General features: G+C 48.0%; 2 protein-coding genes, 1 long non-coding RNA gene and 1 pseudogene across 3 annotated transcripts; 2 read left to right on the forward strand and 2 right to left on the reverse strand.

Moving 5' to 3' along the window:
- The first annotated feature begins 13,755 nt into the window (after positions 1-13,755).
- On the forward strand, positions 13,756-14,236 carry LOC118596758 (annotated as a pseudogene).
- An 11,664-nt stretch (positions 14,237-25,900) lies between these two features.
- Krt1 (keratin 1) lies at positions 25,901-31,058 on the reverse strand. Its single transcript, XM_036208293.1, has 9 exons — positions 30,443-31,058; positions 29,289-29,503; positions 28,918-28,978; positions 28,555-28,650; positions 28,243-28,407; positions 27,986-28,111; positions 27,270-27,490; positions 26,804-26,838; positions 25,901-26,721 (listed from the first exon to the last, which is right to left on the reverse strand). Exons 1-9 carry the CDS (start codon positions 31,052-31,054, stop codon positions 26,354-26,356), a joined length of 1,899 nt encoding a protein of 632 aa, XP_036064186.1. The 5' UTR covers positions 31,055-31,058; the 3' UTR covers positions 25,901-26,353.
- Positions 31,059-39,340: 8,282 nt separating this feature from the next.
- On the reverse strand, positions 39,341-50,457 carry LOC118597282 (keratin, type II cytoskeletal 1b-like). Its single transcript, XM_036208726.1, has 9 exons — positions 49,841-50,457; positions 45,933-46,147; positions 44,793-44,853; positions 44,308-44,403; positions 43,268-43,432; positions 41,905-42,030; positions 41,560-41,780; positions 41,174-41,208; positions 39,341-40,820 (listed from the first exon to the last, which is right to left on the reverse strand). Exons 1-9 carry the CDS (start codon positions 50,381-50,383, stop codon positions 40,522-40,524), a joined length of 1,761 nt encoding a protein of 586 aa, XP_036064619.1. The 5' UTR covers positions 50,384-50,457; the 3' UTR covers positions 39,341-40,521.
- LOC118597283 lies at positions 40,415-48,830 on the forward strand. The gene is made up of 2 exons (XR_004946801.1): positions 40,415-41,862; positions 47,796-48,830. It is a non-coding gene; the product is annotated as an uncharacterized LOC118597283 (long non-coding RNA).
- Positions 50,458-62,129: the final 11,672 nt, after the last annotated feature.

Genomic DNA, 62,129 nt, shown 5'->3' on the forward strand with positions numbered 1-62,129 from the left:
AAAAGAAGGAGGAGGTGGAGGAGGAGGAAGAACACATTGCAGGGTACAGTGCTGGTCAATGACTGTAACTCAGCGATTGGATTTAACCCTCTTGTTCTCCCCTTCCCGGGCCTGTGTGGTAACCACGCATCGGGGTGGGAACAGAGATAAGGACAGGGAACGTGTTGAGCTATTTGATTTACAGTGAAAGATGCTGAACAAAGCAGTCCAAGAGTCTCCTCGATTTTTTTCCAATCCAGCTTATATAATTACAATCATGCAAATCAACTATAGAGCTAAAAGCTTCAGAGTCTCACTCCAAAGCCAAACGTGTCGTTATCTATGGATATCTCAGCAACGCCCTAATTGTCCATTACTCCATGTATGACTCTGCCGAGGCCATGCCAGCTTCAGAGGGTCTTAATCCCTAAGTGAAGAAAAGGAATAAACACGTAGGGAGCATTTGCTGTGTCCTAGTTTTGTGCCCAGCACTCGGTCGACACAAACATTTTGATTTTGCTCTCACCAATCTCCACGGAGCACTTGCCCCTTCTAGACCCAGCCTGTGGGTGTGAAAATCAAGTTGGAGGAGAATCCTCTTCATCTATTGAAAAGTGGAGGTTAGAAATATGGAACTCGGCAATTACATAAGATTTTGTTTCTAAGTGTTTTTTTTTTTTAATTTAACCTTTTTAAAAATAATTTTTGATGTACTTTTAAATACAGCATGTTTTGCATTATTAAAGGGGGTGAGATGGGAATTAAGACCCTTGATCTGGCTGTGGTTTGATGTTTATGTCCTTGGGAACCTTACTCCCACCCAGATCTCACTGTGCTACAAGGACATTAGCCTCAGGTGAAAAGGACAGCTTTTGTCTCTCAAAACAGAGCAGGAATCCTGGGGCAGGAGCCCCTTCCTGCTGCCAGCAAGCTCAAGCCCCTGGTGCTTCTCAGGGGTTTGCAAAAGCCTGTTTGCTGGCCAGTGGTGCAGAGCACTGAGCCCTCGGTGCAAGCAGAGGGGGAGTCAGTTCTCTAGCCCACAGAAATGAAGTTTAAGCAGGGATGGGTGCTAAGAGCAGGACGAAGTCTTCCACTCCACACCGCCTTAGCAGCAGGTTCCTTACAGTCCCCTTGGCACCATTTTCCCCATGTTGTAATGAACCTGCCCCTAGACTTATGCAGAGAAGAGCCAAGGTCCTATTCCTCTTTACCAGAAACCTCCATCTCCCAGCGTAGTCACCCCAGGAATAAGCCTGTTACCAAAAACTCATTTCTGAGGTTTGGTTTGGGACTACAGGCTGGCCCTGGTGCAGGACTACAGTGGTGAGCTTGCCTGAGTCTTTGCGGCCTCCCCTGTATAGTCCCTGAAGATCTGGGAATGGTCACACGTCTCTGTGTCTCTCTAGCAGGGTTCCCTCTTCCTAACCTCAAACAAGCTCATCTCCCTGTCCCAACGTCTGTGCATTAGCTGAACAGAATAAATACCCAGATGCTCTCAGGATACTAAATAAAGTGTTAGAGTTTTTAAAAGCAAAAAAATAAAACAAACCACAGCCCTTCTCCTCCAGCCCCTGATTGCTGAAAGTGGCAAAAACCCAGAGTAGAGCCAGTCATGGCCCACGGTGGCCAGCATGTCTGCACTGCCTGTGGGTCCTTCTGTTTCCGTCACAGCACCAAGACGCTGCTCCAAAGAGCACCCCCACAGAGCCAGTGGCTGCGAGCAAAGGTGGGACAGAGCCTGGCAGACTCCCAGCCGGAGCCACTTGCTCAACTTCTTCCTCCAGGGCCTTTCTTTGTAAACGATTATTCTAAACTGCTTACTCAGTCCAAGTCCCAGGCCCTGACCCAGTTCCCCATCCCAACTCTAGCCTCCCCTTCATGTCTTACCTAACCTGTTCATTTTTTAGTAGTTTCGGCTCTGTTTGCCCCCCTTTTCTGAAAGAAAGGCATGGGACTGCTGGTTTTAAGGGGCGCTAGTCAAACTGGCTGGCAGTTCCCTTCCTCTGCAGGACAATCCCAGAATGAGGACATTCCAGGACACACATGTCGGCTTCTGGGAAAAGCAGGCTGTGCAAGCTTCAGAGGCGGAGGGACAATGAGGACAGGGGTGGGCTGGGCCCAGTGGCCAGCAGGCACCCGTCATACGTTTGTGGAAGGCAGTAATTGGTGGAAAACAAGTCAATAAATCAATGAAGGAAAACACCAGCATAGAACTTGGTAATGAATGAATGTCACTTCCTTTCCCTTTTGCTGTGGACATATATGACATTTGTGATTTAATTTTAATTGTGAGTGTGTGTGTGTGTGTGTGTGTGTGTGTGTGTTTGTGTGTGTGTGTTTGGGTGTTTTGAAATGGGGTCCCATAACCCAGGCTAGCACTGAGCTCAAGGTCCTCCTGCTCTAGGCTCCCAAGTGTGAGGATTATAAACATGTACTGCCATGCCCAGCCTCCTGGCCCAGAAAACTGTATTCTGTATTGTTGATTTGATCTCTTCATGGTGGATCTGCAGCTGCATCAACTCAGCTTTTTGTGCAGGCATCATAAAGGTTCGTGGAGACCTGTGCCCTGTTGGCTAACATGGTATGTATGTGTGGTCCCATGCCTTCATTCATACAGAGAAAACTGTCATCCATGGACAGCACTGCTGTCCCCTGCCAGATCTGGGCACTTACTTTTGTCCATTTCCTACAGAGCCACTCAAACCTAGAAGAACCAGGTCATCAGATACCCCACCCTAGTCAGAATCCAAACAGGAGCATCATCACAGCTGTGGGGGCCCGGGGTTCTTCACATTCAATATTGCCCCCTTCTCACCCAGCCTCTCAAAAGTGGTGAACCCTCCTACCAATTCCATACCATACTGCCACCACTGACTGTCCTAATTCACACCTGGCCTCCCCTCCCCTCCAACACCTCCCTCCAACGCCAGTAGGAAGAGTTCCTTCTTCTTGTCAGAGTTCCCACATTGCCTCTGTGGGGATAATCATAGGCGGAGGCTGGTGGAGCGACACCCTCTCCTCCCAAAAATAAATCAAAATGTGCATTAAAACAAATTTTATTTTGAAAGTCTAAATTCAAGCAGTCCCTGCTGCTCTGTCTAGCAATAAACTTTTTATAAACTGTCTAGAGCAGCCACAGGCTTCATCCTGGGTGAGACTTTTGCTGTAAGAATTTGCAGTAAGGCAACTGTTCAGAACTCTGAATAGCTTTGTGTTTCTTGACATCGAAAACAATGGATCTTGAGAATTCCTTTTTAAAACACCTTTTAAATCCAAAACAAAACAAAAAATTAAATGAAACCATTGCTAATTAAGTGGTTAAAAATAGAGCTAGCACAGTCATTCACCCAGGCTGTATTAAATTTATGACCTGAATTATATTTTTATGAGCTTTGGGCACACTTCACAGCCCATTGGGTATTCAGAGAAGTGTGTTCACCTCTGGTTAGCAGACTTAGAAGCTGTGTGGGTAACCCAGGAAGAGTGCTTAGAAGCAAAGGTCAAGTCCTTGGACCAGAAGGCAGATGTGTCTGTCACCTCACAGAGCCCCGTTCATTGCCTGTGGACTAAAGGGCTTAGTGACCATCAGGGAGACGCTTGGAGAAGGTGTCAGAGGACCTGAGTCCACTGACTCGTGACCACTCTGGGCCCAATCCCTAGCCATTCTGGGCCTTGGGTTTCTCCTCTGTGCAATGTGGGTGCTGGACTCCAGAGCCAAAGGGTTCAGATAACAACCATGCTTCAAGAACTTTCAGAGATAAGCCCTTTTGAGGGCTGAGGCAGCTCTTGGGAAGCCTGGGGACAAAATATGCAGTGCCATCCCTGTGTCCAGCCATTCCCAGGCAGGATCAAAGAAAAGGTGGACTGCAGGAGCCCTGCAGAGGGGAGAGGAAGGAAGAGTGGTCAGATGTCACCAGCTGGTGACTGGGTTTTGCCTGTGGGGTAGACAGACATTATAGACAGATGTTAGGATCTAGACAGACAAGCTTCCTTGTATTTGATGCCCCCAATCTGAGCTCCTGATCCTTCAGAGATGTCTAGAGCAGACCCACACATAGATATCTCTTTGAAACTCCTTTTTGCCTCCAAAATGGAGCTGAACCACTAGGAACCAGCTCTGCAGCTCTTCTCTCTCTCTCTCTCTCTCTCTCTCTCTCTCTCTCTCTCTCTCTCTCTCTCTCTGTCTCTCTCTGTCTCTCTCTCCCCCCACCACAGCATCCTCCTCCTCCAAGGCACCAGGGCAGGTAACAATTTCACCTCCTCTTCTGGGGTACCACACCCACCATGCAGGAATACTTTAAAGAAATCTCTAAAAGATTGGAGTCTCTGGCCATGTGTAATTATCTCCAAGCCCTCTCCTCTCAGACACCAGCACCTAAACTGTGTCCACCACCCACCTCGACCCTGCCTTGTTTGGGTCTGCATGCCTCCATACTGTGTCTCCCACATCGAGGAAGACCCAAAGATGCAAGTGTCATCAAGTGTCTGAACAGAATCCTCACTGCAGGTTTAACTCCATGCCAGCCGTTCCCTGTCAAGCAGAAATAATGTTTCTCTAGTAAGAAGAATTATAATGTCAGAATTTTACAATGAAGATGTTATAGTAGGCTTGTCCAGGCAAATCCACGAAGCCAGATCATTGCCAACATACATTACCATTGCCCTGCTGGATACAGGTGCTGGGAAGCAGGAAGAAGGGCCTGGCTTCACCAAGCAGGTCTCCCCAGGCCCCTCGCATGCCACAGAAGAGACAGTATCTGGAGTTACTGTCCCCCAGGAGCAGAGCAGGAGACAGCGGGTGGAAGCAGCCACCCCACTTCGCTTTGGCATCCTTGGCGGGACCAGAAAGTCCTCTCATTGGATCGGTACTTCCTTCTCTGTGTGTGTGTGTGTGTGTGTGTGTGTGTGTGTGTGTGTGTGTGTATGTGTCTGTTTGTATGTGTATGTTAGTGTGTGTATATGTGAATGTGTATATGTATATGTGTATGTCTGTGTATGTTAGTGTGTGTAAGTCTGTGTGTGTATATTTGAGTGTGTGTGTGAGTGTATGTGTGTGTGTGTGTTTCTGTGTGCGTGGGTGCTGTGTGTTGAGTGTGTGTGTGTACTTTCCTACTCTCGTTCTCAATCTGCTAACAACCCCATGAGAGGAGAATCATGACAGATTGGGAAATGGGGACAGAAGCGTTTCTCCAAGATACACAGTCTACGCCCAGGACATCTGTTCATGGTGTTCATCGCAGGGGTTCCCAGCATCTCTGCTAACTCCAGACGGTTGGTGGTGCGGTGTGCTCACCCTCCTGACTTCCTTTCCACCTGCCCCTCCTCCTCTCCACTCCCCCACCAACCATTCCACCCCAGCTCTCCTGAGGTGGTAACCCCGACAGGTGCCTTTCTTTGTCCCTTTAAAAACTCATGCTCCCTGTTCTTCTGTCACAGCTCTGCCTCCACTTCCCCTTCTTCTCTTATACCAGGTCAAGTGTCAAGTAACACTTGGGGTTCTCAGATCGCCAACTCCTCAGCTTGGTTCTGGGCCACCTGTGTGAATTTGAATGCCAACCCAGGAGCAATTTCTTTCTTGAGAAGGAATCTCACATGTTCACAAGCTTTGTGATCTAAATATATTAGCCTCTGTCCTGAACTGCCCTGACTTCCCTGTGTCTCTCACTAGCCGCTCCAGGCCATGGCTCCCAGAACCAACATTAGCACATGACCGTGCCCAGTCAGATCCCAACTGGCTGTCTTTTCCTAGGCCACTGCTCCACAAGCACATACCAAGACACGTGTGGAAAGAACTTTGCTGTGTCTGGATTCTCTTGGTTTCTGCTCACACCCCAGAGGGTGGAGATGGTGAGTGGACCAGCACAGAGTGGGAGGGGCTGAGGAAGTGTGGAGCCACGGGACTAGGAGAGAGAGGAAGGACTACAAATTGTCAGGTGGATAGGAAGAAGAGTAGACCCTGGCTCTCTGAAGTGTCAGGAGTCCAGATGCCACAAACTGGGAGGGACAGGAAATCTTGTCATCCTTCCTCTCTGTGAGGAGAGAGCATAGCTTACCGCCTATTAGGTATGTGACATCAGCAGGAAACTATCATGGGACTTTCAAAGGACATATTTCAGAGGCCCTGGTCCTGTTGACTTTGGGAACACAGAAACAGTGTTGGCCTGAGCCCGGTGAGAGTGTGAAGACAAACAGTTAAGAAAAGAGGTAACGGCCTACTTTACCCCAGCGCCCTGCTTCGGGTGCAGTGGGAGTCCAGGCATAAAGCTGGGCTGCCACTGCACCATAGGGGGTACTCAGCCTCCCTGGGAGAAGGCCATGACAGCTGAGGGGGACCGCAAGACAGAGCACGAAGCCCTGAGTTCGAGGGTTCTCCAGAAGAAGACACGGAGGATGGTCCACTAGGTAAATGACTGAACCTGAGAGGGAAGAACAAAGCACCTGGGGAGCAGGGAGCCAGTGCTGAAGGATGAACACATTCGCCCAGCTCCTCCCTCAAATTTGGTCTCTTACTCACTACACCCCCTCCTGGGCTCTCCCTTCACGCCTTTCCTCCCTAAATGAGCACTGAGGCAGGGAGCCCCGCTCCTGTCTGGGAGTGCTCCAGCTACAAGAGATACCTACCCCAGCCCCTGGCACCATGCAGCCTGGCACTATGGCCCTCTGGGTAGTTTGGACCCATCCTGAATCACGCTAGATCAGGCAAGAACCTACTTTACCTTGGAAAGCAGATTTCGCCTTTCTCCCAAACAATGGCACCTGTCTGCTACCCAAGGGCGAGCAGGCCTGCTCCCCAGTTCCCTACAACTGAAAGGATAGTTGCCCAGCTACGGAAAGGGGCGTCCCCCTGTCATTTGGGGCTTCTCTTTGCCCTGGGCTCAGTATTTATTTTCAATGCCTGTGGCATCCCCATGGAAATGACTTTGAGGGATTATCTATTTAGGGGAGACAATGATGATTCTAATCCTGGCATGGGGCCCTTCAACGAACATAGCATCAGTGCTGTCCTGAGCCCAGGCTGTCTGAAGGAGGGTTAGCGGGAGGGATGGTGGATCTCCAACCCCAAGCCCTGCTCTGCTTGTGCCCTCATAAAGGACACAAAGGACACGTACCCACCCCGCACAGCTGGACTGAGGCCCGGCTTCATCACTAATGACCCTCTTGACCTCATAAGGGTGACCTACCCCTGGCTGGCCTCTGTCTCCTGACCTGTGAAGAAAAGATAACAGCACCAGGATTAGCTAAAGGACCAACTGTGCCCACCACATTCAGCACAGCCCCCAGCGCAAAGCACATGCTTCACCTTGTCCACGGTTTGCACACGTCACAGAAGATGATGCTCACATGTTCCCACTTCTGTGATAACAAACACCCAAATCTCCTGGGCTTCATCTTGCTGCCTGGTGGTGCACCCCTTACCCACGATGTGCAGGCCCATCTCTCAGGCCCTCCCCATTCCCTGCAGCATCTGCCCCTTCTTTCTGCCAATCCCAGCCAGCTCTGGGCTCCTCCCCAGGCGGGTGCCAGGCATCCAGCCATTATATAGCAACTTTGGGGAATGGACTTCCTCATAATAAATGGATTTTGCCTTTTTTTAAAGTGTGTGTGTGTGTGTGTGTGTGTGTGTGTGTGTGTGTGTGTGTGTATACATGTGTACACACTCATGTAGCATGTTGGGGAGGTTCCTGTGGAGGACAAAGAGGCCATCAGGTTCCCCGGAAGCTAAGGTTACAGACAGCTGTGAGCTGACCGCCTTGGATGTTGAGGACTGAACCCGGGTCCTCTGAAGAGCAGCAAGCGTTCCTAACTGCCAAGCCGCCTCTCCAGCGCCACTTTTGCTTTGCGAGGAGCTTTTCAGTGAAATTTTAGCTGCACGTATTTGTGGAGTACAGTGCAAGAACTCAACAGGGGTGGCCAGCACGTACCAATCAGGCAAAGGCATCCGCATTTCTACTCAAAGGAAGGTACTTGCAGGCTTGAAGACACAGGAGAATGATGGGCAGGACACATCTCTTGGCCATCAAGGAAGGGGTCCTGCCCAGGAACCTCAGATGCATCTCACCCCACACTCCACCTTGTCAAGGAGGAGCAGCAGGCGCAGGGCCCTGCAGGTCACCCTTGTCCGTGTCATTTGCTTTGACAACCTCCCCCTGAAGTGACCACAGTCAGCACTGAAGCATTAGGGCTTCACAGTAGAGCCTCTAAGGAGTGAAGAGAACTGCTGAGGACCACAGATCCCCACATCTGTCAGGGAACCCCACATTTGCCAGCTCCACCCTCTCTGGCCCAATTCCCCACACTGGGGGGCAAAAATGGAGCTGAGGCTTTCTGCCCTGTGAAGGGTTTCCTCCCTCGTGGCCTCTGCACAGACAGCTCGGAAACCTGGCAGAGATCCCCTTAGCTACTTGCTCTCTTCACATTTAAGAGGACAAGACCCAGCTGAGTGACTTGTGGAGGTCGGTGACAGAGCAGGATCCCGGCCCAGCTGCTCCCTCACCTACCTGTACCAGCCCAGACAGCACTAATTTCGCAGCCAGAACAAAGGGCTCAGGAGCAAAGGCAGGAGCCTAATAAACACTGCAGTCAACACTCAATTACCCGCAATGATGGAAAGTAGGGAGCACACAGTTGTGTCCTTTACAGCCGTCTAAATCTTTCATTGCAATGCTTCCTTCCCTTGGGGCTGTCAGGGCACCAGATCCACTGAACCTCCCTACTGGCTTCCCTGTGGATGGGCCAGGAAAGGGGCTGATTAAGTTTGTTCAGGACCAAGTTGCCCAACCCCTGCCTCAGCAGTCACAGTTGGTGACAGCTTTGCCGTGAAATTGGTGCATTTCCCCTGATCCTGCTAAGCATGCACCTCTCTGTGGTGGCACGTGGCAGGCTACGTGTGCCAATGAGGTGGCACAAGGCTTCTGACACACCACCTCGCCTCCAAGCCTGATGTCTTTACCGTGGAAATCCTTTCTGTCCATTGTAAAACCAAGAGAGGATGGATGAGGAGATGCAGCCAAAACCAGAGCATGCCCCCAGGAGCCCAGAAAGGTGTTCTCTAATCCCAAACACACCTTAGCACTTAGCACAGTGAGAATGGAGACACCCAACTGTTTCGCAGTACATGCTGATCATGGGTGATCTCGCCTGAGAATTGTTTCATTCTTTCTTCAGGAACACAGAGATAGACATCATGTTCATCACTTGCCTGGAATGTTCTTCCAGCCTCACCAGGTACAGGACAAGAGGAAATCATCTATGCTGGCGTCAGGGGAAACTTACACCACTGGCCATGGTGCATAAAGAGTAGAGGTGTTGAGTGTGCCGCAGTCTGGGCTTTGGGAGCAGAAAGCTGAGCCTAGGCACTGTCTCCCACACCACTTCTACAATTCCATAGAATCGAGGTTAAACGGGACAGACAGGTGATGGCCATCCAAACTGGAGACTGACTTACAGGCTCTTCTTTTGAGAAGAAAAATGCCTGGGGATCCTGTCTACCCACCCATCCCTCCTCCACCCATGACCTTGATCCACTCTCCAAGACCCAACCCAGGCATGCTTTCTTCTGGACTAGTGGACCAGAGACCTGTGCCATGGGGTCCCTCCCTCTGGTTTCTGTCTGTTTAAGTCACTAAACAACAAGAATTCCCTGCTCATCTATAGTATACTACATACATTCTGCTGTATCCTTGGGATGAAAAGGTGAAGACACAGTCCCCTCCCTCAAAAAAGTCATTATCCCATGGATGAGAGACTCATGAGCCAGGGTACCATAGAGCTGTACACTGTGGAGGTGGTGTGCTGGTCAGTGTTCATGGAGGAAAGCCCTGATTTGGAGTATTTTCTAATTTATGTGGTGTAAAAAAAACACCCACCATAGCTAACTTCAAGCTATGAAATGATGGAATATAGCTAAAAACAGAGGCACTCAGCTGGTTTCTATGAGTTACCACACCACCAGACATGCCTACCAGGAAAAAGAAAATAGAATTAGAAAACAATGATGCAAGAGTTGGGGAAGAAGGAATACCTGTGAGCTAGTTTTCAAAGGACGGATGTGTGTTATGCACTGAAAAGGAAGAGGGGAACTCCAAGATGAAGAAACATTTGCATGAAGATGGGTCGGTTTGGAGTGTTAGCAGAGAGCAATACCACACCTCTCCCTAGGCCTGGCCTAGGCAGGAACATTCCCAGTAACACTCCCAACAGATGGACGTGAGAAGCCAGGACCCCGTGACCTTGCCACCTTCTTCCACCAGACTAACCCCAGCAGTGCCTGCCTCTGTGGCATCTCAGGAGAACCTGCTTGGTGTATCTGCAGAGGGTGGGGGTGGGGGCAGCTGTCCTGGCGATAACATCGAAGCGGGGTATCTTACTAAAGTTAAATGTTTGGTGTGGTTCATGGTTCATCTCCTGAGGTGGGTGAACTTGAAGGACAGGTCTTTTTAAAAAAAATGAGTGACAGGGATATGGCGGTATCTCAGCTAGTAAAGTGTGGTGTCAGCATGAAGACCTGAATTCAATACCCAGCGCCCACGTAAGAAGCCAAGAGTGGCGGCTGTGTGCGCTTGTAATCCTGGGCTGTGCTGGCCGGCTGGCCTGGCACACTCAGGGAGACAGAGGTTCCAGTGCGAGACCCTGTCTTGAGAAAACAGGCAGACAGCACCTGAGAAACAACACCAAGTTGACTCCTGTGTACACACACACACACACACACACACACACACACACACACACACACGGGAAAAGAGAAGGAAGGGTGATAACAATACAGCACCCCAAAGGCTGCTCATCCCAGGGCAGAGCTGACGGCACCTACCCACGACTGAGGCCAAACCACAGTGGCCTTTGGCTTGTCTTTCTAGTAAAAAGAAGATGGGGGCTTCACATCACCCGGAAATGGTCTCAGAGGCTAGGCTACCCTGACATCACTGTTGCATGGCATGTTCCTCAGAACGGCAAATTAGAGCATCTGCTCCAGGAGAGAGGGAAGGCTCCAGAGCAGCGGTTCTCGACCTTCCTAACACTGCCACCCTCTAACACTGTTCCTCGTGCTGTGGTGACCACCCCACCATAACGTTATCTTTGTTGCTACTTCCTAACTGCACTTTTGCTGGTGTTAGGAATCGTAATGTAAATATCTGTGTTTCCCGATGGCCCTAGGCAACCCCTGTGAAAAAGTCATTTGACCCCCAGTGGGGTCTTGACCCACAGGTTGAAAGAACTGCTTCTCTAGAGCCTGGAGTGGCAAAAAAAAACTCATGTCTCTAGGAGGAATAGAAGCTAAAATTCCTGAAGGCTTCTACCAACAGAATAAAAGGGATTGAACAATGGGTAGGGAGAGAGACTTGGGGTCAGCCAAACTGAGATGTTTAGACTGTGGAGTTGCCTGACTGGAGCTTGGGGTTGCAGGTTTTAGGGGGTCATCCCCTATGTCAGGCGGGCTTTCTGATTCTGAACTACCCCTGCACCATGTAACTAACCCCTCATCTGTACTCCTGTTAGTGAGCCCCCAAAAATCTCCTTGGCTCACAAAATTAGACATGGATGCAATTGTTGCTTTGGTCTTTGTGGGCTCCCTTTTCTGGGGTGAGTAAACGTGTTTGTGTGTGTGTGTGTGTGTGTGTGTGTGTGTGTGTGTGTGTGTGTGTGTGTATGTGTGTTTGGGTATGTGAGTGGATGTGAGTGTGGGTGTTTGAGCATGTGTGGATGAGTATGTGTGTTTGAGTGTGAATGTGTGTGAGTATGTGAATATGTATGTGAGTGTATGAATGTGTGTGAGAGAGAGAGCAAGTGAAAATGTATATGATTGTGTTTTAGTGTGTAAGTGTGTGTGTGTGAGTGTGCATTTGAGTATGCTATGTTTGAGTATTTGTAAGGATGTCTGTGTGTTTGAGGGTGTGTATGAATGAGTGTAAGAGTGTATTGTGAGTGTGCATGTGTTTGAGTGTGTGCAAGTGTGTGTGAATGTGTGGGTGTATGTAAATGCATGAGTTTGTATCAGTGTGTGCATGAGTGTGATTGTATGTGTTTTGTGAGTGTGTTGTGAGTGTGTGTGTGTGTGTGTGTGTGTGTGTGTGTGTGTATGTGGTGTCTCTTCAGGGAAAGTCTGTCACACAACCCTGACACAGCTTTCCCTGTCTGGATCTTCTAACATTGCAGCACTTTGTGCATGGCCAATTCCCCACTAGTAAATGATTATGCAGCTTACTGCACACCCCCAGCTCCCCACCCTGAACCCTGATTGCAGGAAGTATTAGCTCTCTGTGGTCTTTCTAAAGAGATGACTAGTCCCCACTCTTTGCTGGCCCTGCCACCCACAGGAATGATGCTAGGGACCTCTCCAGCCCAGCAAAGTACAATTGGAAGTGTTCTACCTTCTACCCAAGGCTTGAGTTCTCTCTATAGCGCCCCCTAGCTGGAGTCACCTCCGTTCAGGGAGCTTAACTCATTCTCACAGGACAGCCCCTGCCATGCAGACTGCTGGGCCTGGGTGAATGTTCTTTAGAGTGACCCCTATAATTCCTAAGAAGCCTGACCCTCTTCCATGCAAGAGTGGTGTGGTTCACCTTCACCAAAAGTGGCCATCACACCCCAGCCTCTTCTGGCCTCTGAACACTTGAGATCTCGGTGGATCTCTCTCTCTCTCTCTCTCTCTCTCTCTCTCTCTCTCTCTCTCCCTCCCTCCCTCTCTCTCTCTCCTCTCTCTCTAAATGCATTGAGGTTTTGCCTGCATTCATGTCTGTGTGAGGATGTCAAAATCTGAAACAGGAGTTACAAACAGTTGTGAGCTGCCATGTGGTTGCTGGGAATTGAACCTGGGTCCTCTGGAAGAGCAGCCAGTACTCTTAACCACTGGGCTGTCTCTCCAGTCCACTTAGTAGATTTCTTAAACCTCTCAAGTGCTCAGGACTGAGCCAAGTCTCCAGGGAATCCCCATACCAAGAGGGATCGAACTGCTTCCTCACATCTTCGCAGTCAATGAACAGAACCAAGGAAATCGCTTTTCCTGCTATCACTGCCAAGAATGGTCTTGAGCTGTTCCAACTACAGAGTCTTCCCTCCCTGTGCCCAGAAACCTTGCCCTGCTAGTCCCAGCAGCAGCGTCTGTGTGTAACGACACTTCTGTACCAGCAGAGGACACTCCACACTGCCTAGACAGAACAAGAAGGGCCTATTGACAGATTGGAAACTGGGTGTGGGCCCCTGGGAGGGGTGAGAACACCTCTGCATGAACCTGGGAAGGTCACAAGTTGACGAAGACTGCGCCATTTTTCTGATAATGGATTGGCAGGGAGTGTCAGGTGTCCTTCAGCAGATATAGGAGGAGCGAGAACAGTGACAGAGTGGTGCAGGGCATTATGGGTATCCATCCTTTCATCAAAGACCTGAAAATTACCGGCACCACCCAAATGTCTTGTGGACATCTTCCCCCTCCCTTCTGTCTGGCACAAGGATCCAGCCAACCTTTGCTTTACAGAGCCGTTTTATAGACCACATCTGTGCCTTCCCTCTGTAGCGGCCTGTAGGCCACATCTTCAGGGAAGGGGCCTCTGCTGCTGACCTGACGGCTCCCGCCTGCCTGCATCTTGACCTTGCCCTGGCTCTTCTCAACTTAAATCCTCGGTCCCCGTGGACTTCTCTTCCAGGCTACTTCTTGCAGTTCTCTCCCCTCTAAGTTTCCATGACAGCTCCCTAAACACAGCTAACTGTTTGGTGGTTTGTTTGTTTTTTTCTCAGTCTGTAGGCAGAGTGGCCCTTGGGTTTTGTTTTTAATCATCATCTCTCTATGACCACCAAGGTATTTTCAAGAGAAATAATTCCAGATTGATGGATGAAATTTTAAAACAACGGCAGGAACCTTTGGGCCTAGATTGTTCCAAATATTCACCAGAGTTTGCAAATAATAAGAACAAAGACAACCAAGTTTTAAATTGCCCTTCAGCAGTGAAGGTGCTGTCCCCAGAAGATGGAAAAATGGATGTTGTGAGCTGCCCAGGACTTTTGCCAGTTAATAGCTCAGCAGCAGAGGAGACCCACAGATTTGGATGTAGATCTGCTAGACAGCTTACTTAGTTCACATGGTTTCCCTGATCCTGACCTAGTGTTGAAGTTTGGTCCTGTGGACAGCACATTAGGCTTTCTTCCCTGGCAAATCAGAATGACTGAGATCGTCTCTTTGCCTTCTCACCTAAACATCAGTTATGAGGACTTTTTCTCCGCCCTTTGTCAGTATGCAGCTTGTGAACAGCATCTGGGAAAGTAGTAGTTCCTGGTTGTATCATATGATTTCAGACTTCTGGAGAAAAGGACGCAATTGACTCTGATGTTTACAAAGTACCTATAAAACCTTGTACACAGCTAGTTCATACTCCTCATAATTTATCAACAAACACAAAAAAGTGTCTTACTTGAGAGTGAATGTGTGTGTGTGTGTGTGTGTGTGTGTGTGTGCGTGCACATGTGTATGGAGATAATTTTATAAATGGGGCACACCAGAGATTGGAGTACATAGAATGGAGCACACAGTTCAAGCATGTAGCCGCCATGTCTTAGGAACTGAGATTTCAGATGAAGAGGCTTCAGCTCCTGCTACTTCTTTGTTTGTGTGGGGAGTACAGGCAGTGAGTAGAGCCGACTTAGTTGTTTGTGGTGGGAGGGGATGGTTTTTGTTCAGTCTTTATAGTGACCAAACTTTAATTTTTAAGAACAACAGATTGACCTACTGGTGGAAGTATTCTCATTTTGAGGGACATTTGGAGAGTCTGGATTGTTCGCATGTTGAAAGTTTGCTCACCTGCAAAGCAAAGGGAGCCACTTCAGTTTTCCGTCCATTTCATTTCATTTCATTATAGTGTGACCTGAGTTTTGCTCTCATGTCTGGGTTGTAAAGATCATTTGAAAAAAAAATCTTATTGCAATATTGAAGTACAGAATACAAAAAATTTTAATATTGAATTAGGCAGTCAAAAAACAAAAGTGAATAAAAGATAATCTTAAAAATGGAAATTTTTCTAAGAGGGCAGAGGAGATGCTGCCGCCATTGAGAAGCAAGATGTAAAGGTACCAGTAAGCCACAAGCCACGTGGGAAAGTATAGATTTATAGAAATGTGTTAATTTAAGATGTAAGAGCTAGCTAGTGAGAAGCCTGAGCCAACAGGCCATACAGTACATAATTAATATAAGCCTCTGTGTGTTTATTTGGGTCTGAGCAGCGGCAGGACCACAAGGACGCAGGAGCTGGGTGGGCACAGGAAAACTTTCAGCTACAAATGGTGCCCAATGGCTCAAGTTTCCACCTGAAATCTGAAAATATTTAATAAACAATTCTAAACAGCCAAAACCAGGTTCCTACTTCATATCTCATGTGGGCAGCAAGATACAACATGTGGGCTTGAGCTGCTCTATGGCGGGTTTGTGCTGTGTGAGCTTGACCTGGGGTGTCTCCAAGCTGCATGTTACACTGAGTGGTAGATTTAGCCTTTGCTAGTACAGACAGCAAAAAAAGAGGTTTCTGGACTTCACACTGCTGGATGGAAGCATAGCCCCACTGCTTCCCAGAGTCAGCAATGAGCATGGTTCCCAGAGCTGGCTGTAAACATAGTTCCACCATGTTGGGAAGCTGAGGTGGGCAGAGCTGGCAGCCAAAGCTGCCCAATCCTAGTCATTCTACAGTTTAAAGCAATAGATTCACAGTAAGTCAGATTCAGATGGAACAAAACTTTAAATGGTTCACAGTGTGTGTAAAAACATACATAGGCTTGGAGGAGAGAGAAAAGGGAATACATGCAGTTATATAAAGAAATAGAAAGTTTTAAAAAAATAAAGCCTTTAAGAGAGAATAAAAGTAATATAAAAAAAATAAGCCATGTAAAGATGGATATTACACAGAGAAGCTGGATTGTGTTGTCTTTAGGATTTTTAACTGCAGAGAGACATTTGATTGTAAAGGCTACTCAGTTAAACCAATAAGTATATTTTAAAGGTACCTTGACTTCAAAATTTGGATCTAAGGATGTGTTGCTTTGGAAAGGAGACTCTGCTTTTGTTTCCACAGGAAGCAAGAGGCTATGGATTTGTTTCAGATTAAGATACATCAGGTTTGACCAGCCAAGACCCCCTAAAAGGTCTCTGATGACACCATGGCCTAGATGATCCAACATCCAAAACATTTTCAAGGCAACTGGCTCAGACAATGCAGCCTCATAGACTATTTCAGTCAGGACTTGACCATAATTCTTAATTTTCTCAGGATCCTCATAAGAATACAGTGCCCTTTATCAGCAGGAAGTAGCCTAGAAAACTATGCCCACATTCCCAAAACATGGATTATAGATGTTTGTATTTGTTTTGGTTGTTAGTTACAAATTGTTATTGGTCATAGTCAATCTCTTTCTAAAAACAAAAGGAGGATATTATATAGACATATGGGATATAGATATGATAGGATAAAAGGGTAGATTATTGAATCTACTTTTGAAGAGCAACACCTTGTTTAAAATGTTTTACATTGCTATGGATTTTAGTTTCTTGATAAAAATTTAAAGTTAATTTTGTTATACTGTATGTATATTTCTACTCTTGTTTAAGGTATTATGTTTGTGCAGCTCATTTAAATTGTAATATATCATTAAGAAATACAGATGAATAGTTAATCATCTATGACAGTCAAACTTATAGTCATGTTAGTTTAGTTTTCTAGGTATACATAGATATAATTCAGTTAGGTAGGTAATCTTCAAATACTTCAAAAACCTACAGAATATTGCATTTAAAATGTTTTTAAAACTTAGACTGTACTGGACAAATGAGACACATCTGCTCCTGGCAGCACCAATTACTTCAAGAAAGATGATGGGCACCAAAGATACTCCATATGGAGTTTATCTTCTTCATGGCAAAAGTTAGCCATGTGGCCAAGAAACTGTTCTTTCCTGGACTGCTTGACAAAATGTTTTATCAACTGGACATGCAGGACCCATAGGAAGGTGACCAGTGAACTTTGCAAGGCAAGATGGTCCTTCAGGTTCCTGCTTCACAGAGGAGACTGCCAGACATTCTACAGGACACAGGAAAAAAATGACTGAGAGACTCTAGACCTTTGGGCTGAATATGGATTCCCCAACGTTGCAGAGGAACTTTGGATGACTGTCCAGGCAGGCAGCTGTCTCTGTCATTTCCAGAGTTTTGGAAGTTGCTTGCAATGCTCTTCCTGTTTACTTAATGTTGTATCTTTTTGAGGTCTTTGATGTAGTTGAAGACTAAATAATTATAATTTTCCTTGGTTATGATAAAAAGATAAATTAGAGATAAAACTTTAGACTCACAAATATAAGATACATAGAATATTTTCTTTAATTTTGCCAAATACAAATAGACTAGATATTGTAACTATAATTCTTGCTTGATTACTGTTTTGTTATATGTAATTTTACTATGTTAAAGTTAAACCCTTCTTTTCTGATTAGACAGAAAAGGGGAAGTGCAGTGGGATGTTCTGTATGCTGTGAATTTATTGCTCTGATTGGTTGATAAATAAAGTGCTGATTGGCCAGTAGCCAGGTGGGAAGTATAGGCAGGATAAACAAACAAGGAGAATTCTGGGGAGAGGAAGGCTGAGTCAAGGGATGCCAGTCCACCATCCAGGGAGCAGCATGTAATGACACACAGGTAAAATCAAGGAACATGTGGCAACATATAGATTAACAGAAATGGGCTGCGTTTAAGTGTAAGAGCTAGTCAGTGGTAGGCCTGAGCTAATGGCCGAGTGTGTGCTTACTTGGGTATGAACAGCTGTGGACTGGGTGGGACACAGAAAATTTTTAGTTACAAGAATATATTGTTTTAATGTTGAATAGAATAAACTAATGAAGAAAGTTATACATTCAAGAATTCATCTTCTATTCTCTCAGGTGGAGATTCTCAGGTGGAGATAACGCTTTTCTACCACCGACCGGAAAAGATAGGAATGGGGATATAGCTGAAATGATGTGCCCTAGGTTAATCTCAGAATGCTCTAGTAATGTCCCCACTCTAACCCTCATGCGAACACACACACACCCGCATACATGCATACATGCTCGCATACCCTAACGATGGTTGCTGTCCTAGGGACCTTTTGGAAAGCTCTGGACACAATTTTCACTTATCACTCTGACACAGTGGTGTTGCTGACATCTAGTGATTGAGGTCAGATTGTGCTTGACTTCCAGAATGTGTGTCACATGCAAATGAAAAGTGCTTTTGCCACTTTCGATACCCTGCGTTGTTGCAGAAGTAGCTGCTATCTAGAGAAAAGAACACATTTTCCTTTTATCAGGAAACATACTGTAGTTTTTTGCCTCGTTATAAACTTGTGTCATCAATGATGAAGCTATTCAGAATGGCGACAATACCAACAGAGAGCCCACATTTACTGCTGGTCGAACAATGATTCTGGGTTTGGGCACAACACTGATTCCTTCTCTATTCCAAAGCAACCTGACCTAAGATCCTACATAAGAAAATATGTGGAGTGGGGAAGGGTTCCCAAGTCCCCACCCCTGGCTAGAAGCCCTTCCCAGCTGGTGGCCGCTAGGGAAGAAGAATCAGTTTCCTTCAAAGGGGTGTGGCCCTGGTAGGTGACCACGCCCCTCATCAGATAACCCCCATAGCTATGAGTATATATGTGCAGCACAAATTAGACTTGGTAAGTTTTTTAAAGGTGGGAGACATTGGTGGGGAGAGGCTGGGGGGGGGGATGGAAGGAGGGATGAGAGGGGATCTGTGGTTCATATGTAAAATGAATAAAAATTTAAATAAATTTAAAAAGGTGGGGGACACAAGTCGGGTGGGGGAAGAGTGGGGCTGGATCTGTGGAAAGTGAATAGAATTAAAATACTTGAACATATGAAATTCTCAGTGAATTAATAAAAACTTATTTAAAATATGTGTGTGAGAGTATTACCAACTTTTCCTTTTGTGTCTCCTGTGTACAGCTGGGTCAGTGTAATCATAAAATATCTATGTTTTTCTCATCCTGACGGTGCAAGGTCTTACTTAAATTTTTGTCACTAGTCAAGAATCCATGAGACTGATACCTTTAGAATCCTGACCCAAGGAATAACATTTTAACCAGACTTGCTGGCTCTTGTCTGTAATGCCAGTGCTTGGGAGCCCAAAGTAGGAGGATTGCCACCAGCTCAAGGCAAGCCTGGGATATACAGTAAGTTCCGGGCCAGCCTGGGCTAAAGAGTGAGGCACTGTCTCAAATAACAATAATCACAATACTAATATTCTTTTTCCAAAGAAACTTTTATCGGTATTCATAAAACTAAGATTTTATGCCTTTTTGTTGTTGGTGGTGGTTGGTTGGTCGGGTTTTTTGTTTATTTGTTTATTTATTTATTTATTTTTGCTTTGCTTTATATTTATTTGCAGTGTGGAGAATTGAAAATAGGACCTTACACATGATAAGCAAAACTCTGCTACTGAGTTGTATATTCTCAATCCTCATGCTGAAATAGATAGAAAGATAGATAGATAGATAGATAGATAGATAGATAGATAGATAGATAGATAGATAGATGATAGATGATAGATAGATAGATAGATAGATAGATAGATAGATAGATAGATAGATAGATAGATGATAGGAAGGAAGGAAGGAAGGAAGGAAGGAAGGAAGGAAGGAAGGAAGGAAGATGGATGTAGATATATGAGACCACTCCATCTTTATTCTAATGAAGGCTTCTTGAGGATTTTAGTTCCTCAAATTCAAGAATACCAAAGGCTCCACTTCCATATCATCTTTTGGCTTTCTCCCTAAGTGCTAGCAAACAGCCCCTGGCTCAGTTAAAACCCACAGGAAGGAGTTGGATGGTGGACTAAGCTAAGCCATATCAGGATGCTAGAGGTGACAGGTCTGGGGAGAGCTGCTGGAGGAACTGTTGGTGTTTCCAGGGTCTCCAGGAGGTTGTCTTGGGGCTGGTGTAGTGGGAGAGGAGGCAGCTGGTGTAGAGGTAGGGAAATGGGAAACCCAGTCATCTCTGGAGTTAAAGGCTCAGCTCTGTTAAAGAGGTGACTATAGAATGGCCCAGAGATATTCCCATGGCTTCTTCAGTCAACAGACTAAGGAAGGGATTCTGTCTTTCCAGTTCTATGACTCTGAGGGAGACACTTGGGTCTAAGCCAAGGAAGGAGGTATCTGCAGGTATCTGAAAATTCACACAAATGGTGGAAACCAGGCTGTGCTGTATAACCTATGGGTAGAAGCCACAGCCAGGTTCCAAAAGGCTTATCAGCTGTGTGGCATGCATTCAAATCCCAGTGGGGTGGAGACAGTCAAGTAGGTTTAGGAAAGAAGTCCAGAGCAGCAGAAAGCCTGAGAAAGAACAGCAAGTAGGTGTACATGTTCTCTCTTGATATACCTAAATACCTTTGGAAGGTTATTCAAGACACTCAGGACAGTGGGTGCCAGAGAAAAGGGGGAGAAGGGACAGGAAAATGTTGGCCACACAGCTGCATTCATAGAGTCCCCTCCTGCTGGCTGTGACTGCTTTGGAAAGTAGCAGGTATCCCATCCGCATTAGGCTACCAAGAGATGACATGTTGCAGCTAACTTTTGATGATGACTTTTGAGGAGTCTCACTAGAGACCTCAAGGTTTTTGATGAACAGCCCTTCAAGAAGCATGACTCTCATTCCTTGAAGCTTTCTCCATTTGAGGAGGTGTTTCCTTTGGAAGTTCTCTGTGGTCCTCAAACTAGCTCTTTTTTCCAAGTTATCTGAGGACTCGTTCTGTTTTCCAGACACGGTTGACTCTAGTTTACATCTGTAGCCCCGGTAGGAAACGAACCAGAGCAGAGGCAGCTGCTGACCTCCTGCATCGCCACCCCATCCTCTGCCTGTAGCCACTGATATCACCCAGGCTGGGTACATGCAGGCCAGCTTCCCCAGCTGCCTCGGTGTCACCCTCTCACCCTGCCCTGCCTACATCTAGTCTTCCACCAACCCCCTGAGATCTGACTGCTTATTGTCTATGAAATACATATCCCCATTTTGGGTGGCTCTACTATCCTTTAAACTCAGTGTCTGTCCTGAAGTCTCCTGATTGTACTCTGGCAATTTTCCCTGTCCAGGAAGGGCCTATCCAGTCTACCCTGAGTGATCTTTTTCTTTTCTTTCCTTTTCTTTTTTTTTAAGGGACAATGGATATTTTGCAGGCTACTAGCCACCTCTAGTGCACATCTATCTAGATTCTAAAATTAAATTTAGATACATGTCTATGATTTCTGTGTCATTTTGTTCCTTTCCATCAATTGCCAGTTTAAATAAGCCTTTAATAATCTTTTCTTACTCAAAATGTACACATCATGAGAGTCCATTGTGCTTAGTGAATTTTCACAAAGTACAAAAACCCATGTAGCTAACACATGTTTTAAGATCTTTTTAAGTTTTCCATGAAATAGAGAATGTAGGAAAAGTCTATCCCATTCCAATGAGAAGTGCTCTTGAGCTACAGCGTCACAAATGAGGGATCTTAAAGCTACAGAAGTATGGAACAGATATGACATGTTCTGCCCTGCCTCACACCTACCTGAGACTGGCAGGTGAGTCTGCCTACAGAGGGTCCACATAGCACAGGAAATGGAAAATCATCTTCCTGACATTCTTGTAAGCAGAAAATTTTAGGTATGTTAGTCTGATCTCCTCTTCCTCCCTGAGAAAGTGTCACTGCGTAAAACTTAGGTCTTTTGCCTGCCAGAATGAGCTCCCTGAGTGCTGAGGATAGTGCCTGTTTGTATTTGTGACCTCAGTGCTGCATACAGACCTAACTCATACTCAAAAAAAAAAAAAAAAAAAAAAACAACCCACTGTGGGATGGCTGGGCTTGCAGCGCTGAGCACTTAGGTTCACTGGAGAGCCAGCCAGTGTTCCTCAGACAGGAACACAGAGCCACCACCATTCATGCTATGCACTACGCAAACCAAAATGCCTGTTGAGGCAGTCCTTGGTGATCCTTCTAAAACCCCAATCTGACCATGTTACTCTCTGAGTCCTCACCCACAGCAGCTGTGTCTATCTATTCACAGCTTTCCCTCGGGCAGATGTCTTTGAGAACCCAGGCACAAGGCTGTTACTCCTCCGTTTCCCTGTCCAGCAGCAGCCATGTGATCCCTTTTTCTTCCACTGGCCCAGGAAGTAATAAGCCAACGGGTCCCCAAACTCCATCTGAGACCTTCTGCCCACAGCCACAGTCCAAGCTCCTTAGGGACAATAGAGCCCTTTTTGGTTGGGTCTGGGAATCTCTTCAACTTCATTTTTGTCACTAATTTTATATTCTATGCAATTCCACTCTTCCTTCCCTTTCCAAGGATTATTCCCTCTTCCTGGAGTGTCTTTCTCTGCTTCAAATAATTGTCTCATATTTACCACAAACTCGCAGGCATCCCTTAAAATGCTGCCAACATCACTTTTAATCACTCTCATATCTGTGTGCCATTTCCTGTACCTTGTGTGTTTCTGTCATCACTTGGGTCATGGGCATTGTAATGATATGTCTCTATACTCCCTCCCCCCCAAGTTTCAAAGATTTTTGGAAACAAAAACCACATTTCACCCAGCAGAGTGTCCCCAACACTTGGTTTTACCCTCTAAATCAGACTATTTGCACAGGACATCTTTATGCTCACTGCACAAGGTGAAGCCATGTGTTTGGATCTCCAGCACTCACTTAAAAGCCAGGCAAAGCAGCGTGTGCCCCATAATCTCAGCACTGGGGAGACAGAAACCAGCAGATCTTGGAGCTCATTGGCCGGCCAGCCTAGCCAAAGTGATGAGTTTCAGTTTCTGTAAGAGAGCCTGTCTCAAAAAAATAGAGAATGATTAATCAAGGAAGATACCAATGTCAACCTCTGGCCTCCACACATGCACACTCACCATGAGCACACACATACACCACCACCACCACCACCACCACCACCATATGACAGTGTAACAGAGCCCAAAACATGCAAGTTACACTGCATGAATGTGTGGTGGCCTTGAAAGGGTAGTGTTGTAACCATTGTCCCCAGAGGTCAGCTCTTTTTATGTGGACGTAAACCATTCCCTCAAAACCACTCAACCCCATTATTCTAAATCTACACATACCAGGGTACCTTTTGTGATGAATGTAGGTATCTTGATAATAAGGTGGGGTGGCTCTGGTAGTTCAGTCAGTGAAAACATAGGTTACTTCACAAGCTATTGAGTGCGTGCTCAGTGACACACCCACTCCTTAGACATTTAGTTCACACAGATCACTCGTCAGGAGGAGCTTCAACTTTGTACACACTGGTAAAATGGATTCCGCTGCTCTACAGTGCTCCCTAGGCCCTGAGCAAAGCACCACCTTCTTTTCCTTGGCCGTTCCCCTGTTCCCCTTTTCAGATCGTATGTCTTGGGCGAGTATGAGTTCCTGTTGGTGCATGCGTGCATGTGTATGTGTGGCATACTTATGGATGCCAGAGGTCAGCACTGTCTTCTTAGGCCATGCTCCACCTCAAGTTTTGAAACAGAATCTCTCACTGAATCTAGAGCTCACCCACTTGGCAAGCTAGCTGGCCACGGAGTCCCAGAGATCCTCCAGTCTCCACACCTCCTCCCCACCCCTCCACTGGTGTTACAGAGACAAATTGCTGCACCTGGCTTTTATGTGGGTACTGGGGATCCAAATTCATGCCCTCCTGTTTACTTAATAACCCAGCTCCCCAGTTCCCTCACTCTCTTTCACATCATCTGTTTCTATATAACAGCCATAATTACATGCTTTACTCTTGTCCATTTTACCTAAGAGACAACTGAGACACAGGAGAGCCAAAGAGCTCCTTCAAGGGTCTACACACCTGGACACTGTGAGCTATTCTTCACCTGCCCTGTAAGTAGCAGAGCGGAATGGACACAGGTGCTGTAAATCAAAGTTCCTCATCCTTCCTACTCCTTCATGACCCTTTTCAGACTCTCACATCAGCCCAGGCAGCAAGACACCTGGTGAAGATATTTCTTCCAGCTGAACACAAAGCTGGAGTGACCTCAAAAGTGGAGGCATGGAAATTTCCACAAAGGAATGCCCAAGCCATGCCAAGTGGCCGGCAGTCAGCATTCTATAGCAGAAACACTGTGTGCCAGGGTGGTCAGTCTGCAGCATTTATTAAGGAGAATTGTATAAAGACGTGGTGGAAGCATCCTGTGGTACAGGTAACAGCAAGATGAGGGCTGCCCCTCTCCAATAGACCAACCAGGAGTGGGTCAATGGAGCCAGTTCTGTATGAGAGCTTAAGGGATCTGATTCAGGGCAGGGGCCAGTTGCTACGTGTTTAGCAAAAGGATTAACTTCTCGGTGTTTTCAAGCACCAACCTAAACAGGTTTTCCAGTGCAGGGGAATAGTTGAGGATCACACCTGCAGGGCAAGCAAGCAGCTGCCTGATGGTCACAGAGCAGTCAGCACACCCTATGGAACCCTGTGTTCCATAGTCAGGACCCATAGAACCTGGAAGAACTTATCCCACAGAAGAGATGAACACATAGGAAGGAGACAGCACCCCGCCGTGTGCTATTTACATACTACCCCTGTCCATTGGAACCCTCCTTAATCCTTAGCCCTGGCTGAGCCTGGAGAGAAGACATTTTCTAACTAGAAGCTAAGAAAATTATGTTTAGAAAAGTTAACTGACTTTTTGATGGTTTTTGGAACCATCAGAAAGGTGGTAATTTGTTGGTTCTTTCAAATAAGTATTTACCGGGCTGTTTAGCGTTCAATAAGCAATGTTAACAATGGCCAGCTCATCATCATTGCTGTCATCATAGTCATTAAAAGGGTGCTCTCAGGCCCACAGAATTAACTAATCAGGACTCATAGGGGCTGGCAGAGACTGGAGTGACGACCAGGGAGCCTGTATGGGTCTGACCTAGGTCCTCTGCATGTGTGTTATGGTGGTACAGCTTGGTGTTCTGGTGACATGCTTAAGAGTGGAAGCAGGGGCTGTCTCTGACTCTTTTGCCTGCTCTGGGGACCCTCTCCCTCCTACTGGCTTGCCTCATCCAGCCTTGATATGAGGGTCTGCGCATAGTCTTACTGTAACTTGTGATGCCATATTTGTTTGAGACCCAGGAAGACTTGCTGTTTTCTGAAGGAAAACAGAGGAGGGGTAGATCTGGGGGAGAGGAGAGTAGTGGGGGGAGAGGCTGGGAGGAGAGGAGAGAAGGGGAAACTGCAGTCAGGATGTAATTAATATATGAGAGAGGAAAAAATAAATAGGTAAATTTTAAAAACCAATGCGGAGAGAGGCATTCACTCTGGCTGAGCTATAGTCCCTTTATCTTATTCAGGCCTCACGATGACTCCCATGAGGAAGATGTAATTTTATATCCCTGTGCAGAGCTACCAAAACTAAGATCTGTAACTTGTACATTTTCACCTCTGAGTCCAGATGCCTGTGCTCCAGCTCCTTCACAAGTTTGATCTGTGTGCCTAGAATGTCACGTCTTAGATTAGGCAAAGCTTTGGCTGGTGGTCTGCAAAAGAGGGGTAGAGGGAAGTCTGCTTCTCTGACCCCCATCATCCCTCCAGGTTCTTGACACCCCTCCTCAGGCCACAGGTTATATTTTGACTGCTGGAGCTGCCGAGTTTCTTTCCCATCTTCTCAGTGCAGGTCCCCTTCCCAACCTGCTCATTCTAAGAAAGCCTTCTCACATGAATAGAGCACCTACTGGGACAGAGCATGTGCCCTGGGGTTCCACCCTCATTCAAGTAGCCTGATCTGCCTCCTTTCTTGGAAGCTGCAGATTCCAACTCCCCTACAAGCCATTTTGGTTGCTGCAGTCTTTCAGTCACATGCGACATTCATTCACCCTCCACCCCATCGTAAACAAAAAGACCGAAACGGATTGAGAATTTCAAATGCAGTTTATTGCAGCAAAACAAAGAAATGGGAGAGGTTCAGAGTGCTCCATAAAAGACAAACGACTGGCAAACACCATATGTACAAAACCAAAGCAGCTGAGCGAGCTGCAGGATACAGGATGCTAAGGGGCAGTCCAGAGCACTGAGTGCTTTGGGCGCAGCAAAGAAGCCCTGGGTCTGACGTCCTCTTTGAAATGTCGTGTAGGTGGTGGCAGTTCTGAGCTGTTACTCGAGCAAAACATAAAGTGGGGTCGTTACCAGGGGACTCAGATCGCTACTAATCTGAAAACTTCTTTGCAGGCAGAGCAGGGGAGGGAAAAGCGCAGAGGAAATAGGCTAAATCGGTGCAATTAACCATAGCTCTTTTCTCCAATAAGGCTGGTGCAATTGATCTTGGTCTTGTCAACCATATTTGGTCGTGATGGAAAGGGAGAGCTAATGGGGTGGTGAGCACCTCTCTATCTGGTCCCTCGGGAGTAACTAGTGGAAACAAACTTCACGCTAGAACTGCCACCAGAGGACTTAACGCCCCCAGAGCTGGATCCTCCACGGCCTCCTCCAGAGGAACCACCGTAGCTGCCTCCGGAGCTGCCACCGCCCCCTCCAGAGCCACCTCTGTGGCCCCCGCTGCCGCCGCCGCCACTTCCGGAGCCGCCGCCGTAGCCGCCGCCACTTCCGGAGCCGCCGCCGTAGCCGCCGCCACTTCCGGAGCCGCCGCCGTAGCCGCCACCTCCGGAGCCTCCGCCGTAGCCGCCACCTCCGGAGCCATATCCGCCGCCACCTCGGCTACTGCTTCCGCTCATGCTGGTGTGGCTGGTGCTCACCGCTGCAGAGAGACTCGGTTACACCCCATCCCTGTCAACTCATCCCACCCAGCAAAGCGCCCTGAGAAACCGGCTTGTACTTACACACGCTCACGTTGGGGGTGCACTCTCCAGACATCCTGTGGGAAACAAATCAAACTCTTCAGGACACGCACCCTCTCAGCGCCCTCTTCCCATGGGGCATATCCTAGACTCTCCCCAGCGTTCCCCATGAGAACGTTGATCCTTAGCCTGGTGCCTAGATCTCCCTAAATCAGACAAGGCTCTTGCAGTTAGCTGGTGGGGCTCAGCTAACTGCAAGAGATTCAGTCCAGGGCCAATAAATCTTTCCATTTCAAATGTAAAAGAACAAGGGGGGGGGGGGGGCAGGCAGGGGACAAGTCAGAAAAATTAGAGCAGAGAGGAAAGGAAAAGAAGAAAGAAAATAAGTTAGGGCTCGTGAACACAAGCCCTTGTTTCACCACATGTAGTGATTTTCCCAAACCCAGGACAAACTGCAATCAGAAAGGAATCCCTAAGAAGTGACTAAGGTAAAAGGGACCTTCCTCACCTGATCTCCTCTCCTTCCAGGAGGGTCCTGTATGTGGCAATCTCCATGTCCAGGGCAAGTTTGGTGTTCATCAGCTCCTGGTAGTCACGGAGCAGTCTGGCGAGTTCCTCCTTGGCTTGTGTCATGGCATCCTCCAGCTCATTCAGCTTGCTCTGAGCATCTTTGAGAGCGTTCTCACCACGCTGCTCAGCATCGCTGATGTTCTGTTGCATTTGTGCGATCTGGGAACAGAACGTAGCATATTATATGGGCACATAGTCCCTAATGTCACCTTGATCTTCCCATCATGTCAGCCTCCCAACCTCAGTGGGCCAATACACTGAAGCACACAGAACCACCGGCCCTCAGGTCACCTTAGCCACTGTGCTGACTTCCTTAAAAAGGTGATGATGCAGTTGCTTCTCCTGGGCCTGACCTAAAGTGCTGAAGTTTTACCACACGCCAACCTTCTGACTACGTCTCCTCATTCCTCAGCTCCTGAGCCTGCTCTGGTCAGGGGCTAGGCCATTCACTGTGACCATCATTTTCTCTACTAGGTCATTTTCACAAAGTTCCATTAAGAGTATCCCACATGAGAGCTAAATTCTGAAAGCTGACATAGTCCCCAAAGGGAATGGAGAAGGTAGTGTAGCATTGGTAAGGATTGCAAGACTCAAAATCAGGAAAGGTTTCCCCTGTGGCCAGAAGATGACCCATTTTCTTGTAACTTAGGGTACCTGCTTCTTGGCAGCATCAATTTCAGATCGAAGTCTCTGGACAACTCGGTTCAACTCGGAAATCTCCATCTTGGAACTTTTCACACTGTCACCATGTTTACCAGCAGTGATCTGCAGCTCTTCATACTAAAGATGACAGGTTGGCTCAGTTAGACACGGATAAAAAAACTGGTGTGCTTGGGCACACAAACATGCCAGCAGGCACAGGACACCACACCAGACCTTCTAAAGAACTCGCTAAGCCCGCATGTGTTTACCTTGCTCTGGTAAAATGTCTCAGCTTCTGCCTTGCTCCTCTGGCAAATGTCATCATACTGGGCCTTGACTTCAGAGATGATGCCGTCCAAGTCCAAAGTGCGGTTGTTGTCCATGGACAGGATGACATTGGTCTCACTGATATGTGTCTGCATCTGAGACAATTCCTGGAGGACATAACAGTTCAATGACTCTTACAGAATCAAAAACCAGCTCAGAGGGAGAACTCCAGGACTGGAAGGGAGGCACTCTGCAGAGCAGTGGGGTCAGGACTCAGGGATCTCCGTCTAAGTGTTTGAAATGCAGGTGTTTACCTCACGGTAGAGCGCTGTGAGGAAGTCAACCTCCTGCTGCAAGCTGTCCACCTTGGCCTGCAGGTCTACTTTGGTCATATAAGCTGAATCCACATCCTAGAGGAGCAGAGGTATCATAGAGCCATATTCTTTCCAGGATGGGCCTCCCTCTAGCCATAAAGAAATTTTCCTAGTAGAAATGGACTTTGGGATCTCCTCCTCTTTTCCCTAGTTAAATCACAGTTCTAGACTGTTCCATCTCTTCATGCCATGGAAAGCCTGCTCGACTTGCTGAGAACTTGGGGCTAACAACATGGTTCCTCTCTGCCATGGCCCTTTATCTATTGTTTCCCAGACGAGTTCCACCTCACAGAATTGACTCACCTTCTTGATGGTCACGAATTCATTCTCCGCATTGGTCCTCTTGTTGATCTCATCCTCATACCTGCAGGAAAGCAAGGTTGACTGGGTAATTAAAGGAGATCGAGGCCTGAAGCTCAGTGTTCTGGGTTAAAGGAGTCACTGCCCATTACTGCCTCCCTTCACAAGCAATGTCAGCTTCTGAGCACTCAAATCATTAAACTATCCATCTTCTGAGAAGATGGAGAGCTTGGTTGTGGTTGTTGTTTTAATGCCTAGTTGATTTGCCCCTAACTGGGGGAAAGCCATTGTCACATAAGTCACATTCCCAGCATATCGCTTTCCAGAAATCCTCTGGTTCAATAGTCAGCTTACACCCGACAAGGCTCCCTTACTTGTTCCTGTAGTCTTCCACCATGTCCTGCATGTTCTTCAGCTCCGAATCCATCCGTGATTGGTCGCTCTTCAGCTGGTCTACCTTCCTTCTGAGGTTGCTAATATATGACTCAAAGAAGGGCTCTAAGTTGTGGGTCCGGGTTGAGGTGTCCACCTGCTGCAGCAGCTCCCATTTGGTCTGCAGCACCTGGTTCTGTTGCTCCAGGAAGCGCACCTAGGAACAGAAGGCCCGTTACCCCAAGTGTAGCAATGGGGTCTGTTTGGCCACAGAGCAAGACCAAGGCTTCATTTGAAAAAGAACTTCAAGTCCCATTTGACAGCAAGAGACTTAGGGAGAAGCTGATTGAGGTGACATCAATCTCAGAGCAAAAGCCAACCCATGGGTTAATCCAGAGAAACCCTGGAAGAGAGTAGCTGTATATAGTCCGGCACACCTAAAGTTACAGGAATGATGCTTTGAAATGGATATGTGATACTTAAGAAGTTTGCCTTCCAGCTGTTTTTAGGCTGATAGAAACTTACATCACTGGGATATATATACTGTTCAAAGGTATGTTAGAGAAATACCAAATTGGATTTGAAGTTTATTGTGGCTAAATTTATATTGACATTATTGATAAATTAGCAGAAAAGTCAAACATGGCTCATGTTTTTCTAGACCTGAACATTGGAGTATGTGTATTTTTAAAATCTCCTTCCTAATCCAATACTCATGGGGAATTGCCAGGAGACAGCAATCCCTCTGACAGGACAAGATATTTGGTGCCAACCTACTGCATCCTTTCTGCTACTTCACAGGGCACCCTTCATGGCCAGGCAGACCCTTAGGGGTTTCTTATTTGCACCCTAGAAAATTCCCACTAGCCCCTGTTTATGTAATCTTCAGTCAACAGATGTGAGTTCAAGCTCTTAGTTCAAGAGCTCAATAAAAATGCAAGAGGATGTTAGACACGCCCATCTTCGGGTTCCGTTTGTCCAATAAAGAACTTTACTCATTAGCATCACTCCTGAGCCTATGTCCCAGAATTTCATTCCACATGTCCTTTCAGTCATCAAATGCAGACACACAATGCCAAGTCTACCCCAACTTGATGCTGGGTCTCACAGCCTCGGAGCTGCTAGCTCTCCCTGAACTCCAAGCAGGTGAACTCACCTTGTCGATGAAAGAGGCGAATTTGTTGTTGAGGGTCTTGATCTGCTCTCTCTCCTGAGACTTCACTTTTTGAATCTCAGGGTCGACCTCCACATTGAGTGGCTGCAGGAGGCTCTGGTTGATAGTGACTTCCTGGATGCCACCAGGGGGGCAGACAGGCCCCAAACCACCCCCAAACCTACTGCCCCCATATCCTCCACCACCAAAACCACCTCCACTGCCAAAACCACCACCACCAAAACCACCACCACCAAAACCACCTCCACTGCCAAAACCACCACCCCCAAAGCCACCACCACCGAAGCCACCACCACCAAAGCCACCACCACCAAAGCCACCACCACCCATGCCACCACAGTGTCCACCTCCAGCCACACTCATGGAGATGCTCCTGCCACCCCCAAGGTTAATAAGACTTTTACTTCCAAAGCCACTACCGGAGCTCCCACAGAAGCCTCCTGAAAATCTACCCCCACCGCCTCCTCCTCCACTGCGGCGCACAGAGCTGCTGGAGCATTTTCGGTGGAAGCTGACCAGGCCTGCAGAGCCAGAGCTGAAGCCCCTGCCGCCCCCGACCCGGCATGTAGACCTGGAGCTACACTGTCGACTCATGCTGGCTTAGAGGAAGAGCAAAGACAGAAAGAAGAAGGAAGGAGCTGAGAACTCCTCTGCCTTGTGCCCAGCACCAGGCCCTTTTATACTGGGAGGAAATTGGGCTTGGTCCTCAGAGTCAGCGGAGATGCAGAGGCTGCAGAGGGTTTGGTTTGCCTGCAGCCATACAAGATTTTTACGAGCCTCAACAATACGATAAACACTACACACCTAGCTCGCAGGATGGGCTCTCAAAATTGCTGTGCAGACAAGATTGACTCGTGTGGTAATCATTTTATCTGACGGGATCTCTCTCCAAGTGTTCGTGGCTTTGAGAAACTAGGACCCCACATTGACTCCTTGGTGTTTCTTGATAGGATTTTGTAATCCCACACACAACAGTATGCATGCCTGCACTCTCGGCCTGCCACTGTAGGCTGCTTGAGTAGCAGGTGCAACTCCTCCAGCTTGGATCCCTAAAGGAGCCCTCATTTTCCCGAGATCGTCCTTTGAAACCCCAGCACTTACCAAATTACACCCCCTGCAACAGATGCAAGGCTTAGGAGGCTAAAAATCAAATGTCTTCTAAAGCAGGCTTTTACAAATGCACTGTACTGATTGATTTAAAGAAGGGCAGCTGTCACCGAGCACGATAGATGGGTAGGTGGTCTGGAAGCACCTGAGGGGAATGCTGTGCTCTTTCCTCAGCTTCCTAGTTGTCCCTTTTCAAAGATAAACCCGGGGCAAGAAATGGGCAGAAGAGGCCAGCAACTGAAAATAGGTGGTGTGCAAATGGCCAGGATAGAATCCTTGGGGAGCGGTGAGACGGGCCGATACCTAGCACATGTGGTAAAGCAAGGTGGGGAAGTTGAGGCATGACAGTGGGTTTGGAAGAAACAACAGTCATGGAAATCTGGCAAACCTGACCTGAGAAGTTCACAGTGTTTCTAGAGTTAGCGACAACAGCTATTAAGGGTGGGAAAGCAAGTCAGAAGCTGATCATGTGCCAGGAACTGTCTTACACTTTATACGCACTAAGTTAATGTTCATAGCAACTTTGAGAAAGATATTAATCTACCCATTTTTAAATGATAAAAATGAGGCAGGAGGGTTGAAAAGCCTCCCCATACCTCCATAGGTGGCAAGTGGCCATTTGGAATGTGAACTGAGGGTACCTAGCTAAATACAGTGTATAAGATCCTAATCCATGTTTTTGTATGTCAGCATGCAACTGAGTTCACATTCTCCTGTGTGCTGTGGGGAAAACTGGACAGCATGAGATGCTGTCCTTCTGTGGAGGGCTCTGAAATAAAGATGATTTTATCCTCTGAGTCTTTGGCTCCTGGCACGTGGGAAATATTCCTTCAAATCACTGTGAGAAGAGGAGCTTGAAGATGAGGGAGATTCTGCTTCTGTCCAGGTGTCAGCGTAGGCAGCATGCATCGCACCAGGCTGGGGCCTTCCTGAAGAGCAGTAGTTGATCGATATTTACAGAATGTAGCGACACCAAGATCTAGAAAGACCTGACCCTACACCAATGATCACTTACAAACTTCTTAGAAGCCTGGCATGCTCCCCACCCTCGATGCAAATGGAGGAGAAGACACCTTCTGGAGGAGCCTGCTGTTCTGGCTTCCAGCTCCTTGTGAATGCATGGGAATTCCCCTCTGGACAAACAAGCTCTGAAGGAGAGGGGCATCTGTAAAGACCATGCTCCCCAGTACCAGTCAGCTCTGAGCCAGGGAATTTTGCCAGCCCTCTGTACCCTACTACCAAGCTTTCTCTTGTATCAGTGTTTGCCTACCCTCCTCCAAGAAGTACCCCAGCCTGTCCTCTGTCCCCCACTCCTCCAGTTCCCACAGCGCTGTCTTCTGGAACTCTGTCCTAGTGCTCACATCCTTAGGCTGTTCACTAACCATCTCTTTAGGGAATGAGTAATCCGGGTCTTGGGAACAATGGGGACTGAAATGGCTTTGGTGTGCTAATGACTATTGCCTAACCATCTTCTGACAGGCAATCAAAATTCTTGTAGTCCAGCATACTCCCTTATGAGACATATCATTCGGCACAATCGATTCCTTCTAGCATTTTGGAGGGGTGTGCATATGTGTCTGCATGCAGTGTATGTGCATGTGTGTGCCCGCCAAAGACAGATCTTTCCAATGAGCCCTGCTTCCCTAAGCAACCAACAGAGAGAAAATCAGGCAATGGTGACAGTTTGTGGCTCTGCAAACACATTCTAGCAGGTGCCCTGAGACAGGGAAAGGCAGGAACTAGAAGGATCAAGAAGACGCAAAATCACCCTCAACTTATGTTCACATGGTTCACACAGGACACATACTGTTTCCCACCTGATCCTGGAGAACTGTGCCTTTGAACTCACTACATGAAGCTGAAAGCTGAGGCCTGGAGAGGCTTAACACTCTCCAGCTAGGACAAGACACACGTGGGACCAGATCCTGGGCTTTCTGCTGACCTTCCTTCCAACATGGAGAAAGCAAGTGGACCTGGGGACTATTCTCATCTTCTCGTGCTCCCTGAGGCCTACCTACCACAGAAGTGAGAATACAGCTCCAAAGAAGTAGGTGGCATCTGTCCACATCATGGAGTCAATTCTTAGGAATGCTCTAATTTCTGAATCAAACCCCTATTCTCTCTCCACAGCTTATTTTTAACCCCTAAAGGGTGGGAACTGCAGGACTGCTAGTGAGCCACAGTTACTTCCTAGGATGTCCTAGGATTCAGAATACCTTAAAAACGCCTGTGAAATAAAAGTGCAAGCCGCACACTCTGAAAACACAGACATGAATGAAGAGGAGGAACAGCCTAAACTTCTGCAGGTACCAAGCACTGGTAGGTGCTGTGGCCCGTGGAGGTGTCACTGAGAGGGACTGGCCCCACTTTAAGACAAGATAACTTAGGCTCATAGAGGTTGAAATGTGTGCCCTCAGTCACCAGGTGGTAACTGACAAGCCAGGCTTTTCAGAGCGCATGCCTCTTGATCTTGGCCAGCCCGTGATCTGCATCATGTATACTGTCTCTGATCAACCTCAAGCAGTGACACCCCCCCCCCCTTTTCTCTGTCTCTCTTCATTTTCCCAGTCTGCTTCTTCTCTTTCTGATAAGGCCTTCCAGTATCCTGGCAAGTCGTTCCAAAGCTCATCCCACAGACAGGCTTTAGGCACACACACATACACACACACACACACACACACACACACACACACACACACACACAGACTCACATCCTGATTAGCTACTCTAGACTCTCATTTCAATCTACCACCCCACTGTAATAACCAACCACTGTAATAACCAACCACTCAGCTTGTCGGTAGCCAGCCCAGACCTCACCTTCTCCAGGGAGGTTTCCTAGATTAACATCATGCTGCTGTTCTGTTAGACTGTTTCCCCCCTAAACCAGGTAAGTGCCTTAGCTGAGCACATGCTGATATACTGGCTCTTTTTCAAGTCTGTGTTTGTATGCTTGTTCACCAGTACTAATCCTCCATGTCTCGGGCTTCTCAGCCTCCTTCATGAGCCCCAGCAATGGAAGAGATAATCCCAATAGCACAAACTGAGAGTATTCCAAAACATCTGCACAGGCCCTTCCCATCCCCCACCCCAACACTGCTGCCAAGAGGCAAGCTTTGGGGCAGGCGTGGTGACGTTTTGAGAGCTTTTGAGGGATGGGACCGCGAAAAGAATTAAGAGAGACATGCAATGACAAGCCGCCCAGCCCTGCGGGACTCTGCCAGGGCTGTGGGAGAAGGAAATTTCAGGGGAGTGGGGAAAGCTGAGGCCTGGGAGGAGTTCAGGGGAGTCACAGACAATGGGGAGGCGGGGTGAGATGTTGAAAGCTGACAAATAGCTGAGGAGGGGCCGAGGCTTTTTAATGACAGATGGAAAGATGCAGAGCAAGGGGCAGATTCATCGAAGGCAGGTGGCAAAGAGGACAGTCCCCAAGAGTCACTGCTGAGCACTGGAGTAGCCAGCAGAGGCCAGAGAAGAGTGGACCCAAGAGGCATGTGTAGGGGAGAGACAGTGGATGCTGTATCAGTCTGTACTGGGGGTGGGGTGGAGAAGGGGGTGCTGTCAAACTCCTGATTGCACATTTCTAGCTGTATGACCCTAAGCAGGTCACCAATCCCCTCTGAGACTAAGTTTCCTCATTTGTAAAATGGGGGCTAAATCTATCTCCAAGGAGACTGCAGGGTGTAGATGGTAGACGGAGAGAAGGAAGCCGGTAGCCCTTGCAATTGGAAGGACCCAAAAGCTGATATAATCATTGGGAAACTTTTGGTATAAGCCCCTTGCTGAAAATTGTCAAAATACTAAGGTTTAGGTTCTTGAAACTCCCCAGGACTTGCAAAGACCACGAGTTTGTCACAAGGAAGATAGTGTTGCATCCCATAGAAATGATGCAGCCAGCACCTGTGGTAGAAGGGAGGCAGGCTTAAAGGCAAGGAACCCTGGCTGAAACCATGGAATGCCTGTTCTGTAGAATGGAGCAAAGCCCCATGGGGGCAGCAGGCTGGAAGCCAGGCTGCAACTTGGAGCCCCCAAAGACCTTCCAAGCTTATCATTGGGACATTTGGAAATGATTGTTCATTCTGGAGAACCTCCCAGAAGCCCAAGTTCCCAGCCCAACCCAGCAACAAAGCAGTGATCAATGTGAAGACATCCAGGTTCCTAAACTGATCGGAAAGATGATAAAAACCAGGGCAGCAAAGCCATAGGAGCAACAGAGAGCTTGAAGAGGGACTGCTGGAGCACCTGGCTCTTTAATTTGAAGATCCTCCTGGGCCAAAGGGCTAGGCAATTGGGTGGCAATCTCAAGACTCCTCCTTAGACTGAGAACTTTCCCAGCCTAGACACGCACATCTCATCCAAGGTCAGATGGAGTTAGAATGGTGGTAAGCCAATGGCTGTTCTTCCTGCTCACCATGTCCTAGATAAAAATCTCTGCAGCTGAGAAGCTGGTGGAATTAAATTTAGATTTCTATTGTGGCCCGCCCTGCCACAGCCTCCCAAGGGGAGGAGCAGCTGGCAAAGTTCTCCTGGAAGCCACACTAGCTCCTGCCAGTCCGTATATGACGGGTGATGGGTGATTGGGCAGCTCTGCTCTCCTTCTGGCTACCTACCTTATGGGAAATCACTATCTCAGCATTATGGAATACCTCACCGAGCCCCCACTGAGGCCTCCTAGGTCCTGTCACAGTGACGATGGAAACCATATGCGCTGATACAAGCTAGGCCTTCTGTACAGTTTATAGACTTGCTTATTATTATCACTGGGATTGATCTGGGTGTGGTGGTGTTGACCCTAATGAGACTGCTCATTGGCCACAGCAAGGAAGCTTCTCAAGAGTCTTCCGATGCCTCCCAGTGCCGGTCTCTGTGGTTCAAGCCCTAGAGAACTCCCTGTTGTCCAGAACATAAGCATATAGACTCTGGACTCTAGATTCTGAGAGATCTTTGCTTACCTCCTTCCCCTCCCACCATGCCCCTGCCCTGGAGCACCTCCCTGCCCACAATCCTAGAACTGGAACATTTGGTTCCCTCCTTCTGGTCCATAGTTTCCATTCCTCTCTGACTAAGATAGTCAAGTCTCTGGGAGTTAGAAAAGGCAGGGCTGTATTTTCTGGGCCAATCCCAACTCCGCACAGAAGGATGGGAAAGGTGGCCTAGGACTAGCCCCATCCTTATGCTTTTCCCAGAGTCGCCCTAGGTTCCCTTCCAATCATCATACATATGAGTGATTCCCGGTCACACCCTCGACTGTGTCTAGAGCTGCCAGAAAGCTCAGGTTTGTTTTACAACCCTGGCTTGGCGCTTGGCTTTCCCTGGTGTCTGACCTTATTCTTCCTGTTAAACATACAAAGCAGGATCCCCTATTTTCCTCTGGCTCTCCCACATGCACGCTTAGGGCAGCAGAAATGTGAAGTGCCTCCATGCACATACCCCCACCGTCCTTTGCGACCTCCCTCAAGCCTCCAAGGGGTCTCTCTCATTGCAGCTAAGCTGTTGGTGTCTCTCGTACAGAATCAAAGCTACTGTAGCTCCACCTGTCCGAGTGGGTAATCAGCTGGGGCCAAACCTCCTTGTCTAGGCAGGCTCTTCAAATCTCTGCAGATAATAAGCCCATCTCCCTCTGCCCCAGGCTTCTCTCCAGAACTTCCAGCCATTCCATGATGACCAGGCTTCTTATGCCCACCACTACTGCCCCGGTCACTGTTCTCTGTTACCAGTGTTAGCATCCAGAGCGCCCAGAGTGGTCTCACAACAAAAGGGACTGGAGGACTGAGCAGGGCTTGTCCTGGTTCTCCACTTCCTGGTTCCCACAGCTATCTTCAGTCATCACCACGCCCTGTTGACTAATGCGTTCTCACCGACAGGTAAAGGCTGTCGATCATTTTCATGCTCAGCGCTGTCTATCCGCCTCTTCCCTCGCTACTGCCCCGGCTCTTAGCTTTTTAAGTACAGAGCCATGCTTCCATATCCTTTCTTCTTCTGTTGGGACAATCCCTCTGTTCATCTCTCCCTTCCTTAGCCTGCTTCCAGCAGGCCTGCTGCTAAGACAGAGTGTCAGTTGTGCCTGGGAACACACCTTACCAATATAGGCTGTGGTCAAAAGTGAATGCATCTCGTGTCTAAATTCTATCTGTATTCCTTCATTGAATGAGAAGCCAAGTCACAAATCTTACGAGGCTCCCTCACACTGACTCTGAAATCCCACCTACAAGGCAGTTATGGAGTGATTGGCTCCGTTTTTATAATTTCTGCATCTTGTTTCCCTTAAAGAATCTATTAAAGGTGCCCTGGCCCTTGTTCACCCTCAGTGAATGAGCCTCCACTCAGTGAATGGACCTCCGCTCAGTGAATGGGCCTCCACTCAGTGAATGGGCCTCCACTCAGTGAATGGGCCTCCACTCAGTGAATGGGCCTCTGCTCAGTTGATGGGCCTCTGCTCAGTGAATGGGCCTCCACTCAGTTGATGGGCCTCTGCTCAGTGAATGGGCCTCCACTCAGTGAATGGGCCTCCACTCAGTGAATGGGCCTCCGCTCAGTGAATGGGCCTCTGCTCAGTGGATGGGCCTCTGCTCAGTTGATGGGCCTCTGCTCAGTTGATGGGCCTCTGCTCAGTTGATGGGCCTCTGCTCAGTTGATGGGCCTCTGCTCAGTGAATGGGCCTCAGATGGACCTCCACTCAGTGAATGGGTCTCAGATGGGCCTCTGCTCCCTCACCTCCTGGCTCAGTTTCTCCCATGGCACTGCTCACTCTCACACAGTCTCACGCTTCCTTTCAGTCTCCTGTCCAGAGCACCCTCCCTGGCTTCCTGCCCACATCTGCTCCAGCTTTAACACCAAGCCCCACACCACTCTCCAGTCTCTGCCCTCCAGTGACCCCTGCTGCAGCCCCAAGTGCTAGCTCTGGGTCAGCTTGGGTCCTGGGGTTGGGGGAGGGGGTCTCGTTTCCACCATCAAGCTGGTGAGCCAGATGCATGCTCTGCTTTCTCGTCCCTCTGAGCTTCTCGTCCCTTATAATGTGTCATTTGTGCTTCAGTACCTCGAGATCCAGAAACCATTCTAGGTGGCATCCCAGTGACCAGGCCACTGCCTGCTGCACAATTATCCCCAGCCATTACAGGAGAGACACAGATGCTGAACAACTGTGCAGCTGGCTTTTGCATGATTAGCAAGGCTGAGAGCTTGGGAAACTTTTCAAGATGGTGCACTGCTTGTACAATAAAAAAAAAATAATAACGAAGACAATAATCATTGGGGGCTAATGATAGCACCATGGGAACATGCTTGCCTTACAAGCATAAGGACCTGAGTTGATCTCCCAGAACCTACAACTCAAAAGCCTGGCATAGTGACACACTGTAGGGGTAGTTGTCTACTAGGGGCGGTGCTCCAAGGGTGAAGCACAGACAACTACCCCTACCACACACACTTGCAATCTTAGCACCAGGTTAGGCAGAGATTGGTGGATGCATGGAGCTCACTGGCTAGCCCACCAGACTAGCCTAATTGGCAAGTTACAAGTCAGTAAGGGAACCTTCCCCCCCCCCAACACACAAAGAAGATAGACAACCCCAAGAACCAACAGCTGATGTCCTCTGGCTCCATGGGCATTTGTACATACCTGCACACACATGTGCCTGTATAAATATATAACTATACACACACACACACACACACACACACACACACACACACACACAAAATAGTAAGTCTTAACTTCCCAAATTTGAATTAATTTCAAAGAACTGAAGAAATAATAACTTGTCTCCTGACCACTGAGATCACAGAAAAATTTATTGTAGAAAAAACAGAACTGCCAAGCCCTTGGAAGAACAGCTTCCAACCATGCAATGAAGTCACAAGCATTCCCCAGAGGACCCCTACAGAGAAGCCATTCCAGACAGAATTACAGACTCAGCAAGCCAGTGAAGGGGACTCCAGAACTTGGAAGCAAAGCCACATTCCCTTTCATAACTGTTCACTGGCTGGTACATTCCTCTTCCTGTACCCTTCAACAGTTCAAGGATTTTTCATAGAACTGTAAATTAAACTTTTAATTAAAGAGTCAAAGTTTGGCAGCATGCTCAGAATCAGAGATCAGGTGGGACTCAGGAGATCAGGGAGAGAGCGTTGGATTGCTACCAAAACCCAGGCCTTTTCCAGACTAGCTCAAGGCTGGACCTCTCCACAACCCAACACCTCTTATTCCCCAGGCCCTGGCTCTGGGATGGAGCAGGGCTGCCCTACAGGTGCCCGGTGTTTGGGCAATTCTCAGCAGAGCCTTTTGGAACAGAGTTCTAGAAGGGGCTGTCTCCAAATACAGGGGTCTGCTGGAAGGGGAGGGGCACAGACACAGAGTTTGATTGTCCACCCCATGCCACCCTCACCCACTGCTGAAAACAGCCATTCCTTGGACAAGGGCTTAAGTTCCCATGCCCACTGAAACATCCCTACCTGGGGCTGTAAACCCAGGGAATAAGAACAACAAACCTACCCTTGCCATCAGGGTGAGGGAGCATGAGGCTACAGAGGAAGGAGCCCCCGGTGGCCCTGGGCTCAGATGTGCCCCTCACTAAACAAGCTCGCCTTGCAATAGGCTTCTGGGAGGGAATATTTCAGAAGGTCACCGGAGGAGGTGGGGTATTATTTACTGAGCTACCCAGTTTTAGGAAAGGGGGCCTGGGACTGAGGCCCCTAGTGACATTGTTCGCCAAGCTCTTTTTCTTCATTGCTGGACAAGGGCCCTGGGGGTCAGGACAATGGAGGGACCAGCAGAGGCGTGCCCAAGTGAGCATGTGTCTTTGACGAAATGAAGAGGCTGTATCTCTGACTTGTTTCCCCACCCAGAATCGAAGTGACCTGGAAGCTTGCTGAGACCCATTGGGAAAAGATAGGTGAGAGAGCCCGGGAGGTTTTGGCGAAAAGGCTGCCAGAGAGATGCTGCAGCCTCGTGGCCGCTACTCCACCACGCGCCTGCGCGAGCTGTGGGTGGAGGTCTGCACTATCTGAGTGCGGGAGGAGCCGCCGCTCCGGCCGCCGCTGCCGCCGCCGCCGCCGCCGTATTTGCTGCTGCTTTTGCTGCTGGAGCCGTAGCTCCCTCCGCCGCCGCCGCCGCTCCCGCGGGAGCCCGCTCCTCCTCCGTAACTGCCACTGCCGCCACCGCGGGAGCCGCTGTATCCGCCGCCGCCGTAACCTCCTGAGCTGCCGCCTCCGTAGCTGCCGCCACCGCCTACGGTCACCTGACTGCTCTGCACAGCTGCACCAGGGAAGGACAGACGCACCAAGGTCAGAAGGACTGCACAGGGGGTCTCAGCTACACCTGCCTAGAGTGCCTGCAGCCCGAGATAAGTGGTGAGCTCCACTTTGCAAAACAGAAGCAGTGGAGGTCAGCTGAGCATTTCAAAAGGCTGCAGGCATTCATTTCAGTGTGCCACCCCTGTTTAGAGTCAGGTCCTCTGTGCTCTCCTAATGATCTCTAGCCAGTGTTGTCAAGCATCACAAGCAAGAAGAGCAGGCCTTGCTCACTACGGTGTTCCTTGTATGAGACTAGAAAGCAAAAGCAACCCCGCCCAGCCCAACCAGCCTCCATCCCTGGATGCTGCTACTTACAGATGCTCACTTGACTCTGCAGCTCCCCTGACATCCTGTGAAATCAAAACACATCCATTAGCCATAGGAGCAGAGACACTGGCATAAGTATAGAGTAGAGTTGGCTCCTTCCTGAGCACTTCCATGAAGCTTCATAGCATTTGTGGGTCACACCTGGCCGCACCTAGCTTAGGCCAGAGTACAGGAGCATGGTGCTTGGGAGAAGTGGGGTGGTAACAATGGCTTCTCCCCTACCGTTCTAACCTATCCTTCCTAGCTTGAATGTTTCTGTTCACCTTGGGTCACTAATCGTTCTGGGAACACCTGGCAAAGCCTTTCTCCAGCCTCATCGCCTCATGGGTACATCCACATCTTTGGCCCATGGAACATGGCTGCTGTGCACCCACCTGCTCTCCTCGCCCTCCAGCAGCTGGCGGTAGGTGGCGATCTCCACATCCAAGGACAGCTTGGCCCCCAGCATTGCCTGGTAGTCTCTCAGCAGCCTGGCCAGCTCCTCTTTAGACTGCTGCAGGGCCTCATCCATGTCTTGCAACTTCTGCTTTGCATCCTGAAGAGCCCTTTCTCCTCTCTCCTCTGCATCAGCAATGGATCCATGCATCTGTTCGATCTATACCAGAGAAAAGTGGAGGACCACAGAGGTCTTGAGCTTCTGGAATCTGACCCGAGCCTTATGGGAGTTGGCATGTCTGGTGAGCCCCCCCCCCCCCCCCCCCTGTGAGCACCCATCCCACCTGCTTCTTGACAGCGGCGATCTCTGCCTGCAGCCTCTGGATGCTGCGGTTGAGCTCAGCGATCTCCATCCTGCTGTTCTTCAGGTCATCTCCATGTTTTCCGGCTGTCACCTGCAGCTCCTGGTACTGTGGGTCAGAGGCAGCACCATGGTCAGCACCTGTGGCTCACTGGGGTCGCCCAGACAAAGCTCTGGGCTGCTGTCTCTTGGAGTAAGGCCACCTAGAGTTGTGATCCTACACACACCCATCCCTCAGCTGAGGGTCAAAAAGACATGTGTAGACACAGTACGTATACACACACACACACACACACACACACACACACACACACACACACACATACACCACTGTAGCAAGCCTCCCTCCTCCCTCATTTCCACCAGTCTCTGGGCAGGCTCATATTCCACCCAGACAAATCTCTTTCTTAATGCCTTTAACCACCTAAGCTTTCACACCATCCTCACTCATACTGGGACCCCTCACTCTCTCCCACCCACCGTATTTCTTCTCCCTTTTCCAGAGTGGTTCTCCTAACAGGAAGGTGCTCCTGGCCTCAGAAGCCCTCAGAGCACCCACGTTCACTGTTGTCTTTCTCCTGTGCCAGTCATCAACCAGACTACACACAAGGCATCCTCATAAAAGCTGAAGAAAATGCACCTTCTGACAAAGCTCCCCTTCCCCAGCCCTGTGACAAAACCCACTGCATCCCAGAACATCCATTTTCAGGCTGTGGCACAGAGGCCAATGACCTTGTGGAGTTGGCTCCAAAATTCACAAAGCAGATCACCACATCCTGCTTACTTAGAATTCAGTGTCTGAGCTGCCAGCCTTTGTTCCTTCAACTAGAGTCTTAACTGTTCAGAAACATGAATTCATACCTAAGAGGTATCAGAAATTATGCCCTATGGCATAGTGATGGTCACCCAATAAGTTCCCATACTGCTAAGAAAGTAGTAGACAATTTGGAGTTAAAGAACATCGTTTCTCAGTGATACATAAAAGAGAAAATAGAAAATAAAAAAGATAGCATCATGAAAAATAAAGGCAGCAAGTGTGGCGGTTAAAGAACGTATCTAGTTTACATGCCTGGGTTTAGTTAGGGTTTAATGGCAGTTGCTTGTTACAAGGCTTGGGGAAATTAGGCAGTCTGGCACCCTTGAGTTCTCCATAAATATTAACTAAAAGAAATCACAAAAGCAGGCAGGAACTCACCACACACAGAGTGATGAGAAGAGGAGGGTAATCTTTAGCTAAATTTTCTGAAGTCTTTATCATTGGCATGTTCCTCTCTCAAGTCAGGAGGCAATACCAGTTTACGGGGTATCTGTTTATTTGGGAGTGCAAACTCAGAGCCCAATCTCACCTTGCTCTGGTACAGTGCCTCTGCCTCATCCTTGCTCTTCTGAGTAATTAATTCATATTGGACACGAACTGCATCGATGATGCTGTCCAGGTCCAGGGAACGATTGTTGTCCATCGATAGGATGACATTGGTGTCACTGATGTTGGTCTGCATCTGGGACAGCTCCTGTGAGACATGGAGCACAGTTCATTCCTTCCACCCACCTCCTAGAGCCTCAGTCTTTTCCCTGCTTCTCCCCCAAGGCTGTCTGGGGAAGCCAGAATCTGAGCTAGAAGGGCCTCTTGGGGGAAAGCTCTCTGAATTGTTATATGCTGTGAAATGTAAACAGAGGGTCTTAAGTATCTTGACCAAAATTGATGGGGCCCAGGCATCTTGTCAGGAGGAAAGATCCTCTGACTCCCTTCTCCATCATGCCTCTCTTGTACTTGATGTCCCAGCCTTGCTCTGGCTTCACCACCTTTTTGATACAGCTCTTTGAAAGACACAGTTGCTCCTTGTAGCCATAAGAACTCTCAGCAACAGCAGAGAGTCACCTGGCTAGCAGCTTGACCAAGCAAATAATTGAATCTCTCAGTTCATAGCTCTTCTGTTGAATGGACATGCCCATAAGGTAAGTAGGGCTTCTAATACAGCACTCAGTTGGGAGCACAAACCCCCAAGCTGGACACAGGTGACAGGTGGACCTGGGGCACAAACTATCCTGCTTTCCTTCCCTTTGTCTTTTCCACAAAATCCCTTCTATCGTTTTCTACAGGGTTCTCCCAGAGCCTGATGGACTTCCCACAGAGCATGAGAACCTGGTTGTTACCTTATGTCCCAGGTGGCCTGAGAGAATACAGCAGGAAAGCACTTCCCCCTCACCTACTCAAGATCCTCACTGCCCCACCCACATCTCCACTGCTCCCACCAGAACCCTTGAAGTTGAGGGAATGGCTGCCCCAATGGGAAGAGTTAGGAGACTGGTGTGATGAACCTTCTCCAGTTCATACTGTTATGGGAGGTGGGGAAAGAAAAGGGCTTCTCCTCAGGACTGAACTCACCGTATCAAATAGATATTTCAGGAAGTTGACCTCCCCATACAGCGTGTCCACTTTGGACTGCAGGTCTGATTTGCCCATGAAAGCAGCATCCACATCCTGAGTGGCAAAAAAAAAAAAAAAAAAAGAAGAAGAAGAAGTTTGACTTCATCACCAGCTTCATGGCTGGTCCCAGGCCAGTGGCAAATGCTCTCAGGGTTTAGTTCCTAAGTAAAAATGCCATCACTTCACTCAAATCAGGGACCTAGAAACTAACAGTCCTATCCAGAAAGAGGCACAGCAGCCTCCACACGTGAATCAGCCACCTCTGCTCCCCAGGTCCCTCCCCAGATCTCAAGGCAGTGTCTGTCTTTCCGCATAAGTGCCCTGCAATTGGGCAGAGCATGCGTCATGCTGGCCCAAGGGCTCACCTGTCCATAGCACAGAGCATCCATCAGGGATTTGTCCTACCCAGTCCTCAGCTCCCTGATAACCCCTCTTTCCCTTACCTTCTTCATAACAACGAAGTCATTCTCGGCATTGGTCCGCTTGTTGATTTCATCCTCATACCTGTGATGGAGGCAGGAGGCAGGCTGCAAGGGCTAGCCTGGGCTCCCTGAGGTACGGCCTCCCTGCAGAGAGCCTAGACTTCCCCGGGCCTCCACTGTCCTGAACCCACAGTCCTGCTGGTAGCACCACTGGCCCCTGTCAGGGCCTGGTGTTCTGGCCTCATGATGAATGGCCTGGGGGGAGTTCCCAATCCTCCTAACCAACAGTAAGGACAAGGACCCAACATGAAGAACTCAGAGATACACAGACTGTCCCCAGATGTCCCTATTTGTTCTGATGTGACAATTTTATAAATGTTTACCTCAAACTTTTCCATGAAGTCCATAAAGTTAATAACCATTTGACTAAGTCTTTTAAGAGAAAAATATTTCATCTATAGTTCTGTCCCCAGCTATGACCTCCAATGTGAGTTTTATTTTTCCCTAGAGACTCACACATGTGACCCTCCTGTGACCCAACACAGTAAGTATTTCAAGGTGATGTTAAGAGAAGCATCTGTATCCCTTGAGGTGGGAGACTATAGGAGATGCCCCTTAGGCACTTACAGTTGTTCATGAACAGCTGGCCTGAAACTCAACTCCCGCCATCCCTACCATTATTGCCAATAATTGCTGGTTCTTAGTAAGCACCAATACTAAAAACTGTTAAGTATCATTTCAACCAGTGCTTCTCCGTGTGGTCCCCAATCCACTAGAATTATCACCACTTGGAAATATGTTCAACATACATATGCTCTGGCTGCATCCCGACTCCCTGGATCAGAACCACTGGGGTGGGACGCAGAGTCTGGTACAACGTGGTACATGCTTAAGTTTAAGAACCACAGATCTGCTTCTCACAGTACTCAGCAAGGAGGGGACACTCTAGACAGAGAGATCAGCTTGTAGGCTGGGCTTACCCTTTCCTGCTCAATGTAATTGACAGCTGCCTGTCACTGCTGTCCTCCAGGACTGCCAAATGTAAAATGTCACCCCCCTGCAGTTACACAATGCAGAGCCCACATGACTGCCCCTGGTCCCATTGCAGCAGCAGGACCCTGCCATGCTTCTCCTTGACCCCTTCCCCGCCTGGATCCTTACTTGCTCTTGTAGTCCTCCAAGACATCCTGCATGCTCCTGATCTCCAAGTTTTGGCGCGACCGCTCAGAGTTCAGAAAATCCACCTGCCTCTGCAGTTGACTTATGTAACTCTCGAAGAGCGGCTCCAGGCTGCTGGTTCGAGTCGAGGTGTTCACCTGCTGCAGCAGCTCCCATTTGGTCTGTAGCACCTGGTTCTGCTGCTCCAGGAAGCGCACCTAAAGAACAAGGTCCCCAGTATACCCCAGGCCATGAGTCAGAACAGCTTTCTCCATGGGAAGAGCGATCAGAGGCCTTACAGCACACTCAGAAATTCAAGATGGGCCTTCAGGAGAGGTAATGTGGTTTCTCAGGTCACCTCCAGCCAGTTTCATCCAGTTACACCCCCTTACATAACAGAGCTCTCACCCCACACTCAATTCATCCATGCCAAAATGAGCAATTGCCATTTCCTTTGTCTTTACGATTAGAATGTGGGAGCACATGGCTGAGGACGAGAAGGCAGAAGGAACAGCAAGTCTTGGAACATCCTGGGCAAGCTTCGGTGGGTGCCGCCGGCATCCACTACCATGTGTGCTGCCTGCAACTGTGGTTTTCAAGACAGCAACCTCATTTAAATGCCATTATAGCCTAATCAGAATTTTCCAAATGAGTGTTCCCCTCTTTTAAATCCTGCAATGCATTTAAATGCCCCAAGTAAGAACTTTGGGCTGACAGCTGTTTGGGGAAATGCCGAGACTATTTCCCTGTTAGTCCAGGAAACAGAGGGTGGGCATGGCCCTATTTTTTCATCATTTTGGAGGAACAAAGACTGGACACAGAGGAGGGGGTGCTGGCTGCATAGATCAAGAACATGGATTGTCCTTCACATCACTAAACCCAGCTTTCACTGTTCCCCTGCCAGTTGCCTGTGGGTGGAGCTTCCTCTCCCGTGAAGTGATAGAGATGGCTGTGCCAACTGTGTGCTTCCCTTGGGGACTAAGCATGTGCACACACACACACACACACACACACACACACACATTCTCACATATTCATACATATATATAAATGTTCACCGTATGCTTATATATAAATATTTACATGCACAAGTATTCACATTCACACACACACACACAGGCATATTCACATATACTCACACCCACATGCACACACTCACTTATACACACATATTCCTACAAAAATATATTTATGAATACTATTGTTCATATATACACATTGTGAGAGAGAGAGAGAGAGAGAGAGAGAGAGAGAGAGAGATCTCCAAAGTCCAGCTCCCTCCTCCTGGAGCTGTGAAAGGGATGGGGAATCAAAACCGCACTTTGCAGACACTATCTTATGATGAAGGACTGACTATAAGCCACTCAGAGTCCCCAGGCCCCTGAGACTCCACCTATCTGAGAGACCAGCCCTTGACAAGTCCCTTTGAATTATGACTCTAATCAGAAGAATGTGTGCAGGGAGCATCATCTCTCAGGCTTATCTTGGCTAGCTGTATCATAGCAAGGGATTGAGCAATCAGTTCTCAGAGAAGACCTGTCAGCACAGCTTGTAACACCTGCATGAGGAATTCCTGCCACTATCTATTTTTGTTCTGTGGTGACACTCCCAAGGAGTGGAAAAATCAGTTCTACACTCCATTACAGCCTTGTGTTTGGTGACAGTGACATAGTGGGTATGGGCCTTCTCAGGTTGTGGCTTTTATTCCAAATGAGACAAGGTGCCAGGGGAGGATTTATGATGGAGAGGGTGCTGTTCTTTCAAGGGACAGCTCTGCTGTGCTGTTGAGAACAGGTCAAGCTGTACTAATGGGAAAGCAGAAACCAGGCCAAGAAACTACAGTAACAAAAGCTTGCTTTCTTCCAGATTGGAGGCCAGCTGGCTGATAGTCATCACGTCCTGCTCCAAAGGGAGTACAGGAAGCCACTATCTCCTGTACCTTGCTACCCTGCTGTAAAACTAAATGGGCCTCTGTTGATGGCAAGAGCCTTGATCCAGTGAAAATCCCGGATTAATTTCCAGAAGTCTGTGGTGCTTTGTGGATGTCAGATTTCCCCGCTCCTCCCTTGGACAACCTTGACTTCCTGGTGGCATCTCCTTCACTATTAAGTCCTTGCTCCAGGCAAACCTGTGGGTTTCTGTTCCAGAGTGATCAGAAGTAGCCACAGGCACCTGGTTCTCTTGAACTCCCTGGGGCTGCCCATGACCTGCCCTCTCTGTCCAACTCCTGCTCACACACCGCTCCATCTCCAACACTCGCTGTTATCAAGCAGTGCCATTGTGCCTCTCTGCAAGTGCCAAAGGGAGGTTTTTACTGTCAACCAATCTCTCCTCAGAGAGCTGAACATGAGGCAAGCCTAACCAGTGAGTTAGGGTAGAGGACTCCGTGGGGCCCTTTGCTGGCCCCAGGTGAAGTCAAAAGGACGACTCAGACAGAATGCCTCATTACACATTACTGACCTTCGTTTCTGCAGAGACCTGCCACCAGGACACCCACTTGAAGCCCACAACAGCTTCCCAGCTGGGGCTGCTGCCTGTCCCTCTACCGTGGCACCACCACACTCCCTTCTGTCACTTTCCCAGAAATTTTGACATTTGACATTCCCTGAAGGAGTCACGCTTTTCATGACTCCTTGCTGCATGGACATTCTCTCTCCCTGAGAGCTGTTTGGCTTTTCTTCTGCCTTCAAGACCCAGATAAGCCCCGGGGTCTCTCAGGGAAACACTCCCAGGATCCAGCAGACACAGCTCATGGGACCTTCAGTCTACCATGACCCAAAGAGTACCCCCATAGTACCACATCTGTAAACTGTCACAATTATCTGCCATTCAGTTTTGTGGCTCCCTGTAGCTTCTGTGTATGGTGGCATGCAGTAGACCTAATAAAATATTGTAATTGAATGGGAGTGGGGCAAATGGGCAGGTAGACTGATAGGTAGGCAAATGGATGGGTTGATATGGATTTGAGTGTATAGCAGGGAATGGGTGCAGGTATAAATTGGGTATGTATGAGTGTGGGTATAAAGATGAGTAGATAATATTTATTATCCATGATAGATGGATGGGTGGGTGGATATATAGATGAATATAGATGGATGGATGGATGGATGGATGGATGGATGGATGGATGGATGGGTGGGTGGATGGATGGATGAGGATGAGTGGATGGGTGGATATATTGGATGGATGCATAGATGCATGGGTATAGATAAGTAGATAGATATATAGAGGTGAGTGAATGGATGGGTAGATAGATGGGTGGATGGAGATGGATGGATGTGAATAGATGGATGGATAATAGATGGATGTGTGAGCCTGAGAGGATAAGTGGATGCATAGATGTGTGTGGATGAGTAGATAAATGGATGATGAATGTGGGTAAGCAGATGGATGAGTGAATGAATGTGTGTGGATAGATGGATAAGTGGATGGATGGATGCATGGATGGATGGATGGATGGATGGATGGATGGATGGATGGATGAGTTAGTTGAGTTAGTAGATAAATACATATGTGTGTATGGATAGTGGGTAGAATGATGGATGTTGGGTGTGGGTGATTAAATGGGTGAATGGGTGACTAGGACATAGATGAATGGAACATGGGTAATGATGCCTGGGAGTGAGATTATTGTCATGTGTATCTGTTGGGTATTGTCACACCCCTTATCTGCTTTCCTACTAAAAGGGAAATATTTTTTAAAATTTATCCCTGAGAAGCCTACATTAAATACTGTCTATGTGAAAGCCCAGATCAAATGCTTCCTTTGGGTCCCAGAACACACAGAAGAGGAGGTGACTGTCATCATCAAGCTGAAACAGCACAGTAGCTGCAGTACTATGGCACAGTGTGGGGCCCTCCTGGTCATGTGAATGATGACCAAGGACTCTATCTGCCCCTGGAGTACTTACCTTGTCGATGAAGGAGGCAAACTTGTTGTTGAGAGTCTTGATCTGCTCCCGCTCCTGGGTCTTGACCCTCTGAATTTCAGGGTCCACCTCCAGGTGTAGGGGCTCCAGGAGGCTCTGGTTAATAGTTACCTCATGGATACCCCCGGGAGGATAAGCAGGACCGAAGCCCCCAAGCCCAAAATTGCTACCTCCAAATCCGGCCCCAAAGCCGCCTCCATATCTGCCACCACCGTAGCCACCACCTCCAAAGGCACCACCCCCAAAGCTTCTTCCTCCTCCAAACCCTCCTGCTCCTCCACCTGGGCAGAAACCACTGGCGCTTCTCCCCACTAGGCTTCCAAAGATGCTTTTACTACCACCCAGATTGTAGAGACTCCTGGAGCTAAACCCCCCTCCATAACCACCGCCACCACACCTCCCCCGTGACAGACACACAGACCCCACAGCCTGTCTCCCACCGCCAAAGCCTGAGGAGGACCTGCTGCTATAGGCCCTCCTGCTCCTGGAGCTAAATGCAGACTGAGAACTAAACCGGTGGCTCATGGTTGCTGGGGCAACCAGAGGACGCAAGGGCCCAGCTGGAAGGAGGCAGAGAGCAGGAGAGAAGAAGCTGTGACTCCCTTGGAAAGGATCTGGCTCAGTACCTATATATACACACACACCTGCTGGGCCGGATGCCTGGGAGGGAAATATTTGCAAGTAACATCTGCTTAAAAACCTCACACCTATGTGTTGCTGAAATTACATTGCCAACAAACTCCCCCAACTTGATCATTTATCATTCATCTCGTACTACCGAGAGATGGAAGGGGAGCAATCTCTCAGGATCTCGGTGTTGGGAACTCCAGTAGAGTTTCTCCTCAAATCTCAGACTGATCTTTTCCTAAGAAACACGGTTGAGTTGTTTGCTTTGGGGTGTGCCTGAGAGATTGGGGGTAAAACTATGGAGTGTCTAGTGACTTTGGGACCACAGCTGGGATGAGACACTCGCTGTAACAGGGCTGTCCCTGTGCACAAAACTGGTTTTGTTTTGCATCTTTTTTATATGACAACAAAATGTTTTGTGAGCATCTTCCTGTATTAATGTCTCCTAGACTCAAAGGTAAACTATCCCAAACTGTATTCTCCTGTTCTAGCATTTCTAAACTGACACTGATAATATTTTTGTTTTTAAAAAAAGAGTAGTTATCCTTTAAGGAATATGTAAGGACCACAGATTTATATATATATAAACCTTAATTTGGATTTTTAATTTGGTCAGCATAAAATTTCCCACTTAGTAAAAAAAAAATAGCAATAATAATAATAGTAAATCCCTAAATGATTACTCTCAAATTCTGTACTTATTAGAGAATAGCAGCTAAAGAATCAGGGCACATGTGCATTCTCTGAGAAGGACTGTCCCCAATAGGAGGCCTAGCGTGAAGTTCATGGGCGTGTATTCCTGTCATCCAACAAAGTGTGTTTTGCTTCTGGACACAAATAGCTGGTGGATTGCATCCAAAATGCACTAATAAATGTTTTTAAAATGAAGAGAAAAAATAAATGTCCAGCTTCAGAAAGAAAAAAAAAAAAGAGTGGGTAATGATTTCTCCACATGGGCACAATTATCTAAAACCTGAAGGAAGGGTAACAAGACTAGAAAATGAATATCACAGAGGGCCTGGGATGCTCAAAAGTCACAAGGAATGTGAATCACTCTCTTGCAGATTGTGGGGCACTTTCTCCTAGGATTTTAAATGCCCTTTTTCTATGTGTTCATACAATAAAATCTTTTTTTTTTTTTTGCAATAGTTGGTACTGACTCCCAAGTGCCCCAAATTTGGGGCAGAAATCCCAACCAAATTAGGAAAGATTGAGTGGCCTGAAAAAGCAAGAGATGGGGGCTGGGAGCAGCTTTGGAGAGAAGCATCCTGCAGCTGGGAGTGTCCTAAGGGCTGTTGCCAGAGTCCATGCCTTATCACTCTGCACCGTGTTCTGAGCGTGGGAACTGTTTAATGGGTCATCTCCAGGGATCACTGCGGAGGGAAAAGAGTGAGCCTGAGATGTGGAGACAGAAGCTCAGATCTCAGCTCTAGGCCTGGCTTCCACCTGGCCGTTATCATCTCAGACAAGCCCCTTGCTGCACAGCCTTGGATGCTACCATCTTTCCAGACTCCACGAACTGAAGCCCAGCAGAGTACACTACAATACCCTGAAGAACGTGCGGTAGCTGCTCTCTCCCTCCCACGGTCCCATCCTGGTGAGCAACAACCATCCCAAGTCATCTATGATTTCCAACTTAAGCTGGGACAGTGCTCTACAAGTCACAGCAGATGGCCTCCCTGGTCCTTTTTACCTACACACAGCCCTTATTCCCAACCTTAACCCCTAGGGACTTTAGATGGGACAGTGAAGCCAAGTCCCCCAACCCCTTGCTCGAAGATAAGGAGAGAGTAATAAGGCCAGAGAAAGAGTTAAAAGTGAAACTCTAGAGAGGAAGAGGTCGGTAAAGAAGAGGGGAGTGTCACAGTGGAACAATGGACGTGGCAACAGTGATTGATGAGAGGATCCTTGAGACGAACATCTTTAAACTTGGCTTTGAAGCGTAACTTGGGCCCTTCCCAACCCCTTGGTTTGACACTTGCCTCCTCAAGTCTAGATTTCAGACCTCTGGAACAGAGTAACATCAGCAGCGCAGGAGGAGCCGCACTCAAAAGAAAGAGGAGCTATCAGCTGGTCGTACAGAGTGGGACTCCTTCCCCTAACTCCTTCAGAAAGCTGCTTCCCCTAAGACTGAAGACTGTGGGAGCTCTCTCACCCTCTGCACAGCTTTTCTGTATTGTCCGTCTCTCTTCACTTCCATCTTCACGCCCAACTAAATAAATAGGAAGTTCCTTAATGTTCCTGGACCGAACATGGCCCAGGAGCCCCTCCCTGAAAGGTGCCCATCAGATTGCCGGCAGAGGCCAGTGGTAGAGTCCTGCCACTCTCAGTGAAAGCAAAGGCTGGCACAGAGATATTTTGAAGAAGGAAGAGCCTGGACCCCACATTGAGCCAGCCTCGCCATGTCCTGGCCCTGTGCTGGCCTGGCTACTGATGACTGACCCCGCTCCCCATCACTCTCTGCCTGCTATCAGCAAGTGCTCTCCTTAAAAAATCAAGTGGCAAGTCAGCTTGTCCCCACCTGACTCCCAAATACTGAAACCCAAGGCTGCCAAGAGGGTGAGGCCCAAGCAACTATCAGCCACCAGAATCACAATCTCAGCAGCAGCTGGGGGCAGGGTTCGAGAGGAGCTGCTGGTGTGACCCACAGAAACATCCCCATAGATATGCTCCCCATCTCATCCAGCATCTCCCAGGGGCTGGAGGTGGATATGGCAGGGGCGTGGCAGAGAAAGGCCTGAGGGAGAATCTCACTCACCCGCCCCCACCCAGAGGGCCAAGCACTGGGGCTATTGTGCAGGTCCATATGCAGCTTGTGCTGGCTAACCTTGGCTACGGTGCAGGTACTCATGGGGCTTGTGCTAGCCTTGTGATTGGAACTTTGGAATCTGCAGAGGAGATACCATGGGGTGGAATCCATGGGGAGAAAGCGGCTGCTGGACAGAGCAGAAGCTCCAGCCTTGGTTTCCTACCCAGCAGGAGCCACTTCCCCCGGTTCAAGTGTTAGAACTGAACTTGCAATATAAGTCACCAGCCCGTTGGTGTCATTTCACAGGAGGAAGTGGGTACAGGGAGAGGGACATGGTCCAAGTTACAGGGAAGTTGGTGGTGCAGCTGACGTTGCAGCTTCTCCCTCTCAACTCAAAAAGAGAGGCCAACAAGGAAGTCCCAGGCATCCTCTGTTCCTGCAGCCTGGGAGACGGGTAGACTGGGGGCTATCCTGCCAGTATGGCAGGCCATGTGACCAGGAGGAGGAAGGTGGTGTCTAGCACACAGGCACATCATTGGGGAATTCTGATTTCTGGGTTAGGGTGGCTGTTGGGCCATCACCTAATGCCACAAAGCATCCAGGGCCTCACCTTTGATGCCCTCTTTGACTAGAATCCCAGGATCAGCCTGGGAATGAAGGATAAAGCAATGTCCTTCTACCTTGTCAAACCTATCATATGTTCTTGCCCCTCAAAGCCCCCATGAGGCCTCAGCACATCCCTGTAGAGTACCATGGGGAAGGTCCAGAGACAACGTTGGTTCCAGACATAATGAGGCTCTTCCATCCAAAGTATTGGAGGTCTGACTTTTTAAATGCCCTCATCAAAGCTGGCACTGTCTCTTGTCCCTAAAGCAAAGGGAACAGCTGGGCATGTGTGGGCCTAAAGAAAAATAAGGTTGTAGGCTGGACCAAAGCTGAATTCCAAAAGAAACAGTAAGGTCCTAGATATGAATCACTGTTGTTTGGGCAGAGGACACTTTCATATATTAGATCAAGAGGCAGTCGGGACAGATTCAGTTATAGGGATAGTTGGTAATTGAGTGGGGACCAGAATCCCAAATCCCTGGGGCAGGGGATATGGAATATTTAGTAAGTTCCAGGCTCATATGTCCCTTGCCCATGTTAAAGAGACTACAGCAGTACACAAACATAAGGAATTGTCTGTTATTCTTTCCTCCATTTAAGAACAAGCAGGTTCCTGGAACAATGGTCATCAACAGTTAGGAGCCTTTATTGGGCTCTTACAATACAAGAAGCTACACAGATAACATTTGAGCCCCATAGCGGTATCTTTGTGGCAAAAGGTTTATGCACCTGTAGAGGCCAGCGGTGGGTGTCAGATGTCTTCCTCTACCATGATTCATCTTATATTTTGAGACAGAGTCTCTCACTGAACCTGGAGCTTGCCACTTATGCTGGATCCAGCCAGATTTTCCTTGGATCTGCCCATCTCGGTCCCTCGAGCACTGGAGCTACAGTCTCCACATGTCCATTACCAGGGTTACAGACCCACCCCACCAATCTCTGATTTATATCTGGATGCTGGGGATTTGAACACAGGTCCTCAGGCTTGCACAGAGGTTTTAATCATTAAGCCATCTCCAGCCTCCTCCTTGCCTCAAACTCTCTGTGTAACTAAGGATGACCTTGAATTTCTGATGCCCCTGCCTCCACCTCCCTAGTGCTGTGATTATAGGCTTGCACCGCTGTTCCTGGCATATGAAGTGCTGGAGGGCTTCAGAAATCCTAAGAAGGTTTAACTGAGCCACATCCCAAGCCACGCAACCACGTTTTACTGAAGACTTTCAGGTGTGGGCTAGGGGGTGATCAAGCAGCCAGCTACAAAGCTTGTAGCCCTGCCCCTAGATCTCACCTGGGCAGACCGATTCTAAAGCCCAAGACCCTGCCACTGTTCCTTCTGCTTCACGGGGTAAGGTTTTAGAGCTCAGCTGCTGGAATCTGAGTCTTGACTGCCCCTCATATGAATTATCAGAACCTCTACACATTCACTAATCTCTCCACACTTCAGTTTCCTCATTTGTAAAGCGTAGGCATTGCCTACCTCATGGGACTGGGAAAGTGGGAGCAGTTAATTCATGAGATGCTCTTAGCACATAGCCAGGCAAAAGATCTTCACTTTAACAGTTACTCTACAAAGCAACCCTCTATCAACTACACTGAGTTTTCTATCCAACTTCTTATAACAAATTACAGCATCATCATTTCCAAAAAAACATCAGCTGCAGCATACCATAAACCAAGTAGAAGACGTCAAAATGCTTTGCTCCAATTCCCTAGTTCCTGAAATGAGTGAGGGCTGCTTGTGCACAATTCTAATCCTAGCAGTAAAGAGCAACACAGGAGGATTACAAGTTCCAGGCCAGCCTGGGCTACATGATGAGACCTTGCCTCTCAGTAGGGGGACAGAGACAATATTCTGAACAAGACAAAACACCCTGTCATTACACTAAAGATCCCAGACCTGAGCTGCATTCATCACCTAAGATGGGATGTGGCCAGGGGTGGCCTTGCTTTCTTCTTCCTTTTTTTTTTTTTTTTTTTAAGCTGAGGATCGAACCCAGGGCCTTGTGCTTGCTAGGCAAGTGCTCTACCACTGAGCTAAATCCCCAACCCTCTTCTTCCTCTTCTTTAGAGTACTTGTTTCCTTCATAGGGTAAAGGTTCTGCCGTTATACCACCAGCTCCCCATGTCTCCCACTCACAGCTGCCCTTATACCACCCTCTCATTGTTTCTATGAATATGATTTTTCCATTTTACGTGTACATGAGATCATATAATGCATGTCTGCCACTTAGCATAGTACCCTCCCGAGGGGGCTAACCATGTTCTCATGGCTGATGCGGCTTCTTTCTCCTGGGCAGCTCATTAGCATTCCATTGTATTGTATATATGCCACATTTTCTGGTTTGTTCTTGTTTGGTTTTGTTGTTTCTTAGCTTTTTGAGACAAGATGCCATGTCGTCCAGGTGGGTTTCAAACCTTCTATATGGCTGAAGATAACTTTAATCTTCTAATCCTGCCTCCTTCTTCTCCCAAGAGCTGGGATCACAGGTATGTCTTCCGGCACCCAGCTCAAATTTTCTTTAGGTTGTCCAATGACTTACAGGTCATCCAACACAGGTGCCAGGAACAGAAGTTGGCTCTGGAAGAGCAACAAGAACTCTTCACCACTAAGCCATCTCTCTGGCCCAGCATCTTCTTTATCCATTCATTTGTCTATGGACACTGAGGCACATCCCACATCTTCAAAATAAGTTCAAGAGCTGATTTTATCTCCTTAAATATACCCAGAAGTGAACTGCTGAACCATATGGTAGTTGTATTCTTTTTTTTTTTTTTTCTGAACCTCCATCCTGTTTTCCATAAGGCTAGTCTGGGCTACCTCATATTCCCACCACCAGTGGGCAAATAGCCAACACCACCAATGATGAGAGAAATGTAAATGACCTTCACAGTGAGATAAGCCTCACCCCTGTTAGGATGGCAACCATTGGAGATAAGATAATGAGTGTTTTCGAGAGTGTGGAGAAAAGGAACCCTCGCACAGGTGGGCCGCGGTGCCACTGTGTGCAGGCTGCAGTGGGACAAGTCCCCACACTCTCCCAGGAAAGCTTTTCCCTCCAGACTTAGAACACCCTCTGTTGGAGGCAGAGACACATGTGGTTTTAGCCTGGTAAGCACTGGGCTATCTCATAGTTGTATGTTTACTTGGGGAGAGTTTCTGTGAGCTACCAAGGTGTGGCCTCTATTGCTGCTTATCTAACTTCCTCTGTCAGCCTTTATGCTGGTGAGGACAAGACTTTACAGGGAAGGTTCTCACAAGTGTGCTCCTTGACATGTCAGTCTTCTGTTGTCCTGCCTGTGTGTCCATCGTTTACAGTGAGCTTTTCCAGTTCTGCACTGAATCTGTGTTCTGTCCAAAACTAGTCATGTGCCACATAACAATGTTTCAGCCAGTCATGAACCACATATTCCATGGTGGTCCCAGAAGGTTACAAAGGAGCTAAAAGAAAGATCCCTACCACCTAGAGATAGCGTAGCCACATCAGTGTTGAAGCAATGTGCGACTCCTGGGATGATACTGTGTACATGAAGCTCCTGCCCTGAGCTAGGTGTGGTAGGTAGCACACATCTATAATCTTAGCGCTTGGGAGGCAGAAGTATCAGGAGGTCAAGGTCAGTCAGTCATCAACAGCTACATGAGTTTGAAGCCAGCCAGGAATACATGAGACTCTGTCTCCAAAGTTTGTTCTGTGTGCTGGGACACAGCCAGCAGCCGCACACATCTCTCCCTGTACTACTCCTTGTGTTGGATCAAATCTCCCATTGTTTTGCTCATGGTGACCCTATGAGGAGTCTCTACATGTAGCAGGCTAAAGGACATGTGCTTATATAAATAGATTCTGTGGTGGTCACACAGTGACAGACTGCTCAAGATTGCATTTCGGGAACATGTCTCAATCACATGACTCTACTGATGCCTCTGCCTTGATTCAATGCTAATATCTGGGGTATGGGTGAGTGGTAGCTTGTCACCAGGCCACTTAAGGTTCTTGGTCAGATCTTACACTTTTGGGGGTCATCTGGCTCCTCCCACATCATACCACACCTGTTCACATGACCCTCAGCACAAGTTCGATTCTATCATAAAACATTCAAGTTTTTGTTACTGCATTTGGAAATATTTGGCTACAACTCACTTGATTAAAATTATCTGTGGTTCATAGACTATGTAAAACATTATTTGGAATTACTTTAAAATCAAGGACTGCTAACCTGAACTTTTTCTCACGTGTAGTTAAAAATGTTGTCACAAGCTGTTTTCTGCACACGTAGGAATGATCTTCCCTTGAAAATCTAAGCAGTGTCCTCCCTGCTCCCTTGTGTGGCTCATGCCTTCAAAGAGAAAACATGAAGAGAGGCCTACACTGTCTTCCTGTGCCCAGAAAGAGAGGTGAAATGGAGGGCCCTGTGGGCAGTGGTAGCTTCTTTTAAGTGTCCAGACCAAGATCCAGGAAGCCAGTGGAGCAGTGTATGGACAACACTGGACAGGGCAGGTCAGATCCCCTTCTGCCCGCTGCGAACAACTGAACTGATAAACTTCTGCTCTCCGAGGGATAAAGTGATGGGGATCTGGGTACACTAAAGCACCTTGTAAACTGGACGGCAGAGGGGTCTGAACAACAGCACCAAGTCCTGGAATGTCATTCTGCAGTTGGCACCTTATTGTGATGGCTCTTCTTGGGTGTCAACTTGACTACATCTGGAATTAACTAAAACCCAAGTGGTTGGGCACACCTGAGAGGGATGTTTTTTGTCTTAAATAAATCATGTGAAGTGAGAAAACCCACTTCTAATCCGGATCTCTGAAGTAAGAAGATCCACTTTTAATCCACGCTGCACTTTCTTCTGGCAGCCTTTGTAAAGGACATGGAAGAAGGAAGCTTGCTCTCTATTGGCTTGTTCTCCCTCTTGCCAGCAAGGATTTCTTCACTGACATTAGAGCCTACTTCTTCAAGATTCCTGCCTTTAAAGAAGACCAAATAGCCTCTTGGACTGAACAACTACTGAATTCTTGGACCTTCCATTCATAGGCAGCCTTTGTTGTAATAGTTGGACCACAGCCTGTAAGCCACTCTAATAACCCCATTTCTATATAGAGAGATTCATTCTATAAGTCCTATTACTCTAGAGAACTAATACACTTAGAGGCCCCTTCCTATAAAACCCCCAGAAGTTCCTAGAGGGAAGGGCTTGTAGCTCCATTTTCAGAAGAGGGAAACTAAAGCTCAGGAAGTAGTTAAGGACCCACAGCCAACAAGACAGCCTTCCAATTTAGGTGTGTTCCTGTTAGTGAACAAGACACTCGGGACACAGCCAAGAAGCTCCTTGGGTTTCTGACCAAGGTCTGCCTACAGAATGAAGTCTGACTCAGAACACTGGCTTGGACTGAGTAGACATAGATAACTGGACTACACACCCATCCTGCACAGTCCTCAGGAGGGCACTTTGCATTTATTTTCTTCTTTTCTTGGGAGATGGTGTGCATTACCTGGCTCTTTCTGACCAGAACTGAGTGTCTGCCATTACAGGCTCGTGGGCAGAAGGGGTTCTGTGGCAGAGCCACAAGCTGTGGCAACACCATGTAGTTCAGATCTTAGAATGACTATAGTTCCCCCTCCATCCACTCAACATTCCCCAACCCTGTCCATGTTGGGCACTGCCATGGCTTTCTCTGGCTGGCTGTCTTTGAAGTCTGTGAACCATGAAGGGTCCTCTGACTTGAAATTATCCTCCTTTTCCTTTCTATCATGTAGGAAACAGCAAAAGGCCAGCTTCACCATGATGCTTTGTCTGACCAGCCTGACCCCTGAACTGACCTGTTCCAGCTCTTGGGACACCCGTTCCCCTACTGTTGCCGTAAGTCAAAAGAAACATCGCATAAGTCCTCTGCTAGTACAGAAGGCCCTGGATGCCAGGCACCATTTTTGGCACATACGCCCCACCCCAGAACCCAGCCAATCCTATAGAAACATTTTAGTTTCCCAAAACAGTTTATTATCTTACCACTTTATGAGTTTATATGCCAGCACTTAGACCCTGACATTCGTGGGGCGTCCTCAACTTTTAAAGCCCCTTCACTTATCTAGTCTGACAAACAGATGGGCCGTGGGCCATCTATGAAGCACACACCCTCTGTGACTCACAGACACCCTACGTGAGGCTGACAAAAGCATGAAGAGTGAGTTAAGTTTGCAGACAGATGCAGTCGGAAGGTAGAGTCCATCCCAGCGCCAACTGCCTCAGCCCTCTACCTAGAGGAATGAACCCTGAAGTAGAGATGAAGAGCCAGGCACAGGGAATCCTCCAGTACCTCGTTCAGAGTCCAGACAGACGTGCAGAGGCCATGTTTCCTCCCTAGGCATTTATTTCCTTCAAGAGGGAATTGGTGAAATGGCTCAGTGCCAGAGGAGGGAAGGAAGCCTCACTACCAAAGTCTTACAGTATGAGTTCAATCCCCAGAACCCACATGAAAGTGGAAAGAGATAACCAACTCCACAAAGTTGTCCTTTGGCCTCCACATGTATCATCATGTATACACACACACACACACACACACACACACACACACACACATACACACACATACACACACATATACTCACACACACACTCACACATACACACACGCGCACACACACATTCACACATACACACTCACACACGCACACACACACTCTCACACATACACACTCACACATACTCACACATACACACACACATACTCACACATACACACTCACACATACATACACACACACACTCACACATACACACACATACACACACATATACTCACACACACATTCACACATACACACTCACACACGCACACACACACTCTCACACATACACACTCACACATACACACTCACACATACTCACACATACACACTCACACACACACACTCACACATACACACTCACACATACTCACAAATACACACTCACACATACACACACACATACTCACACATACACACTCACACATACACACACACATACACACACACACACAGAGTTGGTAGTGGTCCTGATGATGATGATAGGGAATTGGCCAAGGCCCATTTGGTCTTCCCTCCAAACATTCACTCATTCCCCAAACAATCACTTGTGAAGCTGCTGTTTGTTTGGGTACCAGGTTTACTAATAGATGCAGCAATGAAGGAACACAGTCCATGGTCCAGAGGCACTCACCACGTTGTTAAACGAGAATCAGCCATGTAAATACCTGAACACACTGAATAATCAGAGTTATTGACAGCAAACTAGAGCACTGTGGGCATGTAAGGAAGAAAACCTGTGGAAGGAGGAGATCTTAACTGGGGAACTGAGGAATGAGCAAGAATGGATCCATCAGGGACAAAATATGAAGTGTTGTAGTTTGAGTACTGGTGAGAGGTTCCACGTTTTCAGAGTAAGGGACATGGAGGAGGAGGAGGAGGAGAGATGGCAGAGAAAGGACTGAAGGAGTAAGTCCAAGGTGGCTGTGATGGTCTCTCTGTGCCATGCTGTGGAATGGGACGTCTGAGTGGGAAGTGGCCTCGGGTGGATCTACATATCAGGACCATGGACAGCTCTAAAAGCGTCTCAGTGGCTCTCAACGTTCCAAATGCGGTGACACCTTAATACACTTCCTCACGTTGTTGTGACCCCCAACCATAAAATTACCCCCATTACTACTTCATAACTGTAATTTTGCTACTGTTATGAATTTTCATGCAAATATTTTTGGAGATAGAAGGTTGCCAAGGGGGTCATGACCTGCAGGTTGAGAAACACTGCTTTAGACCCTTAAGCCCCATTTCTGATTTCTGGAATGAGCATCTTGAGGAGTATGGCCCAGGCACCTGTGTGTATCTCTTTTAGTTTTGTTGTGAGATAATACCTGTGTTTTCTTAAAGCTCAAGTTTGTTTTAATTCTCATAACGGAAGCAGCTTTATTCAAGGAAAGTCCCATGTTTTATAAAGTACTGGGAGAATAATAGTCATCACTTGACCTGTCTCTTAAACAGGATGTAGATTCAGGTGTAAATGCTAATGGTGGGGAAGTACTGGGGTGGCTGAATGCAAGAAAGGAGCTTCCAAACACAAATTAAGACAATGGGAGCCAGGTGTGGTGGTGCATGCCTGGAGTCCCAGCATCAGGAGCTAAGGCAAAGGATGGAGAGTTCCAGGCCTGCCTATACTACCCAGTGAGACTGTATTAAAAAGACAGAGGGAGGGAGAGAAGACGGTGGAGAGAAAAAGGAGAGGAGAGGGGAGGGGAGGGGAGGGGAGGAGGTGCAAATC

The sequence above is a fragment of the Onychomys torridus genome, chromosome 16 (genome assembly GCF_903995425.1).
Source record: "Onychomys torridus chromosome 16, mOncTor1.1, whole genome shotgun sequence".
Taxonomy (NCBI): Eukaryota; Metazoa; Chordata; class Mammalia; order Rodentia; family Cricetidae; genus Onychomys; species Onychomys torridus.

Coding starts and splice junctions, on each gene's coding strand:
- Krt1 (XM_036208293.1), bottom strand. CDS start 31,054: ATGAGTCGACAGTGTAGCTCCAGGTCTACATGCCGGGTCGGGGGCGGC. Junction 29,504..30,442: donor TCGCCTCTTTCATCGACAAG/GTGAGTTCACCT, acceptor TTCTGTTCCTAG/GTGCGCTTCCTGGAGCAACA. Junction 27,491..27,985: donor TTGATGCTGCCAAGAAGCAG/GTACCCTAAGTT, acceptor TTCTGTTCCCAG/ATCGCACAAATGCAACAGAA.
- LOC118597282 (XM_036208726.1), bottom strand. CDS start 50,383: ATGAGCCACCGGTTTAGTTCTCAGTCTGCATTTAGCTCCAGGAGCAGG. Junction 44,854..45,932: donor TTGGAGGACTACAAGAGCAA/GTAAGGATCCAG, acceptor CCTCCATCACAG/GTATGAGGATGAAATCAACA. Junction 41,781..41,904: donor TCGCCGCTGTCAAGAAGCAG/GTGGGATGGGTG, acceptor TCTCTGGTATAG/ATCGAACAGATGCATGGATC.